The 72,089-nt window shown below is 35.0% G+C and overlaps 3 protein-coding genes across 3 annotated transcripts; 1 reads left to right on the top strand and 2 right to left on the bottom strand.

The window, feature by feature from the left end:
• Positions 1 to 12,007: 12,007 nt before the first annotated feature.
• On the top strand, positions 12,008 to 32,202 carry LOC110803365 (structural maintenance of chromosomes protein 3). The gene is made up of 30 exons (XM_022008875.2): positions 12,008 to 12,184; positions 12,397 to 12,441; positions 12,612 to 12,687; positions 14,466 to 14,504; positions 14,593 to 14,660; positions 16,310 to 16,381; positions 16,637 to 16,716; positions 16,829 to 16,907; positions 17,025 to 17,142; positions 17,250 to 17,425; positions 17,783 to 18,028; positions 18,133 to 18,254; positions 18,436 to 18,580; positions 21,753 to 21,925; positions 22,035 to 22,134; positions 23,578 to 23,714; positions 23,838 to 24,039; positions 24,959 to 25,046; positions 25,130 to 25,279; positions 27,169 to 27,320; positions 27,402 to 27,593; positions 27,688 to 27,871; positions 27,954 to 28,024; positions 28,107 to 28,258; positions 29,639 to 29,807; positions 29,953 to 30,099; positions 30,517 to 30,612; positions 31,290 to 31,464; positions 31,601 to 31,798; positions 31,901 to 32,202. Exons 2-29 carry the CDS (start codon positions 12,427 to 12,429, stop codon positions 31,792 to 31,794), a joined length of 3,618 nt encoding a protein of 1,205 aa, XP_021864567.1. The 5' UTR covers positions 12,008 to 12,184; positions 12,397 to 12,426; the 3' UTR covers positions 31,795 to 31,798; positions 31,901 to 32,202.
• A 786-nt stretch (positions 32,203 to 32,988) lies between these two features.
• On the bottom strand, positions 32,989 to 37,186 carry LOC110803366 (uncharacterized). The gene is made up of 7 exons (XM_022008877.2): positions 37,030 to 37,186; positions 36,613 to 36,854; positions 35,957 to 36,161; positions 35,278 to 35,517; positions 34,271 to 34,619; positions 33,801 to 34,188; positions 32,989 to 33,700 (listed from the first exon to the last, which is right to left on the bottom strand). The coding sequence occupies exons 2-7, from the start codon at positions 36,830 to 36,832 to the stop codon at positions 33,213 to 33,215; spliced, it is 1,890 nt and encodes a 629-aa protein (XP_021864569.2). The 5' UTR covers positions 36,833 to 36,854; positions 37,030 to 37,186; the 3' UTR covers positions 32,989 to 33,212.
• A 24,662-nt stretch (positions 37,187 to 61,848) lies between these two features.
• LOC110803363 (abscisic-aldehyde oxidase) lies at positions 61,849 to 69,516 on the bottom strand. Its single transcript, XM_022008872.2, has 10 exons — positions 69,121 to 69,516; positions 66,867 to 68,525; positions 66,029 to 66,288; positions 65,722 to 65,931; positions 65,366 to 65,584; positions 63,935 to 64,900; positions 63,430 to 63,525; positions 63,140 to 63,238; positions 62,736 to 62,925; positions 61,849 to 62,453 (listed from the first exon to the last, which is right to left on the bottom strand). The coding sequence occupies exons 1-10, from the start codon at positions 69,284 to 69,286 to the stop codon at positions 62,230 to 62,232; spliced, it is 4,089 nt and encodes a 1,362-aa protein (XP_021864564.1). The 5' UTR covers positions 69,287 to 69,516; the 3' UTR covers positions 61,849 to 62,229.
• Between the last annotated feature and the right edge of the window lie 2,573 nt (positions 69,517 to 72,089).

Here is a 72,089-nt window from a genome sequence, read left to right on the forward strand (position 1 = left end):
CGATCGGGGGGAAAATAGAAGAATTTTGTGGGTTCAAGTTTGACCTTCTTCTCCATCGGAAGGTGAGGTTCCCCCTGAGTCAGTGCGGCAACTTCCTTTTTCATGACCAGCTTCCTTTTGGTGGTGACCTTTGCGGTGGATTTCACAGCGGATGGTTTGGGAGTTGGTTGTTTGGGAGGCATTGTTTGAAGCGGTATGACGGTGATAATTGGTGTGGAAGGAGAAGAGGGATCGGTAGGGTTTTGGAATTGGAGTTTGAAGAGAGTCATGATTTTATAGGGGTGAGTGTTGCGATTTACTAGGAGAGTTAAGATGGGATTTCAAAATTTAAATTTTGGGGATTTGACGAGAAGTAAGGGATGTTCCGTGAGTTTTTATAGACGGAATGATTTGGAAGTTGAAGGGTTTTTATTGGGAATCAGAGTGTGGGAAGCGTGTTTGAGTGTAGAAAATGGAATAGTAATGCATGTACCGAGTTTTGTAAGATTCGATGAATCAAATTAAATGCTTTCCATTCATTTTTAGTATTCCCACTTAGACCTCGAATTGAATGCAAGTATTGGAAAAAAGTGCGATTACCTTAATAATGTGCAGACGTGGCTGTGGTAATGCACAGCTGGTTTTTGCAATCCGAACCTGGTTGTTAGTCCATTCAGAAAATATGGTGCATACGAAAAATAATAATTAAAAACATTATTTTTATTTTTATTTTATTTTTTTCAATATTTTCCAGTGAGGTTAGAAAATTGTTAAGGACAACAGGTATTATTGTATTCGTATCATACCAAGTTCTAACCTGAGCTTGTCGTGTCTGTCCCTGTTAAGTGGTTTGGTCAAGATGTCAGCTACTTGATCTTCTGTGGGACAGAATTCAAGTTTGACTAGTTCCTTTTCCACATAATCTTTTAAAAAGTGATGTCGAATGTGAATGTGTTTGACCCTTGAGTGGTGCACTGGGTCTTTTGATATGCAGATTGCACTTGTGTTGTCGCATAGGATAGGAACACACTTTAATTTCATACCAAAATCTCTAAGTTGTTGTTTGATCCATAGCATTTGGGAACAGCATGAAGAAGCAGCTACATATTCAGCTTCTGTTGTGGATAATGCCACTGTGTTTTGTTTCTTTGAAGCCCAGGAGACTGCACATGCTCCTAGGAATTGAACCATTCCTGATGTGCTCTTTCTGTTTACTAGGTCACCTGCATAGTCAGCATCTGTATATCCTTTGAGATCAAAGTGATCATAGTTAGGGTACCATAGGCACAAATCGTCTGTTCCTTTTAGATATCTTAGAATTCTTTTGACAGCTGTAAGGTGAGATTCTTTTGGATTTGATTGGAAGCGGGCACAGACACCTACACTGAATGCGATGTCTGGTCTGCTAGCTGTAAGATAAAGTAGGGAGCCTATCATACCTCTGTACCTTGTTTGGTCTACACTTTTACCTTCTTGATCCTCATCCAGTCTCGTGGTTGTTCCCATTGGAGTGTGGTTGCTCTTAGCAGACTCCATTCCATATTTCTTGATGAGGTCTTTTATGTATTTCTGTTGATGTATCATGATCCCTTGTTCCGTTTGCTTGATTTGGAGACCTAGGAAGAAGTTGAGTTCTCCCATCATGCTCATTTGAAATTCTTGCTGCATTAGGTCAGAGAATTCCTTGCAAAGATCTTCGTTAGTTGCTCCAAATATAATATCATCAACATAGATTTGAACAATTAATATGTCTGTATTTCTTGACTTAAGGAACAGAGTTCTATCAACCTTACCTCGATTGAACTTATTGTCTAGTAAAAAGTGTGAGAGACGTTCATACCAGGCTCTTGGTGCTTGTTTCAGTCCATACAGTGCCTTATCTAGTTTGTAGACATGTGCGGGATATTCTGGATCCTCAAAGCCTGGAGGTTGTTCCACATAGACTTCTTCCTTGAGAATGCCGTTTAGGAAGGCACATTTTACATCCATTTGATAGAGTTTGAATCCCATATATGATGCAAATGCTATTAGTATGCGTATTGCCTCCATTCTGGCAACTGGAGCAAATGTTTCTTCAAAGTCTATTCCTTCTTGTTGGCTGTATCCCTTGACAACTAGTTTGGCCTTGTTCCTGGTAATCGTAGCATGTTCATCTTGTTTATTTCGAAATACCCACTTGAGACCTATTACTCGATTGTTCAATGGTATAGGCTCAAGATGCCATACTTTATTTCTTTCGAATTCATTAAGCTCCTCCTGCATGGCAATGATCCAATCAGAATCAGTTAGTGCTTCTTTGTAATTTTTGGGTTCAATCATGGATAAATAAGCATAGAAAGCACAAAAGTTTTTGAGTTGGGATCTGGTCGTAGTTCCACGTCCAAGATCACTGATTATTTGGTCAAGGGGATGTGAGCTTTGATGTTTCCAAGGTCTGGGTTGGAAAGGTGTGGTTGTTTCCACAACAGACTGTTCAACTTGCTCATTTGTTTCTGCATGATCTTCGGCCTGTACTGGTTCCTCTTCAACTATGTTATTTTCAGATGTTTCTTCGACTTGAGTTCGTTCTTCTGATTGGGAACTTTTCCTTATCTCTTCGTCTTCTGTTTCTCTAGTGAGTCCTAGTTCGAAGTTTCCATCAGAAGTTGTACCTGCAACATAGTTTTGGGAGTCAGTTTCATCAAATATAATATGTATGCTTTCTTCCATGCACATGGTCCTTTTGTTGAATACTCTATAAGCTTTGCTGTTTGAGGCACATCCTAGGAATATTGCTTCATCACTTCGTGCATCAAATTTTCCCAGTTGATCCTTTCCATTGTTGTGAACGAAACACTTGCAACCAAAGATTCTAAGATGAGTTATAGAGGGTTTTCTTCCTTTATACAGTTCATATGGAGTTTTGTTTTTGATAGCTCTAATTAGCACTCGATTGAGCACATAGCATGCCGTATTTAGAGCTTCGGCCCAGAAACTTTTTGGAAGTCCACTAGCAATCAACATAGTCCTTGTCATGTCTTCAAGAGTTCGGTTCTTTCTTTCTACAACACCGTTTTGTTGAGGTGTTCTGGGAGCAGAGAAGTTGTGATCTATTCCCGAACCTTTACATAGATCATCAAATCTTTTATTTTGAAATTCTGTACCATGATCTGATCTGATGTGGACCAGCTTATGACTGCTTTGTCGTTGAACCTTTGTGGCGAAAGCCAGGAATTCTTCAAACGTCTCTTCCTTGTTGGATAGGAAGATCACCCATGTGTATCTTGAGAAATCGTCTACAATTACGAGTACGTACTTCTTTCCACTTCTGCTCTGTGTCCTCATTGGTCCACACAGATCCATGTGGATCAGCTCCAGTGGTCTTGTTGTACTGATTACCCCCTTTGATTTAAAGGACGTTCTTACTTGCTTTCCTTTGATACAGGCATCACAGACTGATTGTTTTGCAAACTTTGTATTTGGGAGACCTGTGACTAAATTTTTCAATTTTAATTTGTTCATTAGAGAAAAGCTAGCATGACCAAATCTTTTGTGCCATAACAAAGGATCATCTTCAATAACACTGAGACAGGTTAGATTGGAGTGAGGAACCGTGTTGAGGTTAACCACATATGTGTTCCCTTTCCTCTGTCCCTCTAAGATCACTGTCTCTGTGTTACTATTGATGATTAGACATTTATTTGAGAAGAATTTTGCATAATTACCTTTGTCACAGAATTGAGAAATGCTTAATAAACTATGACCTAGTCCCTCAACTAAAAACACATTATCGATGGAGTGAGACTTTGACTTACCGACCTTACCAATGCCAATGATGTTACCTTTCTTATTATCGCCAAAAGTCACAGTTCCACCTTCGTAGGTCGTGAGTGAGAGAAATCTATTTCTGTCTCCCGTCATGTGCTTGGAACAACCACTGTCTAGGTACCATGTGTTGTTCCCCCTCACTTCGACCTGCATGAAGTTTTTTAGTTAGAGTTTTTAGGAACCCAGCATAGCTTGGGTTCCTTACTTGGAATCAAATCACTTTTCTTTACCCATCTAGTTTTGGTGAATTCGATGTTCTTTTCCAAGTACCTTTGGTTTTTAGGGCAAGATACTCTATAGTGACCGATTTGACCACAGAAGGTGCATACTATGTCACTGTATAAATCTACTCTGGTTTTTCTAGGATGATGCTTTTTGTGGTTAAAACCTAAACCTTCTGTGCGTTTGGTTCTAGCTTCTTCTATCCATTTTGGTGTTACCTCTATTTTGTGTCTGGTCCTTTTAGCCAATTCACTTTCTAGATGGGTTTTTTCTTGGTGAATTTTTACTAATTCTAACTGAGCTTTTTCTAGTTCTGCTTTATAGAGGTTCTTGGTTTTGGCTATTTCTAGGTCAATCAGATCTTGTTTTAGCCAGGAGTTTTCATTGCGTAAGGCTTCACACATTTCTTTTGTATGAAGGTTCTGATCGAAGAGTTTAAAGAAACGATTGTCAATATCTAAGTTTGAGTTTCTGGTCCATTCTAACTCCTCTGTGAGTTTATTGACAATGTCTTGGTGTTTTCTGTCTGAGTCTAGTTTTTCTTTTAGGAGATCCTCATAATCACTAGTGAGACAAGAAAGTAAGTCAAACAATTCTACTTTAGACATGGATTCAAGCCTACTTTTAATATGAACAAGACTTGCCTGGAATTTATCAGATTCTGAGTCTGATTCGTCTTCTTCATGTTCAGCTACAAGACACAGGTGAGCAATTTCTTCGTTGGGTTGTTCCTGTTCCTCATCAGAAGAAGTATCTCCCCATGCAGCAATCATGGCTTTTCTTACCTCAGTTTTGGAAAAGGAGTTTCTGTTGTCTTTGAATCTATCTTTTGTTGTTTCCTTTCCTTTTCCTCGTTCTTGATCCCATAGAGGACATTCCCTAATGCGATGTTCCAAGTTTCCACACTTATGGCATCCAGTGTCAGTTTTAGGGAACTTTCGATTTGCTTTGCTTCTGTGTTCCACATCTTTGTAGTTCCTAAACATTCTTCTGAACCTCTTAGCAAACAGAGCTGTCTCTTCATCTTCTTCAGAGTTTTCATCATTTTCGGTTTTTAGAGCAAGAGCTCTATTTTTGGTATTCTCTGAAGGTCGTGCGTTCAATTGCAGTTCATGAGTTAGGAGAGATCCAGCCAGTTGTTCCAGGTTAAATTTGGTGAAGTCTTTAGTTTCCTGGAGGGTTGTGACTTTAGCCATCCAGGGATCTTGTGGTAGACTTCTTAGGACCTTCCTGACTTGTTCCTCAGGAGTTATGATTTTGCCAAGAGAATTTAGTTCATTGATAATGTTTGTGAAACGAGTGATCATGTCTTGAATCGTTTCAGATGTCTTCATGGTGAACAGCTCGTATTGGTGCATTAAGAGATCAATCTTCGATCTCTTAACTTCGTTTGTTCCTTCATGAGTAACCAGGAGCAGATCCCAAATCTGCTTCGCGTTCTTGCAGCCCATTACTCTGTTGTGTTCATTTGGACCTAGTCCACAATGAAGGATTTTGACAGCCATGGCATTGAGTTCAAGCTTTTCATAGTCGGCTTTGTCAAATTCATCAACAGGTTTGGGAATAGTTTCTCCAGAGGTATTCAGCTTAGTGACTTGGAAGTCTCCAACTTCAATCACTCTCCATACTTGATAGTTTTCAGCCTTAATGAAAATCTCCATCCTGTTTCTCCAGTAGGAATAGTATTTGCCACTAAACATTGGAGGTCGTTGTGTTGAGTATCCCTCTTCTAGTTTCTCCGTAGTGTTCATAGCTTCAGAATCGTTTTTCCCGTCAGCGTTACCTGCAGTTTAAAGGGTTCTGGCTCTGATACCAATTGTTAATTTTACAGAGTTCCTCAAGAGGGGGGGTGAATTGATATTTTACGTATTTATAAAATTAAACTACTAGAAACTGAAATAGTAAAATATGCAAGCAAGATTTAGCGTGGAAAACTCTCTAGGCCCAATAGAGAGGAAAAAACCACGGCCCATTTGGGGACTTAAACACTTTTACTAATTAGGCAAAACAACTCAGTTTCTTTACAAACCTAATCTACTCGGGCCACAATCTGCCAATCGCCTCTGATTGCAGGTGACTAGGAACAACCCTCTTTGTTCCTTCCCTTATGGAAACAGTCCCTCAACTGTTCCTACTCACTGATCTCTCGTGAGATCTTCTCTCTTGCTCAAGTAAGCCTGACTCAGGCTTATCATACAATAACTCAACACTTTAATCAAACGTATAAGAATTAATTAACTACTAACAGACGATATAAGACCAAGTAACAAATACTGCTCTATATGGGAACAGGAACAGACTTCTTTAAAGATTAAGACTTTAAGGGTGATACCTGGAAGCTTCCGGTTGATGTAAATAAGTCTGATAAAAAGTTTCGCAAAGAACATAGGTTGTATTTATAAGAATCTAAGTGTTTACCCTAGATTCAAATCCAACACAGTTTAGGACTCTTTTTAATAGATAGATTTTCGCAAATCCTACTTCAAACGCGTTTAGGTAAAATCAATCTTTTCGTATTTTGAGAGTTATATGTTAACTCAAATTCAAGAGTATAACTTCAAAAAGTTTTGTAAAATCAGTTTAAAAACTTTGACGTTTATCTTTTTTGTAAAAATAAAAACTGATTTATTTCGTTTCACGATATAACTAGGACTCTTCAAAATACTCTGTTCCCATACTAAGCTTGTACTAAATTACGCTGGTCTTATACCTTTCGACACTTATAGAATTTGCTTGACTTGATCCTTGATTTAATCTTGCCACGTACTTTGAACTTGATTACTTCATAGCTCCCTAGCTTGCTTCGGTTTTGCATTTGTTCTTCTTAGATATTAACCTGTTCCGGACATTCTCCAAAACGAACTATTAGTAGAAGGTAAGCTTGTCATCATCAAAACCAGGAATCAACAGAATGGTATTTATAGGTGTAGGAGTTGTGTTAGGGTTAATTTTGAAGATAGAGTCAAAATTAGTGTTTAAGTTAGTATAGCTTTCTGAACACAGTCATGATTTGTGAATTTCGATTTGGAGTATTTTTTTTAACGGGAATAAAAACTTAATTTAGATAGAAATGTATGTGATAAAGTTACGGTATTTTGTATGGAGACTGAGATAATAATTATGATTTATCCTCAAAAATTCAGATTTTATCTTGCATTATTGAGATTTATATGGAATTTTGAATCGCTGAAACTCTTAAAATCAAAATTTGCGTGGAATTACTTAACTTTTCAAAATAAATCTGAAATATAGTTTTAAAAAGTATCTTAATTATAATATGAAAATGGTTTTATAAAATATCAAACATGATTTTCGGATTTAAATAATTTTAAGTTGATTAAAGTTCTTTTTCTTCAAAATCTATTCTTGGTAGAATTAAGAATTATTTCCACTTTAAACTATTAAATAAAGTGATAAATATAATTTTGAAAATAATATTACCTCCAAAAATATATATTTAAATATTTTTCCTCCAAAATATATTTAAATATCAAATATATATTAAAAAAAATGTATAAAATACTTAATAAAATGCCTAAAAAATAGAGTGTTACATACCTTTTTTTAGTCACTTAAATTTGTTTTGTATTTATGGTCCTCTTAAAAAGGAATCACCACAATTATATGACACCAATCCTAAATTTGGACATCAAAATAATTAAATGGTGATATTATTTATCTCAAACAAATTCATGATATGATCAATAAATCATGAGTAATTTTGTAAGGCCACTTAAAATCTAGCATCCATTTTAGCCTTTCCTTTAAACGATCTACACTTGTAATATCTTCATCAAAGGTATTTAGTTAGAAACGACTGTAACACCCTAATAATTTCGTGCTTTAATAAAATCATTTTCTTACTTAAATAAAAGAATTACTAAAATGTTGCCGCCACCGTGATAACGGTTAAGGGTAGTACCAGAATTACGCTGCGGAAATAACTAACTTTAAAACATACTAAATATAGTTAATAGCCTTTAATACAACTTGGAACCATAAAGGCCCAAACCAAATCCAACTTAAATAAAACAATACATTAACTAAATTTTGTCTAGACATTATTAAAAATAGAGTTTAACAATAATTGCAAGTATAAAATCTCTTTCAACATCCGCATCCCGAATGTTGGACTTTACTTGCAAGTCATCTCTAAGAATCCTGCTTAGAAAATTTAATCTCCAGCAACGCAATTGCAATTAATGAATCATCATAGGGTTATTAGAGCAAAGGCCATGACCAAAAGATATGAAAGCACGTAATCAACAAAAGTTGAGTACTACAAGCTAAAACAATGCCTAAAACTAATCATGCTTCACTCTCAAAGTAAATAACTGAAACCACATGCAAAAGTCTTATCCACAAACATTCAAACATAAAGATAAGACTCAACACTTGACTTTACAGTTTAATTAAGACTAGAATACGCATCAAACGAGTTTCTTTCCTCCTTGTGTTCCAAAATGGACTAGTGTTGGGAGCTACCGAACAATAAATAAAATAATAACATGTGACACCCTAATGTGGCGGAATTCCTTGTGTGTGGAATAGTAGTACAACGTTTTGTGTCACCATTAGAAGTCACGGTCTACTACCGTAGACTCCCCCCATATGTTCATACTCAAAGTGCATACGTTCTAAGAGTTTTGAAGCTTATTCTTTTTCACTTTACGTTATTAATATTTTATTCAAAGGTCAACTCAACACATAATTAAACAAAACAATCATCAATCAAACAAACATTACTAATTTTAGAATCCTTTAAGACTTGTGATAAAAGAATACTTGACTTCCAATTAATAACTGACTTGTTCCTTCTCAACATGACCAAGTTAACATGTGAGTCCAATCGTGACCAAGTTAACATGAAGGTGGTGTAAAGACACTAATAGCTCCTAATCATTTCCTTCCTTCTCAACACGACCAAGTTAACATGTGAGTCTCATCATAACCAAGTTAACATGAGGGTTATGCATCAAGGCAAGAATAAACTTGGGTTCTCCTTGAATGTTAGACCTTACATATATAGCATAAATAAAATTCCTTAACATGATTGACCTTACGTACAAAGCATAAATAAAATTCCTTGCATGCATATAAATAATACATACATAAACCATACTTGGATAACATGCTTGCTCAACCAATCCAACAAACATAATTTAACCCATACTTAAACGTGTTTGCTATACAATCAAACATGAACCAAATCCAAGTAACATGAATCACAATCAATCATATACTTAATATGTACACGCATAAATAATCGTGTTGCCCTAGACTTGTACGTACCTTGTGTACTTAATTAATGGAGTCACCCTGTGATTCAATTCAATCCAACTAAAATGCTCCTCCTATAATAAAGTAATAACCCTTAATTAATCACCATGTTCATTAAATTTTCAGAAACATATTTTAACTTTAAATCACTTTAATTAATTAGAAATTAATATTTTTTAACTTAATTAATAGTCTCAATTAATTCCTTGAAACCCTAGCATGAAAACTAATTAATTTCATGCATAAAACCTTTAAAAATAAACACTTTATTGGTCATAAACGAATCTAGAAATTCTAATTGATTATCATAATTAAAATCATCATCTAATTATGCTAATCAATCAACCATATAGTTTTAGTTAAAACCCTAACCATAAAATATAATTAAAACCATTAAAGCTCATAAAAATCTATGCTTTATTATTCAAAACCAATATGAAAATTCAATCTCCAATCCATACCTTGAATTATCCAACAATCATCCATAAAATTAATAACTTTAATCATTAACCATATATAATCCCAAAACAATTAATTAAAACATTGATAATCTAAAATAGAGGAAAGATTAGGAGGAACGAAAATACACCGACTGACCAACAATAAAGGGGCACAGAAAGGCGGGAGGTGGTGGTGCATGAGCAGCGAGGCGGTCGCACGAGGAGGAGAAGCAACGCACGCGGCTGCGTTACTGTTGTTCTTGCGTCTGTGCGGGGCGACAAGCGTTGGGAGACGAGAACGATTGGGCGCACGCACGGAAGGAAAGGAGTGGGGCGCTGGGGCGGGCTGGCGTGGAGCCTGCTGCCTTGTGTGCACATCGAGCTGAGTGGACGAGAGAGCCGAGCGCAAGAGAGGAAAAGAGAGGGGAGATAATTTGAGGTTAGGGTTTAGTGAAAAGTTTGTGGGGGGTTTTGTGATGTAAGGGTGTCTATTTATAAGTTTTGGGATCCTTGTTAGGTTAGGTTTTAAGATTCCCTAGAGCTTCATTAAAATACTAAATAGGCTTGATTTAATTCGTTTTGACTTGAAATTGAAATTGGACCCGGCTAGCTTTAATTAAAAATCATTTTACTTCTTAAAACTCAATTTAAATTCCCCAACTTGAAATAAAATTGTTTTCTCTCCAATTAAATATAATTAATATTTTTAATTAATAAAATACATTTAAATAAATATTTAAATACAAATATAATTTATAAAATCTATAAAAATTCTAAATAGAATTTTCAGATTACTTTTTATAATAATAAAATAGATTAAAAAAGTAAATAAAAATTTCAAGATTACTTTTTATAATAATAAAATATATCAAAAAATAAATATTACAGACTAATTTTTAAACTTATAATTATCTTTTAAAATTTATATGTATTTATAATTAATTAAATTAGAAGATTGATTGGATTCATTTATCCAATTGATAAGGTTGTATTGTACTGTATCAAATAACAAGCAACAATTAATAAATAATAAAATATAGATGAATTTTTTTTGGGATAAGATAAATATAGATATAATATGCTTTAATCATTAGGCCAAGACCTCATTGGTGGTTAAGATAAATGTTTAATGAGCTAGATAAAGTTTGTTTTAAAGAATAGATAAAGTTTTGATTCAATAAAATACAATAGTTTTAATATAACTAAAACTTTTAGTAACTAAAACATTAAAAATAGGCATGGTTTTCTTAGGATTTATCGTAAATTTGTAACTCCTCTCTTCATATCAACTTTCTTTACGACAGTCAATATACTTTCAATATTTAACTTAATTTATATTCTGAATTTTGTTTACGATTTTTTGTTGATGGATTGTACGACTACTATGATGATTGTGTTTTGTTTATTTATCTAAAATATAAAATATTTTGGGTAACCACTACCAATTTCTTTTGACATAATCTACATGATTCCATAATATTTGAACAAATGAATTATAAAACTTTGTGCAAAAAACCCGTGCGTCGCACAGGCTTCAAATCTAATATATTTTTAATTTAATAAAAATACGGGGTATTACAACGACAAACTACTTAGAAAACTACTACAACTTATGCTTTCTTATTGAAGGGTGCTACAACTTATATGATGGCACCATTGACAGTCTATAACACGACACGATAACATGATCGAAACCGATATGATATAATATCATGATAGAAATCGACACGACACAAGCACACACGTATTGAAGTCGATAATTTGTCAATCTTAAAACACCCCGGTTTGGACAATTTGTCATATTATTCAATTATATTTTACGGAGTACATGGTTTTGATGTGACACTAAAGATGAAAACAACACAACAATACAACACCACACATATGCCAACTCTAATTTAAGAGCTTTTCTTTTTTGGAAGATTTATGATTCATTGACTATGATTAATTCAAGTATCCCAAAGTTAATTAACTACTCCTGCACTAATAAGAAAAACAAATTAAATTAAGAGTCTATTATGTTCTATTTTTGTTTTTGAGGGGAGTCTATCATGTTCTACTTATTCCAACTTATTTAAGATAAAATAAATTCAAATAAAATAAGATAAGTTCTGATAAAATAAGTTCAAAAAATAAGTTTTTTACAATAATTTTCAGACATAAATTATTTTATTTTAGACAAAATAAGTTTATGTAGATAAAATGTGTCGTATATGGAAAAAAAAATTAAAAAATAGCCTGTACGTGGGAGTCGGGAATAAAAAGGGGGGCGAAATTTTTAGCCAACGTCAGTTGCCCGGGAATTCAGAGATGTGCATAATTTTGGCGACCCAAAACATTCCTGAAAACTTTAATCGCACAACTCATTTCCACACAATTTCTCTCTCCTACTCTCCCGCCTTCGCTACTCGCTACTCCATAGCGAATCAACAGTTCAACACTAACTGCTGCAACTGGTAAGAATACTCAAAACCCTAGTACTCAATTTCATTTTTCTACTATTCAATTTTGTCGAATTTCTCTTCCATTTAAGTGTTAATTCCTGCTTACTGATCTCCTAATTCTTCCATTTGTTACTGTCGGTTCTCATTTTTGAGTTATGCTGGTTAAATTTCGGTTTCAGAAATTGTTGTTCATGATTTTGATTTAATGTTGATTTCATTTCCAGAGGTTGCGGTATAGTGTTGTTGCTGAAATCATGCATATATTGCAGGTTATTCCTCATTTTCGATATTTTTCTAATCAGTTTAATCCCGAATTGAAGAAATCTGGTTTTGAATGTTGGATGATTGAGTGTGTTGGGTGATGATTTATTATTTAACGCTAATTTTTAGTAATTTTCGGTTTGCGATCTAGCATTGACTAGCCTGGGTTTATGTACAGGTTATTATTGCGGGTTTTAAGAGTTATAAAGAACAAGTTGCCACTGAAGAGTTCAGTTCAAAGGTCAATTGTGTGGGTATGATTTTTTTTTTTCTCTCTCTTAATCATCATTTTCTGTTGTTTGTTCTCTGGCGATTCTCCTGCAGGCTGCAGCAATGTTACTTATACTGTACTGTTCCTGACATCCTCCACCCCAAATAAAGACCATAAAAGAAAAATGAAATCGTCTATTTAAACCAGTCGACAACTCAAAATCTGGGAACATTGTTAATGAAATGACTTGATATAGATGGCAGAGGATTGACGACCCTCCAAGTCTCCAACATAATGGGAATTGATCACGGGATGGTAAAATGGTGATTTTGGGTCTGGGGACATTGATTAGGAATCTTTTTGAAATATAAATTTATATAAAAGAGATGGGTTATCTAGTGATCTGTTTGGTAACGACTAACTCGGTTTACACGGTCATTGTTAACCTTGAGCGAAATTTGTGTTATATGGAGTATATGGTAAGAACGTACGACTTAAAATATCAAGATAACGTGCGCTTTTGTATAATTTTTTTTTTGTTTTCCACAATTTGCGTTATTAAGAAAATATCTTAGTTTGCTGATTTTTTCCCCTTCTCCAAAGCCATTAAATTTAAAGTAATAAGGAAATTCATTTTTTCTTTGTTTTAATTGGGATATAGTGGAGTTTACAAGAAGCATTTATTCTCGATAAATATAATCTTACTCATTTACTAACATCCTGATTAGTTTTTGAGATCACTAGTAGTCTACTACTGAATTTGCTCGTTTACTTCTTTCTTTCTTTCTTTCTGCATTTTATCTTTCCTTTTAGGATACTTTTGCAAGAACAATTTCAGCTCAAGGCTCAGAGAAAGTAGCCATTTATATACCTATGTTTGTTCAGCCATCAAACTAATAACCAAAGCTGGAAATGTTAACTTTGCTGTGAATTTTAGAATTCTAAGGTTATAATATCATTTTCCAGAATACAATCATTTGAGTGGAGTAAAATTTGAAGGCGTCGCGGGTTTTATGAATTAATGTTTCTAGTCTTTTCTAGAGAAAAATGAAATCATTGGATGTTTGCTGGCCTATCCCTATCTTTCGCCTTAGTCCTCTGCGAGTAAAGCGAAGAGGTTCTTTAGTGCAGGCTAGTCAATTTACTTCAGTTCAAATCCTCAGTATTTGATAAAGCAAAATTCGAGGCCGTCCTGCCGCTAGTGGAAGCTAAGTGCTTTGGAAGAGCGCGCTAAAAAGGAAAGACTCACGGAAAGCAAGACATCCAAGACTGGTTTGAATCAATCAATTAAGAACGCGCTCCTATTGAACACCTATTTTAAATGCAAATAAAAATTAAAATTGCCTATCTATTTGACTGGGCGGATCAGCTCTAATAGCGGTATTGATGTTTTTAGGGGTTGTCATAGGGTGGTATTCCTGTGACAAACCGCAAGTCCTTCATATAGGAATATTCAATAGCAGATTTTCGCGGTCGGGATGTGGTACCAGTAGGTCCCTTTTCCTTCTATAGATCACTCTCCCCTTCTCCAGCCATCATTCCTGAAGGTTGTACATTCAAGAGGCTTGCATAACCATAACACCACTCTGCTTATCTTGACCAGTCTCCTTAGGGATGACTGATTTGACTACTGGTTGAGGTTGCTCGTCAGTGTGTTGTGTTCATGTATTAAGTGTTTTCTGACTGTTAAAGAATGACATCATCTTTTTTTGGGTGTTTTTGTTACGTACATGCTTGCTTGTAAATACTGATATATGTATCTGCTGTGTGTGGGTGTTTATTTCTTGTCTCTAAATTTGGAGTAATTGTTGCTGCATGCAGTTGGTGCTAATGGTTCTGGCAAGTCAAACTTTTTTCATGGTAAGTTGCTTGCATAATTTTGTTTAGTCCATAATATTTTTGTAATCAAAGCATTAGCTTCTCCATTTAACAAATTTCTTTTATGTAGCAATCCGTTTCGTCCTCAGCGATCTTTTCCAAAATCTTCGCAGCGAGGATAGGCATGCATTACTCCATGTATGTTCTTCTATCATTAATTTTGTGTTGCCAAATTATTTCAACTTGTCAACCTGGGTATAGTGTATTTCCCCAAAAGCGCTCTCAATTTTGATTTTTTTTTTATGTTTGATGTATTCTCAATTTTGGTGTTCTTGCAACATCTCTGTAGTCTGTAGTCTGTACCGCTAGCAGTGGCCGAATCAGACCCCAACTCCACGTGTTCAGATTAATATAACAACTAGCACGGGTTTTTATTAAAAAAATCCGAATGACTAAATGATATCTCCGGATTTTTATCAAACAAAGTATTATCTATATTCATCCGAAGTATAATAAATTGGATGATACTAAATTTTTGACGCCAAAAGATAAATAATAAAATTAACCAAACCTAGAAAATTGTTGTACATAATCATGAGTAACATTTAATAATTTTATAGGATTCCATTAAAAAAAAAAAAGAATATTTTTGTTGAGTTGAGTTCTTAAGGTTGAAACCCGTAAAATTAAAAAGACTACTCATATAAATTAAGCCTTGATGTTAATCAACACTAAAATGTGTTTAATAATTGAAAGATTTACACATACTAAATACTACGGAGTACTACGTCTTATATGGAGAACTATCATGTACATAATTAATTAATAAGGAATGGACAAAATACTTAGTAGTTAGTACTAAAATTTGATACTTGTTAAGAAAGAAAGCGTAGTTAATTGGTTGCAGCAGGCTACACATTCTTCTAGATGCTCAGCAAATATCACATCCTGTTTTGAGTTCTAACCACGACGCCCAATCAACAAACGCAATATCCTACACAATGAACAATAATCATTAACTATGGAGAAATAAACGTAATATTAACTCAACTTACTTTGAACAAAACAATTTCATTCAACAAAACCTGAAATATTAAAAAAAAAAAAGTTAAAAAGAAAAACAATAATATAGAAGGACAAACCAACAAAACCAAAATAAACGTATAGTTGTGGGAGGTATGATTAACCTGTGACAATTAATGATTACTCTTCATTGGTTTATATATAGAACATCAACCAAACTACCGTATAAGTTTAATTATCTTTTGTTTATTTGCAAATTTTATCTTTTTGTTTATTTTACAAAATTTATCTTTTTGTTTATTTTACAATATTTTATCTTTTTGTTTAAACGGATTATTTTACTATCTCAAAGTTATTTTTCATTTTTTTTATCTACTATTTATTTAAATTACACTTAATGACATGGCCATCCTATGTGGCACTCCGAAATCTCTCCAAAAAACTCCCCTCTATATATATATATATTAGATTAAACACCCTTCTAGAAACAATTTTTTTCCTTAGCATAACCAAATACCATGGCTGTAATGCTCTCTCTCAAATATTATTGTAGACCTCCAAAGTCCAAACCTTATTTTTTGGGTATAATTGAATCTTATGGATGTTGGTCCATTGGTTAATTTTATATAAAGGTATGTGAACCTTTTCTTTTTTGGTACTGCCCTAGTGCTGCTGGTGGCATGTAGGGCACCTTTAAAGAAGCGCCAAATTGAGTGTATTTGTATGGATATATTCTTAACCTTTTTGGATTATAGTAAGTTCCCCAAAGTGTTCATAAAAGCTTGACTAATGTTGTTTCTCTCACCTTTGTATAACTTTAATAGGAAGGAGCAGGGAATCAAGTTTTGTCTGCATTTGTGGAGATCGTGTTTGATAATTCAGACAATCGAATCCCGGTAATAATGATCCTTTGAATGGTTTCTGTTCTCTTTTGGATTTTTTTTTGTCCTGTGCTCCAGCTCTCATTTTAATGGTCACTGATCTCTGCCATCAAATTTCTACATTCAAGTGATATGCATCTCTCAGTTATCCCTCTCTTGGCTCATGCATCTTCTTTGGCCAGGGGTGTGTGCGTTGGAACCCAACATCCACAAACACACTTGTTAAGACATAACATTATGCTTGAGCTCATTGTTGGGTCCCTTCTCCAGGTTGATAAAGCAAAAGTTCACTTGCGACGCATAATTGGGCTAAAAAAGGATGAATATAATTTGGATGGGAAGCATATCACGTGAGAACATATCCTATTTTTATTATTACTTCCTTTTTTCCATATATTTTAATTGTCCTTGCATTGATTTAGTTAGTCCTTGTTGAGTTATAAGTTGTACTTCTTTGTGCAGGAAAACCGAGGTCATGAACCTTCTTGAAAGTGCTGGATTTTCTCGCTCAAATCCTTACTATGTGGTACAGCAAGGAAAGGTGATTGTCGACTTGCTTCTGTCATGTTCTAATGTGTTTATACTATGGTTTGAACATGCTAGAAATTTTATTTCTTACAGTGGCTTAATATTTCTTTCTGCAACGGATGTTCTGTAGATTGCATCATTGACACTTATGAAGGATGCAGAACGACTAGATCTGCTCAAAGAAATTGGAGGTACGCGTGTTTATGAGGAGAGGCGGCGTGAAAGTTTGAAAATCATGCATGAAACTGGTACGTCACAACTAATTAAATCGCAATTAGCATTCTGTCTTCATTTCCTCTTAGAACTTTGTTTTGTCCATTTTGTTAACCCTTTGAGGTTTTTCCTCTGATTACAGGCAATAAACGAAAACAGATAATCGAAGTAGTTAAATACTTGGATGAGCGGTTGAAGGAGCTGGATGAGGAGAAGGAGGATTTGAGAAAATATCAGCAGCTTGACAGGCAGAGAAAATCCCTGGAGTACACCATCTATGATAAGGAACTTCAGGATGCTCGACAGAAGTTAGCTAAGGTCAGCGTTTTCCCATGAGTAGTTACATGATGAGATGTATGCATAGTAGTTATTTGATCAATATCTCAAGACATGTATTGGATGAATTCAGAATTTGAGATTTTTTTTGTCGATGTGATGGTTTAGATAATTTATAATCCTGCTAAGACTGTTGCAATAATTCACTACAGTTTAGCTATTTGATGGTGTACTGGTGTATGATGAATTATTGTCGTCAAGTTGTTTAGCAGTTTAGCCAGTTTTTATTGGAGATTTGAAGCTATCATGTAAAAGACTTTTACTCTGCTTATTCTTCCATTAACATTTGCTTTCTCATTTCAAATTTTGTGGCTGATGGGTGTCTGTGCTCTTTTTCAGGTCGAAGAAGAGCGGGACAAGGTTTCCGAGAAGTCGACTACAATGTACAACGCTATTCTGGAGTCTGAAGAGCGATGCAAGGACTTGGACAAGGATTCCAAAAGGCTTTCCAAAGAACTTCAAGTGCTGACCAAAGAGAAAGTGGCAGTTGAGAATCGTCGTACAGAAGCGATAAAGAGGAAGACACAGCTTGAGCTTGATTGCAGAGATTTGAAAGAGAGAATTTCCAGAAGTTCACGTGCCAAGGTTGTATACGGTTGACAAATCATTGTTGAAATTCTAAGTTTTTTCTATGATGCAGCTATTTATCTTTTCTTTGTTTCTTTCTTTTTGTAAATGGTGTATTGTAGAATGGTGCTGCCAAACAGCTTGAGGTTGTGAAGCGGGAAATCTTGGAGTCAACGAATGAGATTGAAGTGATTAAGCCTTCGTTTAATGCTTTAAAGATGCAGGAGAATGAGATGACAATAGGGTACGATTGACAAAAGCCTTGGATTCATAGATCTCTAGCATATGCCTGCAAACATTGGATGCTTTTTCTGCCTTTTTCTCATGTATAGAGATGGGCTTTTTGGTGCTGATGCTGGGGAAGCGGTATAAAGATACTGAAACACAACAGACTTGATTTATTTCCTCTCTTTTTCAACATGCAGAATAATGGAGCGTGAAAAGAAGTTGAGTATTCTTTATCAGAAGCAAGGTCGCGCCATTCAGTTCCGTGATAAAACTGATCGTGATAAATGGCTTCAAAAGGAAATTGATGAACTTCAGCTGGTTCTTACTTCAAACCTGTCGCAGGTAAAGTTTAAAACGAGAAATTTAAAAATAAATACAATAAGTACATCAAAATAGCATATAAAAGTGAGCCTTGAAAAAAAAAAAAACGTCCACAAAAGGTTTGCAAAACGCAAAAAGTAAACTAGAGAGTGAAAATGGAAGATGAATAAGTCAAATAACGTCATCAACGTATATTCTCTCCCTCCACTCTATCCTATCCAACGTCATATTTTCCTCAGTCCCAAATAGGCTCATATCGTGCTCAATCACCTTATTCCAAGTTTTCTTAGTCTTTCCCTACCCCGTAATCCTATCACTTTGCCACCCTTCTAGCCTCCTAACCGGGGCATCACTTGATCTTTTTCTTACATGTCCAAACCATCTTAAACGATTTCTATCATCTTAAACTCAATCGGTGCAACCCCTACTCTCTTCCTAATAATCTCATTCCTCAACCGATCCTTTCTTGTATGGCCACAAATCTAACGTAACATGCGCATCTCTGCCATATTCATCTTATACACGTGACAATGTTTCACTTCCCAACATTTTGTGCCGTATAACAACGGCGGTTGAATTGCCGTGCGGTAGAATTTTCCCTTCAATCTTTGGGGCATGCCTGAATCACACATAGGAACCCTGTGACACTTTTCCACTTCAACCAACCTGCTTTGATTCCATGAACCACATCCCCATTCAATTTCCATCCTTTTGGATAATAGATCCTAAGTAGCGGAACATCTCAAAACCTTGGACGATTATCCCATCTAAGGTAATCGCACATGTCTCCCCTGTCTCTCTGTTTTGGACTCTATTAAACTTATACTCCATATATTCCGTCTTGTTTCTACTCAGCCTAAAACCACGAGACTCCAAAGTTTGTCTCCATAACTCCAACTTAGTTTCCACTCCTTTGGTTTCATCAATCAACACAATATAGGTATACCATCTTGAATTGACCTCGTCAATTCATCCACGACTATAGCAAAAAGGTACGAGCTAAGTACGGAACCTTGATGTACTCCAATCGTAATGGGGAATTCTTCGGTCTTACCAACACTAATTCGCACACTCGTGCTAACTCCCTCATACATGTCCTTGATGATATCGATATACTTCCTCGAAATTCGTTTCCTACTTAAACCCCACCAAAGATTTTCCCTCGGTACCTTGTCATACGCCTTCTCCAAATCAATGAAAACCATATGTAAATCCTTCTTCTTGTCTCGATAATTCTCCATTAGTTGTCTTATAAGATGAATGGCCTCCATAGTCGATCTCCCTGGCATAAATCCAAACTGGTTCTCCGAGATCTTCACACTTCTCCTTAACCTTTGCTCAATAATTCTCTCCCATAGTTTCATAGTATGACTCATTAGTTTGATTCTTCGATAGTTGGCACAATCTTGGACGTCACCCTTGTTCTTGTACAAGGGGATGATAGTACTTTTCCGCCACTCCAACGACATCCTATTACTTCCCCACATCTTCTTGTAAGCAGTTATTAACCATACAACCCCTCTCTCTCCAAAGCATCTCCATACTTCGATAGGTATGCCATCGAGCCCATTGCCCTCTTGCGTCCCATCTTCTTCAGTGCCACTTCGACTACTCTCTTTTGAATTCTTCGCATAAATATCTCGTCCTTGATCCCCGTTGAACAAGTTATCAAAGTAGAACCTCCATCTATCCTTTATTTCCTTATCTCCCACCAAAACTTTTTGATCAACATCTTTCACACATTAATCCTCCTAATGTCTCGCGTCTTTGTATCTCTCATTCTAGCAAGTCTATAGATGTCATTTTCCCCTATTTTTGTATCCAATCTTGCGTAAAGATCATGATTCACCTTTGCTCTAGCCTCCGTAACGACCTTCTTTGCTTCCCTTTTAGCCTCCTTGTACTTCTCGTAGTTATCATCACCTCTACATTTTCCCAACTCCTTATAGCATTCTCGTTTGCTATTTATAGCTTGTTGCACATCTTTGTTCCACCAAGATGTGTCCTTACTTGGTGGCATGCATCGTTTGGATTGTCCTAGGACCTCTTTCACCACGTCCTTTATGGTATGCTCTATTCTTGTCCATAATGAGTCTATATCCAAATCCATATCACCGTCCCAAACCCCTTCACTCGCCAACTTCTCTACGAATTTTAGTTGTTGCTCCCCTTGAATTTTTCACCACTTGATCCTAGGCTCCACTATTATGGTAACTGGCTATATAAAGAAAACTAATTGCAATCCATAGTAATCTCAGCCACCCAATATTTTGATTCACTACTCAGATCTTATGTAAGAGATGTAATTTTGTGAAATTCTATATGAGTGCAAATATTTTATCAATTCTAGGGATCTAATATATATTGAAAGAGAAAAAAAGGAACATACGATAATTGGCACCCCTAATGATTTCATCTGAAGATAGACGGTATCAAAACATCAGAAGACCACTAGATCGAGTGATTTACTTCACTGTCAAAGGTGGAAATTGATGCTGGCAATACCAGCTTTGGCCCTTTCCTTATTTTTACTCAAATACTGTATGTCTGAACTAAATGCCAAATCTCCATCCATAAGACACAGGAAAAAAGTTGTTTCCGATGGCTACCAGTCAGAAAATCTGGTGTGGTGGAAGTCACTGGAGCTAGGATCGTCCAAGGACCAGGGAAGGACGAAATATTGAAATGGGAAGGATCTTAGATGGGGACATGCTGTTTTGTGGAGGAGAAGGGATCACTGTTTTGACTGGAGATAGACCTGGATGTATGGGCATAAAGGGTGTCTTTTGTTGAACCGCCAGTGACCTTTTTGTATTATAAAAAAGACAAATCTGTGACTTTTAATTGTCTGCTTCAAAAAAAATAAAAAAAAATAAAATTGTCTGCTTCACTGCGATGTTTAGGCTTATTTCTTTGTAAAATTTATACTTCGTAGGTGTTTTGGTTCCGTAAAAATCTGGCATCTTTTGTGGCAATTATGGAAAAAGATTTTCATTCATAACAAGCATTATATTGCTCGAACATACTTCTTTGTCTTGATTAGCCTGGAGATTTGCCGGATGTTTAATCGTTTCATTTCATTTTGACTTGTATCACTTGATATGTGGTAAACTCTGTTTTGCTTGATCTCCCATAGGCTTCTTTTGACTTTAGAGTTTATTCTTTCGGCTGTTTTTGGTTTGTGTATCTACAGAAAATGAAGCTCCAGGGTGAATTCGATAACCTTAATGCTCAGCTCAGGGATATCGATGATTTTATTAAATCCCGAAAAGCTAATTTGGCAGCACTTGAAAACAACATCAACCAGTCTAACGATGGGTTTATCACTTCCAAGGGACAAAGAGACCGACTTCAAGATGAACGGAAGTGAGTTCTGTTCCTTAGTGCCAAAGTCTTCTGGCTTGATCTGTTCCCACCTTTTTTCGTCAATCTCAATTTTTGCATCGTTATCTAATGTGAATATTTTGCATGCCAGGTTGTTATGGGAAAGAGAAAATGAGCTGTCGTCTGAAGTTGAAAAATTAACGTCAGAAGTGGTAAAAGCAGAAAAGAACCTTGACCATGCCACTCCTGGTGTGAGTACTTCTACCTTGGTTACAACTTTTTCCTTGGTAAAAAATGTTGTATAATGTGCGGTGTAGGGTGGGTCTGAGGAATTGTGTTGAATTATCTATCAGATTCTTGGTTTGCCTTTCTGGTATGTGTAAATACTTGCATGACAACTCTTATATGTTCCATGCAATCTGACGTGTGAGTGCTAGGTGTTTTCCTTTTTGATGAATTGTTGAGGGAAATTTATCCTTTTGAATGAATGAGCGTGCAACTTGCCTGTGTTTGTGCTGATAAGACATTAGACCGAAACGGAAGAGGGCATTCAAAGAGAGGAGTTGATTTTTTGCTTGTAGTTAAGGTGGTTTTGGGTTTCAGCTTATTGCTCGATCAGCTAGTTCTACAATGTATTTGAGTAATGGGAAATTGTCTGTTATCACCCTTTGCTGTTACAGACCAATCATGGCTTGAAATTGTGGCACGGAAGTTTTATATCCCTTGCCATTGACAGATTCTGGATCGAAGTTTCTTGTACCCTACATGTCCAGATTCATCATCACACGTAAAAATATTTGAAGAGACAATATGTGCAACTGTGCATAGATCTGAAAACTTAGGTTACACATGGAAGAGGTTTGATCTTGGGAGAAAGTTAACCCAAATCACTGTAGTTTTCATCTGACATCCAGGATTGAAGTAGAATTTAAGTTTTCTGCGGAAAACAGCATCTCAGAGAAGTTCCGGTAGATTTGGAATTTCAATCCATTAGCCACATACTTCTTTTGCAACAATTTGCAAGGGGGTTCATATGATGGAAATCTTCTTTGCAGATATGAACTGATTACGATATCCTGGCGGTCGAGGTCATTTTACCTTTCTAAAACTGATTTACACATTGTTTTGAACAAATGAAGCATCAATCTATTTTTGGGATTATGAGATCCATGAAACACAGCTTCATAATCGTAATTCTTCCTGGTCATTAAAGGCTAACTTCTATTGCATGATATATGAGTTTCTTGTGCTGTTTGGGGAAGATGTGTCAATTGATTAATCGTGGAGCATAAGTACATCTTTGGCTAGCTGATACATCTCCTTTCAGGACCTGTTCTCTTCAACATAAGAGAACAATGTCCCAGTAAAAATCAGTAACTTATAGCCAAAGATACTAGTCAATCAGTAAAAAATCAGTTGCAATCTGTAAAGATCAATTTAACTAGTAATAATATTTTCAACTCAGTAGAAATCAAGTGAAGAGAACAAGGCCTTAGTCCGTTAAGCCGTACATAGATGATCAACTTGTCTCATCCTACCTTCATTGCATGTCAATGTAATTTATTAGAGGGGGGATAATGTTTATTTATTTTCTTTCGTCTCTGTTACCACATAGCAGCAATACGGTTTTATGCACTATTGTGGTATTAGCTTATCTTTCTTTTCCTAAAATTTCCTCCTCTCCAAATTTGCAGGATATTAGGAGAGGACTAACTTCTGTTAGGAGAATATGTGACCAATACAAGATTGAGGGTGTATTTGGATCACTTATTGAGTTATTGGAATGTGATGACAGGTTTTTTACTGCAGTTGAAGTTACTGCTGGAAACAGGTATATGTTGTACTTGTCATAGAACTCAGTCTGGAAAGCTTTGTTCATTTTGCTTGAAGGCTAAACTTTTCATGTGTTATATTTGTTGTTGTTACGATTGAGATTCTGCTTTTTTTTGCGCAGCTTATTCCATGTGGTGGTTGATTCAGATGAAACCGCTACTAAGATTATCAGGCATCTAAATGCATCCAAGGGTGGACGAGTGACATTTATACCTTTGAACAAGGTCAGGCCTCCACATGTCACCTGTCCTCAAAATGATGATGTAGTGCCTTTGGTCAAGAAACTTAAATTTCAAGAAAGCTTTTCTAAAGCCTTTTCACAGGTGAGCATCCCTTTTCTTTTCTTTATATGGTGAGTTATTTTTCGAAAATTATTACATTTGTGCAACGTCCATACCTTAACCATTGACCATCTTGTAACCCAATGCCTCTAAAGTCTAATAAGGCTACTACCTTAGAGAGGTGTAAGATGTCTGCTGTCTTATCTGCTTAACTGTGCAAAGTCTCTTTAGTTTTTAGCTTTAGCCCTAAAATTGCTAGGCGCCGCCCTTTTAGTACAAATCAATAACATGTTACAGATCTTACTGAAATATTTGATTTAGTCCATTGTAATCTGAACTTGAAAATTTGCTCATTAAAGACTCTTTGTTGTAAATAGAGGGTGGAAAGTTGTTTTTATTTCTGCAATTATCTTTCTGCTGCCTTGTGATCTTGGACTTTTTTTAGGATTAATTGGCGTCCTTTCGTTCTCTCATTTTAGCTACATTTTTCAAAGTGCAGCATAAGAGCTTTGGAACTTGGATATGTAATACTAACTCTGTTTATTTGTATATACATCACTTTGACTTTCTACATTATTTATATACTAACTTTGGCCGTCTATGTGTTTAATTATTATAATAATAAAAATTATTAAAAAGTGATTTATTTAAAATATATATTGAGATTAACCTAACAAGAATAAAAAAATTGACTTTTGTCTTTATGTATTAGTAAATTAATGTGGTCAAAGTTAATATTTGAATATTTTAAGAAGTCAAAGCGATGCATCTATTGAGAAATATAGGAAGTATGTATTCACCATTTTCTGTGCTGTAACTGAACTATTGATAATCTCGATGAGATGATTTTAGCCATTCACCGAGTTGCAATTGCTTAATATTGATGTTCAGATTTGTTCCCCCCCCACCCCCAACCCCCCAACATGGTTAAGCTTATGACATTGTCATTAACTTGTCCAAGGTCTTTGGAAGAACCGTGGTCTGTCGAAATCTGGATGTAGCTTCAAGAGTTGCTCGTAATGATGGCTTTGATTGCATTACTCTGGAAGGTGACCTGAGTTATTTCTATTCTCTTGCTAATTGATATTTCTGTTCATGATTTCCTTCTGATTTCATTTTTATACTGGAGCAGGTGACCAAGTAAGCAAGAAAGGTGGGATGACTGGAGGATTTTATGATTATAGGCGTTCGAAATTGAAGTTTATGAATATAATTAAGCAGAATACGAGGGTTATTAATATGAAGAAGAAAGAACTGGAAGAAGTTAAGCTCCAACTTCAAGATATCCTTCTCTTTAAGGCTTTACAATCACAGTTGAAGTGCTCACCCTTTTCTGCAAACTATTTCTCTCATTTGTAATTTTGGGAGTGTGCATGGGTAAAATAACCCCCAAGAGCTCATGTTCATAGAAGCTTTTCTGTCAATTAATTATACGGGTAGGATTTTTGGTCTAGAAAATTAGACAACTACTATGTTTTTGTTCCTCCTGGTTCAAAATTTAGTGCCACTACCACCAGTCCACCTAACACTTGAAAGATTTCTGATTTGTATGTAAATGTTGTGCTGGTACCATTAAAAAATTCCGAATTTTAAAATCCTTGTCTCTTGGAAGTGTCACCACTCACCACTCACCAGTAATCAGTTAATCTTTGTGATTAATTTCAGATGTTTAAAAATCAACCAATTCCGTATTATTGCATTTGATATGGATTTAAATCAATGGAAAATCCTTCTATTCTCTTTGTGGCCTATTTCTCCTTTGTTCTAATTTGAAGCTTGTAGAACTGCATCTTTGTACACACAGATTTTAATTGTAGATGATAGCTAGGTGTGTAACTCTGTTTTTCCCCCCCCAAGAGGAAACAAGGCTGTTTTGTATACGATGGTGTATGTTGTTTGTTGATGATATTGTATTGGTCGACGAAGAAAGAAGGTGTGGAAGTAAGTTGGAATTAAGGAGACATACTTTAGAATCTCGTGGCTTAATGTTGAGCAGAAGTAAGATAGAATATTTGGAGTGTGTGTTTAGCAGTAATAGAAGCAGGGAGGTAGGGACGATCGCCTTGGATGTGAGGATTGTCGAAGGTTCAGATTTTTCTCGCTACCTAGGATCTATTATCTAAAAGGATGGGGAGTTATATGGAGATGTTGCATAGAATTAAATCAGGTTGATTGAAATGGAAATGTGATCCTGGCATATCCCATAGATTAAAGGGAAAATTCTACCGGTACGTCAATTATTATAGACAAAATGTTGGGCGTTGAAACAATGGCACATTCATAAGATGAATGTGGCTGAGATGTATATGTTGCGTTGGATGTGTAGTCATACAACATAGAATCGGTTGAGGTGATTAGGAAGAAATTAGGGGGTTACACCGATTGAGAACAATATGAGGGAGAATCGACTAAGGTGGCTTGACCATGTAAGACGGAGGCCAAATGATGCGCCGGGGGGCTTGAAGAGTGGACAACTGGTTGAATTGTGAGGGGTAGGGGAAGACCAAAGAAAACATGGAAGAGGGTGATTGAGAGTGATATGAGTTTCTTGGGGACTGAGGAAAATATGGCGTTAGATATGGCGGAGCGGAGGGAGATAATATATGTCGACGACTCAACATGACTTTTTTTTCTCTTTCTATTTTCCTTTGCAAACTTCTCTCATTTTCTAATTTTATTTTTATTATTTTTCAAAACATATCTGCGCCTCTTCTTTAAACTGACATGTCTTGTTTTCTTGTTCCCTATTTTTCTTGCCTCGTTACCCTCACCTTCACTTTCTCATTTTTGCGTGTTTACTTTCTTTAACATAACCTTTTACTTTTCTTACTTCACGTTTCCTAGACGGTTCGTTATGCCAGTTCATGTTAGCGACCCCAGATGATTTGGGACTTAGGCTTGGTTGTTGTTTTTGTTGTTAGGAATTTGAATGGCCTTTTGTGATATTTTGCTCTGCCACTAGCTTTGGTACTCTATTGTCCTACTTGGTTGCTATTTTGCAAATTGTAAAGTCATTGATGTGTTCATTTTTTTTAAGTGGGTGAAGACTATCCAAAAGTTCAATTCCCTATTGGGTTTGGAGCTTGGGTTTTGTACTAAGGCAGAGGGACACTTTAGTACTAAGAACCTTTACAATTTACTCACTATCTGTTCTCTCTTAACAATCCTCACATATTGACCAGAAAATTACTGAGAAAATTACAGACCAGCAAAAACTAGATGCTGACCGTGCTCATCATAGATCAGAAGTGGAGCAGCTTCGTCAGGATATTGCAGATGCTACCAGACAAAAGAGATCTACATCCGCCGCTCTGGAAAAAAAGGTATGCGCCAAATGGAGTTCATACATCAAATTGTAATTATTTGTTTCTTATTTTTACATCTAGCTTGTTGCTTTTTTGTAGGAAAAATTGCTTTCGAATGTAGGCACGCAGATTGAGCAACTTAATGCCAATATAGCCTTGAAACGGGCAGAGATGGGTACAGACCTTGTTGATCAATTGAGTCCAGAGGAGAAAGACCTTCTGTCTCGATTGAACCCTGAGATCAAGGATATGAAGGATAAGCTCATAGAATGCAGGGCAAAGCTTGAAGAGGTTGGGGTGAACCTTAGTTGAAGTTTTGAACTATCTATATGACAAGAATGTGTTAATTCTTTTTTCTCACTGTCTCGTGTTTTCCCATTTACAGATTGAAGCAAAAAAATTGGAGCTTGAAACCAATCTCTCCACAAATCTGTTGCGCCGCCAACAGGAGTTGGTGGATGTTATATCATCTGCGGAGAATGAAATGTCATCTGCTGAGACTGAGTCAATTCAGAGGGAAATGGACGAGGCTAAATCTTTAGTGGATGAGGCAATAGGGGAGCTCAGAAGTGAGTTTTGCGTCAGATCTTTTTATTTTCCTACCTAACTAGTTTGAATGTTAATTCTATTTCTCTAAACTCTGTCCTGCAGGAGTATCTGTGTCAATGGACAGTTTAACGAAGAAACTCAAGGAAATTAAAATTGAAGATGATAAGTTGCAGGTGATGATAAGCTCACACATATTAAATTGATGCTGTTGCTTTTTATTTTATTTATTGTTGATCTAATAAATTGTCAATGCAGAAATTACGTGTAGACTATGAGAAACAGCTTCAGAAGGAAGCAGAAGAGCTGGAGCAGTTAATAAGTAACAAGAATATGCTCCTTGCTAGGCAGGAGGAATACTCGAAGAAAATCAGAGACTTGGGTCCATTATCATCCGATGCTTTTGACACGTAATTTGATGTCTTTGCTCATCGATTATTCTTATGTTATGGAAAATAATGCACGTGTTTGCTTAGTTAATAGCTTCGTATAATGTTTGCTGATAAATTCAGATAGCTCCTTTTTCAATTATCATCAATGAAACCCCCCCTACACAAATGAATGTCTTACATGTTACACCACTATCTAAGGGCTAGCTAAAATTACCACGAGAAAGCTATGTGCTAGTTGTTGCTTTTGAAAATGGTGAATTTGCAACAAGCTGACATGGTGTAATGAAATGGAAATGTCCAAAGTGCAACTATGAAGAAGGAACGTGTCATTTTCCAGGGTCCTTTTATCCAGGGAAGAAGATGAATGGGCTAGGAACCAAGCAGTTACATAATTTTGAATGGTTATTTCTTTGGAGTCAAATGCTGTGATGTGAGCTACTGGTTCTGTTTTCGAGAGGAATGTGTGATGTATTACTTTATTCCAGCATTTTTTGAGCGGGTTGGAAGAAGTGTTTCTGCATGGTGCTGTGTATGAGTAGGAGTGATGTTTGGGAATAGCTTTTTAGAAAATACGATCTGGTGCTGTATTTACCATTTCCTTTATTAACCTTCTTTCTAATAGACTTGTGAGGCTGTTTTGAGCAACATACCAGAATTCTACTCGTAATATTTGCTTCTGTTAATGGTTTTTTTTGAGAATATAGACTAAATCAAAATGGCTCTTAAAACCTCTTCGCTTCCTTTCCATGAAGTAGAAGATGGTTGTTCGGTTGTCGTCCCGTTATCGTTTTTGGGTCAATTGGAAACAACCTCTAAGGTTGCGTACGTCCGACCCCACCTTACCCCGCTTCTTGCGGAGCCTCTTTGAGGCAATAGGGTAATGATAATGATGATAGAAGAAGTGTAAGATTGAAGAGACATTGCAGATTCTTTCTGTCAAATTGTCCTCTTGCTCTCTGAGCATATTCCTCTTCATGGTCACTTTGGCAGCATTTTCTGTCGTTGCTTTTCTAGAGCTTTTTGCATTAAGGAGGTAACAAGTGCTTAAGAGATTGATAGATTGCAAGGACATATTGGATTTAAATAGCATGGAAGGCATTGAAAAGATAGGACATGAGCAACAAATTCAGATTCTCAATTGTAGGAATCTACAGAAATTCTACATGTTATCTGTCTTGTGATAACTATTTGGCAGACTCTCTTTTTGGAAAATACTGAGAAATGCGTTAAAGTTGTGCCAATAAATGACTGTTTCTTTATCTAAATATTTAAACGGGTATTACTGGTTTCTGTAAAAGGACATGGGAAATTTTCAGTTTATTTTTTCGGATCTTACTCTTATCACACTCGTCTTTAATTGTTCTTTTTAGTAACTAGTTTGGGTTTTAATTTAAACAGGTACAGAAGGAAAGGTACAAAAGAATTGCATAAGATGCTTCACAAGTGTAATGAACAACTCCAACAGTTTAGCCATGTGAACAAAAAAGCTTTAGATCAATACGTAAATTTTACGGAGCAACGAGAAGAGCTCCAGAAAAGGCAAGCTGAACTGGATGCTGGTGATGAGGTATTGGATTCTTGATCTTGCTATCTGTCGGCCTTTCAGCTTGTTGACTAGTCAAACATGATCAAGTGAATTAATTATTTCTGATTTTATTGCATTCTTTTGTCCCTCTTCTTTACTTGTTGTGGAAAAACTCCACTTGTTGCAGAAAATTAAGGAACTAATAGAAGTTCTGGATCAACGAAAAGATGAGTCAATAGAGCGTACTTTCAAGGGTGTTGCCAGGAATTTCCGAGAGGTATTCTCTGAACTTGTGCAAGGAGGTCACGGATTCTTGGTTATGATGAAAAAAAAGGTCAGTGATTTTTCCCAGCATCTTGTAGTTCAAGCCATTCAATGATCTTATTATAGGATGAATGTTAGTCACTAACTCACTACTAATATAGTTGATACTTGACCATCCAATAAATATATTTTTTGTGTGATCATGCTAATATCAACAAACCTTGTTATTCTGGTCTTCCTTTTTCCATGAAATATGAGAAATGGTCTTCTTGAGGTGCTTTCTGTATCTTCTATGGCTTGTTAAATCCCCTGTCAGAATCACATTTACAGATACCTGTCTGAATAACCTAGCCAGGAAGGAAGAGGGTTCTTGCTTGTTTGTGATCTTTCCTTTGTTCTGCTTCTTGCTCAGTTGCTTGAATTCTTGACCTTATATATTGCATATAGGTTAACCTGGTTTGGGATGTCTTATGTGATGATCCAACAGGATGGAGACAATGGCGATGATGATCTGGATGACGACGTGCCTCGTACAGCAGATACTGAGGGAAGGGTTGAGAAGTATATTGGAGTGAAAGTCAAGGCAAGTATACTATAGTGGGGCTGTTTTGCAGGAGTTACATTCTGTCTATGTGGATTTTTTTTTTGTCAACTACACTATCTAGATATCTATCTTGTTAACAATTCAATAAAAAAAGCAAATTGAATTCGACTATCAGGTTAGCTTTTGTTCTATCCTGCTGATAACTGATAGTTCTAAATAACTGAGTTTAAAGGGGAATTTTGATAGTCCCACCAAAAATTATACATGGATTTGCAAATATTTTAAAAGAAAACCTTAGGAAGAGGACATTATGAGAAAATCAAGAAAATGAAAGATTTTCTTACAGGTGATGGGTTATTTTAAGGGTACCTGAAGTAGAATAACTGGCTTGGTATTGGTTAGAGGGAATTAAGTGTGAAGTGGTGACATAGTTGGACGGAAGAGTTTGAGGTTATGATAAAATATGGACAACATTCATCCAGTTCCGTGTTTTAATGAAAGGGAGTAATCTGAAGTTGCTGAAGTTGGTAGTATATTTGTTCTATGTCAAATCTTTAATTTTCTGATTGATCAAGACATTTAGAGTTGTATGTTTTTATAATATTATTTGCTTATAATAAATTTTTTTTATAATATTATTTGCTTATAATAAAAAAACCTTCTCGGGCCAACCATTTATTATTTGAATATGTTCTTCTTGGTGATTTTCATAACAGGTATCATTTACTGGGCAAGGGGAGACACAGTCTATGAAGCAATTATCTGGGGGTCAGAAAACTGTTGTAGCACTGGCATTGATCTTTGCCATACAGCGATGTGATCCAGCTCCATTTTATCTCTTTGATGAAATAGATGCAGCACTAGATCCTCAGTACAGAACAGCTGTTGGAAGTATGCTCAAGTTCTCTGTAGTCTTGTTTTATGCCAAAAACTGATTATTTTCGTTATATCAGCGATAATTTGTGCGTGAAATTGGTGGTTCAGGGATTATTTTTGATCTGATGACATCCTTACTTTTTCTTTTTAGATATGATCCGTAGGTTGGCCGACCAAGCAAATACGCAATTCATAACCACAACATTTCGACCAGAGCTTGTGAAAGTTGCTGACAAGATTTATGGAGTGACACACCATAAACGTGTGAGTCGGGTCAATGTTATCTCTAAAGATGATGCTTTACAGTTCATTGAGCGAGACCAGACTCACAATGCTGATCATTGAGGAGGTAAGCTATACTTTCTGGATGGTCCCTCTGTTAGATTTGGTGACTTCTTAAGCTTTTGCTCTGAAATGGTTGGCTAAACCAAACCTACTTTGCTTTGTCTAGGGATCAATCATGCTGAATTCTCCTGTTTTGGGATGCTCTATGCTGGGAACCGTGAACTGAAACACCTTGAACTGAATATGTACATTGGTGGATAGTGTTTAGATCAGTAGTCTTTGTTGTACATAGATGGTAGTAGGATAGATAATTTAACGTTCCGACTCCTGTTTAAGTATTGATTATGATATATAATGGTGCACAAATTCCATCAGTCTTTCTTGTCATTGGATCTTTTACTAAGTGATCTGATCTCGTTGATCAACTGTCATTGTTGAACCAAATCTAAATTTAAAAAGTACTTTCCATTTTTTTGTTTTTGTTGTAAATTTTCAAAATCAACATATGAAGTAATTATTATAGGTATGAGTAGTTTGAAGTTCTACTATATAACCCAAAGGAATTTTTCATATTTACCACCTTTTAAGTTTCGTGTTTTTGTATTTACCACCTTATAAAATGTTATTTCATATTTACCACCTTAATTTTATGAAAAGTTTCGTATTCACCACCTTTTAACGAATTTCATCAGATTTTTCATCCATGTGAACTCCACTTAACCAACTTCTTTAACTTTCCTCATCTTTTAGTAGGTTTTCAATTGAAGAAGTTAGTTAAATAAGGTTCACATGGGCCAAAAATTTGATGAAAACCGCTTAAGAGGTGGTGAATTAAAAATATTTCATAAGATTAAGATGATAAATATGAAATAACATTTTATAAGGTGGTAAATACAAAAACATGAACCTTAAAAGGTGGTAAATATCAAAATATCCTAACCCAAAACTAAGAAGAGACACCGAGCGTGCCTGCAATAGAGGAACAAATAGCCGGGTGATGAGGACTTGACTAACAATATTCATGTATGGTCCAAAATGTTGAAAATCTTACACTCTTGGTGTTAATAATGATATCTAATCGAAGGAGCAAGCATTCTTAATTTTCAATGCTGATGAACAACATCCGATTTAAAGGGCATTTTCCAAGGACATCGGTTGCTAATCTTTGAGATTCCTATTTTTATTTGCCAATTCAATTCTGCTGAATTATGTACTGTTTAATCTAATCCAGGCAATTGAAAAAAGAGACTGATGTGAACCAGGCAACAATTTGAGTAAATAACAATTCAGTAAAATCATGAATACAAGAATTCAGATCCAACTTGTATGGAAAAACAGAATGCTCTTAGCTTTCACTTTGACCCAACCATGGAATTAGGGGAGGGTATGAAATATTTGAACCGTACTAATGAATTTTAGTATGGTTTGGTAACAAGACAAGATAAGACTACAACTACTAGTTACATGATATTTGAATATTAGTATGGTTTGTTAGGTTTTGTAGCAAGGCCGAAACCAAATGGAAAGAGGGGGTCGTAATGATGGTCACCCACATTCATGGGTAACTGATTAACCGACTTGAACCATGTTCGCGCAAGCTTGCCAGTAAATCCATAGTCACCAAAAAGCACATCAGTAACACCCTGTCCTTCAGTTCCCGGTAGCCAGGCAGCAACGAGTGCATCAATGGTTGGCAGGTAAGGTTGCATAACAACAGGCCTACCAGAGACGACTACCACCACACATTTCACACCTCCACATACATTCTTGATCGTGCTTGGCCCTGGCTCTGGAATTGTCAAGTTCAAGCTATCACCATTTGTCTCTGCGTAGGGTGGCTCTCCTACAACTACAATCGCATAGGAGAATCCACCCGACTTTACAAAGTTTGAGTCTGGGTTTTCGTTGAACACTACTTGGGTCTTTGGATCAACTGCACTCTTCACTGCATTCAATATCGTTGTACCTAATAACAACAACAATATACATACATGCATATTATTAGAATTAATTTATCATCATCATCTTTCTTTTTTGGCAAATCCTCAATAACAAGTCACACTAACCTCTGGTAAGGTCGTTGCCAGTAGCGCCTTGCCACTCAATGGTCCATCCACCACATTGGTAACCCAAGTTATCAGCATGAGATCCTGCTACAAGAATCTTGGGTGCTTTCTTGGCAAGTGGAAGCAATGGCTTGTTAGCTGATTTACCATTCTTCAAAAGAACAAGGGATTTCCTCACTGCTTCTCGTGCAATATCCCTGTGCTTCTGGCTCCCAACTTCATTGACAAGACTGAGGTCAGCAATCGGGTTTTCAAACAAGCCCATGATAAATTTCACCCTTAGGATCCTCCTCACAGCGTCATCTATCCTTTTCATGGGAATGATGTTGTTCTTCACCAGTAGCTTAAGATCGTCAATAAATTCAGTGTAGTTGTTTGGAACCATCACCTGCATAAGCATTACAGTCAAAATTAGTACACAAGTCACTAGTAAAACCTTTTAAATTAAAATAACTTATACTGATACTGACCATGTCAATCCCGGCTAGAACTCCAGCTTGTACGGAGTAAGTATAGTTAGCATGAGGAGGAGTGGTGATCCTGTCTATTCCTTCCCAATCTGATATCACAAATCCCCGGAACTTAAGTTTGTTTTTGAGGTAACCGGTAACAAGTTGTCGATTAGCATGCATCTTAATTCCATTCCAGCTAGAGTAGGACACCATAACTGTTGCAACACCTTTGCTAATGGAGTCAGGGTATGCTGGCATGTGGATGTCAATAAGCTCCTTAAAGGGGATCACTGTGTTGTTTTCATTGATTCCCTTTTGTGTTCCACCGTCACCCACAAAATGCTTCGCACAACCCGCCACACTTGTCCTGTTCAACAAAATTAACCCATCCATTAATGCCTATACAATTATACCCTTTCACTTCAATGTCATTTACAACAATAAAATCCACTTATAATACTGAACTTGGGTCGAGAGGAACCGGCTTTTTAATTCTCTATATACTGCATAAGATCAGACCAGTGATTCACTACTAAGAAGTACGAAGACCAAGTACTACAATACAACGTGCCTCAAACTACTAAAGGTTGTTATCACATTCCCTGTAACCAAAAATGTCCACCAGTATACCAGACACAGACTTTTTAATTCATTACCTAATCACATGTTAATTATATTATAGTCCTTGTCAAATGAAAGATTATTTTGATGTCAAGTTCCATTATCTCCTCAAAATATACACATTACAGATTACGACTTTGTTCTCAATTCTTGTTACAATGATGATGAACCCACTTATCCGTACTTAATTTTTGTTTGTTTAAGGTGAATTAAGAAATTAAGCCTAAATGTTTTTCAGACCTTTGAATCACATAATCATGTAAACAATGAACTCTTTTGAAGAAAGGCACTGTCAAATGTCAAGTATAATTATAAATTTATAACTAAGGATTATGATGTTAATCATGCTTAACAGTAAGATTATCTTTGAAGGAAAGATAGTATGACTTGTAAAGAATACTCACTTTCCACTATTAACGTAAGGAAACCCCTTAGGATATTTAGCAGGGATATCTCCTTGTAAGCCTGGAATGATTTCAGTCATCATTTGGACGATCCTGTGGTCTTCGCTGTAGCTCTCGTAGCACCGTCCCCATCTCGGGTCTCTACAGACAGCGATACATGGGGCGAAAGCGTAAGGAATCCCGGTTGCTCTAACTTCAAGTGCAGTAGCAGCTCCAATCTTCTTAATAAGTGCAGGATCCCTAACAACAATTTTAGCAAAAAATTAATCACTTTGAACAACAAATATCTGATCAACCTACACTCTTTTTACATCATACTCCTCCTAATACGTCACATTCACTTTTGCCTAAGTTGATTTTAATGTAATTAACTCATCCTAAACCACATTTTTATATACTAATCTTATCAATGAACAACATTTAGAAGTACAAAACCAACGTTTTCTCACCAAAATTCAAAAAAACAACATTTAGAAGTGATAGCAAATTGAATCCCAAGATAAGGCCTTATTTGTATTGATTATTACTAATCAAAATGGTTATTCGAAGATAGAAACCGATTCACTAATTATGTTATAAATTTAATTAGCCTATTGCTAGGTAATTATAATGTTGTGCCAAATATAAATATATAAAAAACAATAAATAGGATATCTAGAGAGCAAGATGTAGTGCTTGCCTTGTGACACCAAGCCCCACATTGTGTGGGAAAATGGTGGCATTGTAGACATTGTTGTGTCCATGAACAGCATCAATACCATAAATCATCGGTATGCCGAGGCGGGTTGACATGGCACCCTTCTGGAGTTCATTCACCATATTCACCCATGCTTCAGCAGATGCCTTAGGTGCTGGCACACTTCCTCCACCACTCAACACACTCCCTATTCACAAAACCATCCAACAAATTTAACAACCCATAACCCATTGCTACCAAATTAATCCCTTCTTTAACACCAATCCTAAATCAACTATAATCACCCAAATTTAAGGCATTAATACTAGTACATTATTTAGGTTTTATTTTTAAAAAAAATCTAGACTTTCTAATCAAATTCTATATCACAATGGACAACAATGTAACCAACTAAACTAAACTAAACTAGCTAGCATCCACCATTGACACACAAAAAAAAAAAAAAAAAAAAAAAAATCCAAACTTTCTATCAAATCCTATATCACAAAGGACAACGATGTAGAGGGGACTCATTGTGGATGCCACCCGATAAGACTTTAACCAACTAAACTAGCTATTAGAATTGGACCCACTGACAAAAACATTGCAACTAATACAAATGTCAAAATAGAATCGGGTAAAGATTAAAGATTTTATACCAATGAAGTAGTTTTTCATAACATCAGATGTAGCAACTTTGCGTTCAATTTGAACCATTTGCCCAATCTTTTCATCCAAAGTCATCCGAGATAAAAGGTCTCTGACCCGTTTATTAACTCCCACTTTCGGGTCTTTGTATCTCATGTTTTCTGCTTCTGTTAAGCTTGCGATTATTAGTAACACCACCAATCCCACCTGGGATGCCAGCATTTTCCCCATTTTCTCTCTCCTCTAAAAAAATCTGAAAAAACAACAACAAAGAAATTAGTAATGAAAATGAAGAACAAATAAATCAATAACCTTGAATACATTAAAAAAAACACAATGGGTGATTCATTATAATGAGAAAAGATTTGAGCTTTACAGAAAGAAAAAAGAAATGATAAAAAACAGAGGAAATTTGAGGAAGAACTTACATTTTGATTTATTTTTATTTTTGTTGAAATGTTAATAATGAGAACAAATATTGGAAATAATAATAATTAGATGATGAATTAGGAGAGAGAAAGAGAGAGGGGGGTGATGGAGTGGTGGAAGAAAAAAACAGGGGAGTGGTGGCAAAATATGTCTGACTATCTGCTGCTTTTATAGGGAATAAACCGCCTTCATTTTTGTCTAAAATTGGATCATTTATTTTTATTTTTATTTTTATTTTATATTTTTACTATTTTTTTTGAAAGGTGATTTGTTTGAAAGGTCTTATTATTACTTTTTTTTAATTTTATTTGACTATTTTTTAATTTGTTAGTTGTAAATTTGTATTTTACTAATTTCAATTTTTTTTATTTTTACTCAGCTTCTGGAGATTCCCGTAAAAGATGGCGGGCACTTATTTAGCTGTCAGATCACGTTTACTCATTTCGTACGCACATTGTCATCTTGCATACTAAAAGTCTATTTGTTTCTACTAATTTTGACTTATTTCAAAAATAAAATAAAAAATATTGCTCTGTTGTATTTGACTTATTTTGTATAAAATTATGTTATCTAAATCTTATCTTGATTTGTATCAACTTTTCTGAATGTATGCTATTTGGAAAGATAATTATTTTCTCTGAAATAAGCTATTTCTGCGTGAAAATATTTTTACTTATCTGAATTTATCCTATGATAACATACCCCAAATTTTAAAAATTTAGTAAAAATAATTTTTATTCACACTATTTAACATAAAAAGTTATTTTGAAAATAAATTTAGAAGTACAGAGTATTGACACGATCTATTACATTATGCTACGTCCTCTATTCTTTTTTATTAAATAACACAATTATTTAGGCACGTTTACCAATGCACGATTTCAAACATTAATATCTTCAATTATGAATAAAAAATTTATAAAAAGTTGATATTTAGAAAATATTTATTGAGATGAATCTAATAAGACCCTACGTGACTATGTTTTTTCTTAAGTATAAATCACAAAAGGGAGTCAAAGAAGCTTGTATGAATAGTGTACAAAACACAATTGTGTCATGTAAGTAAGAACGGAGGAAGTATACCAGACACCAAAAATTCTTTCCTAAAAAACACATCTACGTTATTTATTATTTTATTTTCTCTCCTTTGTATAAACTGCTATGTATGACATTTTTTTTTAAGATTATAGAATATTACATTATTAGACAATTTTGGTTATATTTTAGTCTAATCGACATATCAAATATAGAAAGTATAATTACTCAATATTTAGGTCAAATTAACATATTAAGCATATCAAATATTTTGGTCAAACTATCATATTCAACATCTAAAATATATAATACTCCCTCCGTCCTAAAATGTTCTTTACTCGTTAAACCGCGTGTAAAATTCCAAGCATAAAAAATATTTTGGGACGGAGGGAGTACGTATTAGGGAGAATTTTTCATATTAGATGATTAAATGTGGACATTCAAGATTTATTAATTACGCATTAACTTTAAAGAAAAAAAATCAATTAAATATTTTATAAAAAAGATGGTCAAATAATAATTTTTGATTATTCGTACGTGCACAAGACCTAATCTTGTAGAGCTAAATATAAGATGGGTTGATAGTAGAGCTGTCAAAAACTGACACGACCCGAAATCCCGACCTGAACCGACCGAACCCGTAAGCGACCATGACCCGAAATTTTTGTAAAACAGGTAACCCGAAACCCGACCTGTACCCGACCCGAAAAAATCGATAACCGATTTGAACCCGACGTTGTATGACCCGAACCCGAACCCGAACCCGACACCCGACGAAAGAAAACCGATAACCGAACTAACCCGACTGAATAATGATCCAAACCCGATTCGATACCCGACAATGACCTTAACCCGAATTTTACCACATAGCATGTTATGACTTGACCTGTGGAGTAAATATTTTACGCTCGAATATTTTTAAGATGACTAAATCAGATATTGACTCGATCTTAACTCGTGTCCGAGAGTGAATTCGGCTTGAATTTTAACCGATCCAAAAAATATCTGATTCGAACTTGACCACAAACCCGAGATTAACCGATTCAAACCCGACTATATAAGACCCAAACCCGAAATTGAACCCGACCCGAACATGACTCGACCCGAACCCAACTTGTACCCAAAATGGGAAAATACCCCGACATGATCCGACCTGCACCCGAGTGATAAAGTGATCCGACACAACCCGACTTGATTATGACTCGTGGCCCGATATGACCCGACTCGAAACCGACCCAATGACCTGTTTTCACAGCTCTAGTTTTTTTTTTTATTTATCTTTTTATTCCAATGAGCCACACAAAAGGGCAATATAAATTACAAATGGGACGATTCGAACCTAAAACCTATTGTACACATGCCCTCAGTCTTAACCACTATGCCAAGACATCATTATTAGTAGTTTTAACAGCTCTAGTTGATAGGAACTAAGTGGCTTTTGTTATGTTGCCGAATTGCTAAAATACAATCGGATAATGTTTCTTTTTGAACCTAAGATTTAAATCGGTGAATATGTTACCGTTTGAGTATGAACGGTCGCATTCCAAAGCTTTGTGCTTTTTCTATGCATCGAGGAAAAGAAGGAAAATGAGAACCTTCCTTCCCCACAACACACGTTGTTGACACATATAACGAGGATTCATTAGTAGATTAGCCAATGTGGTGTTAGGTTAGAAAAAAAATATACTACTAATGAATGTAGTACATTTCTGTACGTTAACATGTTACTGATAGGTTTGAAAATAAGGAAAAGGCTAAGGATACACATGGTGTACAAAAGCATCTTATACACCACCACTTATATCTAGACACCTCATATATTCCATTGAAAAAAGGGGGGAAAACAAAAACAAAAACAGAGATTTTAGGCGGTATTGTTTTTCACTATTTTGCGCCATAACACCCTTATTCAGCGGGAAATTTTGGTTGAGCGCCAACATCACCTTCAAGGCTTTCATCTTCTACATATTATTTTCTGCCATTAATAACCAGAAAACCTTCAATTTCTGACATTAAAGGTTATGTTTTTTTTTACAAATTTTTTATTCCATCCTCCATTTACACAAATAATTCGTGGGATGATTTTCGAATTGAATGAGTTCGTGTGTTTAAACAACGGTTCTCCTTTACTCTGCCCCTCTCACCTCTTCTTCAAAACTCCGTTCCTAGCTAAGGATTAATCGTTGGCTCCCCTCTCCCAATCTCAACTTCTCAATTTTCCAAGTTTCCCCAAATGTTCTGCTTCAATTTTTTCTCAAATTGGACTCGAATTTGATTAATTAGGGATTCATTTTTTCCAATTATCTTCTAATTTTACTCACAAATCTTCTTTCAAACCTTGAATCAAATAATTTTTTATTTTTGAGTTTTCCCCCAAATTCTAGGGTTCTTCGTTCTTCGGCGTTTTGATCGAAAGATTGACCGGATTTTAATCGGGGGTTGGTCGGTGGTTTGGTTGCGATTCTTGGGTTTGTTGTTTGGAGCAAGGAATACTCATTCCACAATCGGCAATTCACCTTTTCCCCTCCGAAGTTCATTGTCGTCCGAGCGATGGCGGACCACAGAGGCGGCATTCTGGAACCTCAAATTGATAGATTCGGTTTGATTTCTTGATCTTCTTGATTAATTCATTTGTTTACAATTTGCTACTTGATGATTGTTGGAGAATTTTTGGGCGATTTTATTACAATTTTCTGTTTGATGACTGTTGAAAATCGGCCGAAAAATAGTTTTTTGAAGTAGTTGATGTTATTAAGACTAGTCACTGGAAGAATGCGTTGCCACAAATTCATAGGGGACAAGGTGATCTTGAAGGAAATAATGCCCTTGGTCCAAGTATGCATTCTATGTTAAGTCTAATAAATGCGGTTCAGTATTAATTAACAAGTTAATAATTCAGTGAGATCAAGTGAGCTGAATGCCTAGCTAGAGGCCGCTTCAGTTCAAGTGGAATTAATGATATTAATCCACAGCTTACTCTTGACTGAACCCGTAGGGTCACACAAATAGTACGTAAACGGATCAAGTATTTAATGGCATTAAATACTCCATCTATGGATATTCGGAATCGACGGATCTTGGTTTCAGTGGGAGCTGAGATCGTCACAGGCAAGAAATGAATACTCCGGAAACGATGATATTGCCGGAAACGGAAATATAAATATTATCCAAGTCGTAGATGTTGCCGGAAACGGAAACATGGTACGTATCGGAAAATATTATCGGAAATGGAAATATTGCCGGAATCGGAAATATTGCCGGAAACGGAAATATTGTCAGAATCGGAAATATTATCGGAATCGGAAAATAATTCCGGAAACGGAAATATTAAATATTTGTTCGAAACGGAAATTGATTCCGGAATCGGAAATGTTAAATATTGTTCGTATCGGAAATGAATTCCGGAACCGGGAATTTAATCGGAAGCGTATCGTACGAATAAGCATCGGACGAGGCCTGCCGGACGAGGGCCCAGCACGAAGGCAGGCCATCGCCCAGCAAGCCACACGCATCCAACAACACGCCAATGCCTCGACCAGGCCCAGCGCAAAGCCAGTCCCAGCCAAGGCTGGCGCGCGCGCACAAATGGGCTGCGGGCAGTGGGCCTGTGCGCCGTGCGCACAGCGTGGGCCGCAAGGCTTGCGCATGGGCGTGCGATGCTCGTGCGGTGCGTGTGTACGTGCTATACGAATCCTAAAGCTATCGGAATTCGTGCATAGATTAAATCCTAATCCTAAAAGATTAAATTAATTATTTAGAGTTCTAATAGGATTCTAATTAATAAATTAGTATTCTAACAGGATTCGAAATCCTTTCCAAGGTTCAATAAATATATGCCTAGGGTCATAAATTTATACATAAGTTTTCAAGTATTCAAAGCTAGGATTTTTAAGCACAAAAATCAGCCATAACTCTTGCCCATTTAGCCGAAAATAAGTAGCACCTTAAGGGCGATTCTAGTTGGTCAATCTTAAGGCGGATCCGGACGTGCTGTGGACTATCTACGGAGGGACGACACTTGGAGTCCTAAAGACTTGTTCTTGTTCGGTTCGGGCGCAGCTAGGGAGGGCACGCAACAAAGTGTATGCATCTAAACTATGCTAAATGATTATGTGTAAATAATATGTTTTCCTGGCTTTATGGTTTTTTCCGCATGATTTATGAATTGTCATATGTATCATAACCTAACAGTGGTATCACGAGCCTCTTATTATTTTCATAATCTAAATTGCATGAACATGGTTAAATATTACAAATTTGCAAGAATTAAAAGGGGTGATTAATTTTCGTAATTGTTAATTAATTGCAAATTGCGTTTATTTAATTATACGTACGCAGTTTTTCGGCAGTTTCTTCGTTAATCATCCAAATCGAGTGATTTTTGTGTCAATTCCGCATGTAAAAGGCATTCTAAAATTTTGACAAAAATAATTTTTTTCGGCCGAACCCAGAATTCTCAAATTCGAAGCCTAACTATGACTTTTCGAAGGTTTTAGTTTTTCGAATGCAAAATTTCGTAAATTTAAGATGTTAAATTAAATATTTGCGATTCTTGTTGATAAATCTTGAATTTTTGATTGACCTACTATATATGTTTAACACGTTTGAATGCCTAGCCTTGTTAATTATGCAATCTAATTTGTAATTATGATTAATTTGTTGAAAATTGGAATAATTTAGAATTAATTTGATTTTCATAATTAGTTATAATTTAATTAGATACCTATGATTAAAAACCACCATAAAAATTGTAAATTTATGTTAAATTTTAAAATTTTATGACCAAGACTTGAATCCATGTTAATCGGAAATCAATTGAATAATAAATTTTCGATTTTTCGCCCTAAAATTATGAAATTAATATTATTTATTAATTTGTCATTAATTTTGAATATAAATTTTAAAATTTTATGCGATTCGCTCATATAACTTGCACGCACAAAGCAATGGACGCTACGTGTTACCCTTAAGGGGTGTTGTATAGTGCGGGCATGTGACGACGAGCAAGGGAGCTCGTCGCCCATGCGGTACGAATGCAATGAGCAAGGCCATGGTGCACGAGCACAAGGCAGCAGCCCTGCCTTGTGTCGTGGGCTGTGTGCAATGGGCGAATGGGCGAGGGCGAGGGCAAGGCACGAGCAGTCGCGTGTGGGCAGCAAGCGAGCTGCGCCACAGCGCGCACTGCTTCGCGCAAGCGTGCGGAGCCTCGCGCGCAGCGAGCGCAAGCTCGCGTGCCACGAGTGCTGCGCCAAGCATCGATCGCTCGCGCGCAGCGAGCGCTATTGTACGTGCGACGAGCGCTGCGCCCAGCGATGGCGTGCGAGTGCTTGTTGCGACGTGCGACGAGCGCTGCGCCCAGCGATGGCGTGCGAGTGCTTGTTGCGACGTGCGACGAGCGCTGCGCCCAGCGATGGCGTGCGAGTGCTTGTTGCGACGTGCGACGAGCGCTGCGCCCAGCGATGGGCTGCGGTAGCATGCTCGTGCGTCAAGCGCTGGCGCGCGCAGCGAGCACCAGCTCGCGTGATGCCTTGCGATGGCAAGCAGCAGCAATGCGACGCAGCGCATGGGCTGCGCGCACATGGCCAGCGATGGCTGTGTGCGTGTGGCCCATGGGCGTGCGATGCGTGGGATTTTTGCGTTGCGATTAGATCGTTTTGAAATTTTAATTTGAAAATTTCAGTTTACGTAATTTTAATTAATTTTAAAATTAATAATTTAAATTATTTTCTTGGATTTTAATTTTGAATATTGTAATTATAATAAATTTTATTTATTCTAATTATTTTACTAAAATTAAAATCATGAATTAATTTAAATACGACTGAAATTAAATTAAACTTTTTGGATTCAATTATAAATTTATATGAGCTTTAAATTTTAATTAAATTTGTATGTTTCCGGTTAGACTAGAAATACATTTTTATGTTTAAAATTAGTAAAGCATATGAATTTATTGGTTTAAGTGGGAGCCCTTTTAGTCATAAACTCTTGATTAGGTCTACAAATCCTTAAGGTTAAAACAACTTGATTAGAATTAATAAGGACTGAATAATTTGTAGATTATTGGTGCCCTTGATTAATTGCTGCAAATGTTTACGTGATGCATAATGTGTTTTACTAACCAGCTATGTGGGCCATTCATGTTAATGAATGGGTGAATGGTATATATTGTATATGTACTGTTTTGCAGGTTATGAAGTGACTAGTATGGCCCAAATAGGATAGAAAATATGGTCTGCGTACCATTAATTTGAATGTAATTGGTCTAAAATACCAAGTTGTTTTTCAATTCAAAAATGGTCTGCATACCATCAAATAGTTGTAATTAGTTTTAATTATAGCTTATTCTATTTGAAGAAAATGGTGCCTCCCACGGAGATTTTCAAGACGGACTTTGAAGTTAAATCTTCAAGATGAAGTCGGGCCATACTAGATCACATTTATCTTATGCATGTTTTAAGTTATTTATTGCTTTTAAATATGTCTTAAAATGCATGAGATCAAAAGCTTGATTATGTTGCATGATTAAGGATTTTAGTTCACTTAAAATCTAACCAACATAGTAAGAGCCTTAAGTTCCAAACTTAAAAATTGAGTTAAAAGGTGCCATGCCAAAATATACACTTGCTTGGATATCCTTTACATCAATCTAGTAATAGTTTTCGCTCAGCGAGGTGTTACTTATTGGTCCTAAAGGGGCAAGGTACACAAATAATTGTGAGTACATGTTAGTTTTGGTGAAACTCAACGATATAAGTAAGGAGTCCTTTTATGTCGTGGCAAAATCGATAGGTTTACCTAATAATTTCTTAGACGTGCCTATCAACCAAGAATAGTTTCTAGACTATTAGCAAAAGGTTTTTGCTTACCTAAGATGTTTTAGAATTAAGTCGACAAACTGTGCTTAATTCTTCAATGGTTTTAGGGTCTTGGAAACATTTTATTCACACCTGCCGGAACACATAATTCGAATAAAATGCTAATGACTTGTTTAAATTGCATGATTGCTTTAATTTTCAAGTTATTACTCATGATACATGTTCAGACTTTGCATGCTTCAATATATGTTTTAATTATTGTTTATAATTGAATATCTTGCACTGCAATAAATCCTTTTAGAAAGGTAACAGTAAATTTCCTCGATTGGTAGTGAATCCAAGAACGATTCACGGAAATGAGAGAAAATGAGCAATTTAAATGTACGTTTCTTTTAGCGACTTTTATGGTTGTTTTCGAATATCAAAATCGAATGGCAAACCAATTGGTGCTTGTGAATTCAAAATACAATGTAGTTTTGAGATCATAAAGCATTGAGTTTAAACGCTCAGCTTTACCAATGGTTAACAACCTAAAATCTTTTTTCCATTTAATTCTCGAATGAGTCTAGTCCCTAGACATTCAAATAGATCGATGCTTAGAGAACTTTAGAAGCTTCTGGTAAGATCATCTAGTTGAAACAAAATATTCAACATAAATTAAAATGGTAAAGAACCTTGTTGGTGACATTGGACATGTCTAACAAAGTATAAAAGTCAACACTAAAGAATTCAATTCTTAAGACTATAAGAAAGGGTACAAGAAATAGGAAAACAAGGAACAAATGAAAGGAGTTTACGATTCCGTTTCTACCTATAAGTTTATGTTTAAAGAAAAGTGACCTAGCAATCAAACTTCCTTGGTATCATATACCGCTTGAGGTTCTTACTTCGGTAATAACTCAAACAATGGAAGCTAGGCTACACTAATGACCTACAAGTGGGAAATGAAGCATGGCAATGCTACATTAGTAGTAGGGTCATCTAGTTTGTTTTAAGTCCTTTCAAGGCTGGAACTAAATGACTATTTTGTTCCATAATCAGCATACCTAAAATTCTGCTTCAAACACAGAAAGACTCACATTCAGAAGAACAAAAACAATGTTTGTTTGTTTGTTTATTTGAATGAAATGGTCATTTACGGGATGAGTCAATATGCTTGATTAAAACAAACAACTCTTTAACAATAAAAACTTTACTAGGTTCAAATCAACCCCTTGATTTGAGTTCCACTAATCTTTGGCACTGTTGCTTAGACCATATCAACAAGTTAACATTCAAAAGCTCTATTTTGATAGACTTTTGAAATTTCATTGATTTCTAGATCAATTTAAGACGACTAGTTTTACTTGTTGAAAGTAACAAAAGATATGAACTATTATTAGAACGCCTAGACAATAGAGTTCAAAGCTAAAGAAAGATTTTATGACTTTATTATTTCACATGGATTTGAGTGAATATAGGTTTATTTACTCAAAGTGATATAAGTTTGAATCTGTTTGACTAGTTCAAAGATTCAGAAGTATAAAATCCACTTGACAAGAAATCATAAAGATCTAGGTTAGATCATGTTGATGATTACTTGAGACCAAATATGATCATCAATGATTGTGTGTTGTAATTTCACAATCTAGGTCCATAAGATATGGCATATCTTAGTTGGAATAATCGAAGTCAATTAGTACTTGATTCGATTAATGATGAATCATAAAGACTTTTCCTATAATTTCTAAAACAAAATGCTCAACTACCACCAAACTAAACCAAATTCGTCAAAGCTATTGAAAAGTAATTTCAGAATATCTTTTCATAATATATCTAAAGAGTTCCTAAACTCAGTGGGAGCTTAGTGTTTGTTATTCAACAAACTTAGGCCCAAGTATAGATATATGTTTCATTGTGATTTATTCAAATGAGACACAAGGGTATTGTTTCTACCACGAATTTTTGAGAACATAATGTTTGTTTGCTTGAAATAATGTCCTTTTGGAGAATCGTTTCCAAAATGACAAGTGGGAGAAAATAGACCTCGAAAGTCTTCGAGGCGAACAACAAACATAAACGGACATTCCGGAGGCTTTTCGAAGTGCTTCAGAAAATCCGAACTTATTCTATAAGGACTTTACAAGTGGCTTTAAAGAATAGACATCTCTTAGAAGACTTTACAAGTGCTTCAAGGAGAACAGAATATTCAAAGGACTTTCAAGTGGCTATTGATATTCTATTGTTTGATGTTCTATACCCAAGTAGGCATAGAGTTCAAGTCACTGAAACTATGAGATTCTTCTATTAGATAGTGAAGAAACATGGAGTTCAGGTCACTGAAACTATTCAATTCTTCTATTAGATAGTGAAGAAACCTACAACTTGCAGTCAAACTATTATCATGTAGATTAATGAGTTTGTGACTTGTAAGAAAGCTATGACGAAACCCAGATTCCCTAAAATGGTTAGAGGCCATATATAGACTCAAATGTTTTAAATGGTTAGAGGCCATAAAACATACTCAATGTTTTGATGACAAAATTGAAATTTTGTTGATTTGCAAGAATAGTTTCACACCTATTGGTTGCAAAGTTTGTTTTAAGGATAAAAACCATCAAACATGAAATTGTGTTCACACACAAAGCTAGATTAGTTGCTAAAGGTTACAAGCAAATTCACGATGTGGATTGTATTGAAACCTCATGCAAAATCGTAATGCTTAAGTCTATAATTCAAGCAATGATTGCATATTGGTACATATGGCAATTGGATGACAAAACATCTTCCTCAGTCAAATGTTGGAAGAAACTATGTACATGGTATGTCATAGGATTTGTGGATCCAAATAAATGCTTGAAAAGAAAAGCTAGTTTATAAAATCTAAGTACAGATTTAAGCAAGCAATTGGGAATTAGAGATGTATTTTAGTGAAGCTAATAAGTATTTTAGTTTCATGAAATGTACATGATTCTTATAGATATATAAGAAGTTTAGTGGGAGTACATAAAACTTAATTGGTCCTATGTGTATCACACACATATCTCTCTATTGTGAAATAACATTCAAATGCTAATGACTTAGATTTGAAATTATTCATCAATGATGGACCATGGCGAAACTTAGTACATATTGGGTTTTAAGATCTACTTACAAAGATCTTATAATATTGTTTTGGATTAAGTAATGGCATTTACTAAATCAAACACGAAATGCTCCATTGGAGATATTCGACCCATATGAATAAATCTAAGTAAAGAATGTTTGAACTATGTATAAGCATTTACTAAGTTAAACATCAAAGGATCTAAGTGAGATTCTTAACCTATATTATATGTCAAAGAATTTAGCTGGATTCAGTATCTACTGAAATTGAATGAGCTAAAGTTACATGAATAGAATTCAATTGGGAATTATTCTGCAAAAGAATTTATCATGTATAATATAATATGAGGATCGCCAAAAAAAAACGTATCGTATGACTTTAGGCATGACGAACATATACCAATCTCTATTGATCTAAGTGAAGATCAATTAGATTGAGATCAAGAACACTTATGGTACTTGAAAAGGTACATAGGAATAGTTCTTGATTCAAGGAAATAAAGATATGCTAAATATTGATGCTACACGCATAAACACTGGCAAAGGATCAAGCAAGACCCTTTGGAGTTAACCATTGACAAGGACGAGCTAAAGAGCATCGTGTTTTGAAATGGCAACATGGATTGAAGACCATGAGTTGTTGCGTGGGAAATTAAAATAATAATTTCTATGTTCTAAGATATAGTTGGAGAGTCTTCCACATATCTGTGAACTGCTTGGATAAGTAGATCCAAACAAAGCATCACTAGCAACCTATACAGTTGAAGTAAAAGTAATTATTGCCTAAGAAGCAATAAAATAGAGTTGTTTATATGATTTCTTCATTGAACTTGGGAAGATCACATGTCTGTTGACTTAATGGTTCTTCATTGCAAAATGCGTAGAACCACTAATGTAGCAAGAAAGACTAGATCACAAAATAAACATACTCAAAAGTTCTTATCATCATATCTCGAAGAACATTCGATGAAAAGGATGTTAAGATTGGCAAAGCGTGATAACTAAACCTATGCAACAAGTGAGAAGCAACACTCACGTTGTAGCACTGGAAATCAAGCATAGCTTTGAATTCCATGAACTGTTTTAAAGATGGGTTTGAGGCCCATGGTTGTAAAACATTGGGGTTGAACATTTATCATATATGAAATGTATTTTCATATTCCATTTAATCTTGGTTTAGTATTAAATGATGAGTCCCTTCAATTTGACGATATATTCAAGATAGAATGTCAGGACCAGTCCTGTGACTAAGAAATGTCTATCAAGTGAACTTGAATGTCAAAGGTTGAAAATGGTCCCTAGTCGGAGTTTTCTATAAAATTGGACGCATAGAAAACGTTAGACGATCAGAATGCAAGATGACTAGTAGTTCTGTTTCTTGAACTATGTGGACATGGCAATGTCATAATCATTTGCATAGATACTTACTTTGGGAAGACTAGTATCGGACAAGACCTATGAAACTTTACTGTAAGAAATGAAAATCTGTCATAAGTAAATTTCATTAAAATTATTAGACACTAAATCCTCAATACCTGAGTGATTTGAGATTACTTGTTTGAGAACTGGTTGCTTTGACGTTGACCAACCGTCGCACCGTAAAAGGAGGCTATAAAGGCAACGCTCAGGTAATCACCTATCAAACGAAGTCTAATCTCAAGATCGCAAGATTGGGATTGTCCTCCCAAAAATCGGGATGAGATGCTTAAAAGTTGTACAAGGCCACTCGGAGAGCTAGAAACTGTGAAATGCATGGCCGTGCTCGGATGAATCATAGGCTATGATTATCTGTTTATTTGATCAGTTGAACTCTGAAACCGAGGAACACCTCTGGACATAATAAGGATGACAACTCTTACCTTATGTTCAAGAGCAAGCATCGAGCGACAAAGGAATTAGGAAATGCACACTTGTCCCTAAGGACAAGTGGGAGACTGAAGGAAATAATGCCCTTGGTCCAAGTATGCATTCTATGTTAAGTCTAATAAATGCGGTTCAGTATTACTTAACAAGTTGATAATTCAGTGAGATCAAGTGAGCTGAATGCCTAGCTAGAGGCCGCTTCAGTTCAAGTGGAATTAGTGATATTAATCCACAGCTTACTCTTGACTGAACCCGTAGGGTCACACAAATAGTACGTAAATGGATAAAGTATTTAATGGCATTAAATACTCCATCTATGGATATTCGGAATCGACGGATCTTGGTTTCAGTGGGAGCTGAGATCGTCACAGGCAAGAAATGAATACTCCGGAAACGATGATATTGCCGGAAACGGAAATATGGATCGTATCGGAAATATAAATATTATCCAAGTCGTAGATGTTGCCGGAAACGGAAACATGGTACGTATCGGAAAATATTATCGGAAATGGAAATATTGCCGGAATCGGAAATATTGCCGGAAACGGAAATATTGTCAGAATCGGAAATATTATCGGAATCGGAAAATAATTCCGGAAACGGAAATATTAAATATTTGTTCGAAACGGAAATTGATTCCGGAATCGGAAATGTTAAATATTGTTCGTATCGGAAATGAATTCCGGAACCGGGAATTTAATCGGAAGCGTATCGTACGAATAAGCATCGGACGAGGCCTGCCGGACGAGGGCCCAGCACGAAGGCAGGCCATCGCCCAGCAAGCCACACGCATCCAACAACACGCCAATGCCTCGACCAGGCCCAGCGCAAGGCCAGTCCCAACCAAGGCTGGCGCGCGCGCACAAATGGGCTGCGGGCAGTGGGCCTGTGCGCCGTGCGCACAGCGTGGGCCGCAAGGCTTGCGCATGGGCGTGCGATGCTCGTGCGGTGCGTGTGTACGTGCTATACGAATCCTAAAGCTATCGGAATTCGTGCATAGATTAAATCCTAATCCTAAAAGATTAAATTAATTATTTAGAGTTCTAATAGGATTCTAATTAATTAATTAGTATTCTAACAGGATTCGAAATCCTTTCCAAGGTTCTATAAATATATGCCTAGGGTCATAAATTTATACATAAGTTTTCAAGTATTCAAAACTAGGATTTTTAAGCACAAAAATCAGCCATAACTCTTGCCCATTTAGCCGAAAATAAGTAGCACCTTAAGGGCGATTCTAGTTGGTCAATCTTAAGGCGGATCCGGACGTGATGTGGACTATCTACGGAGGGACGACACTTGGAGTCCTAAAGACTTGTTCTTGTTCGGTTCGGGCGCAGCTAGGGAGGGCACGCAACAAAGTGTATGCATCTAAACTATGCTAAATGATTATGTGTAAATAATATGCTTTCCTGGCTTTATGGTTTTTTCCGCATGATTTATGAATTGTCATATGTATCATAACCTAACAGATCTTGAGGTTAAGGTTACCCCAAATGAGATTTTCGATGGAACTGGTAAAATAGGAGTTCAGTTATCTCCTAATGTTAGTACTAGAGAAGGTTCGGATGTCAGCTAGAAGCTCTGGTTCCTTACTCAATAATGGCCATTATCCAATTACTGGGCAAGGTTTTTTTCCTGTAATTTATGTTTCACTTGAGATTTACATTTTTGTTCTGTGTGTTTTGTATGTTTTTGGGTGTCAATTATTTATTTATGGAGTACTGCAATTGTTTGGGTCCGTTTTAGATTCCAGCGCAATTTGCAGATTCATGCATTAGACAGCAACAGAAACTATTCAAGTGCCAACATATAAAAACATCATGAGGCATCTGTCAGAGGGACAATAAGATCTTCCAAACAAATATCATACGGAAAGAGCATGCATTCAAGAAATAGATGAAGATAGCATATAAGTGTGCACTGAAAATATGTAAACGTGGTAAATTGTTGTCAACAAGTCCTTCGTAGACTTAGCTTCAAACACTATACTATGCTTCTGTGTTTCTGCAGGTTGTGCTGCAGATGATTCTGATGTGTTAACAACAATCAGATTGGTTGTAGGTATTGGTTAGGTTATTGTTGGTTCTGGGGCCTGTGATATTTTGTTTGATACGGAGTATTTATACACCGCCTGGAGGTTCAATCAGTAGAGCCTAGGCAATGTCAGGGGTCTGCTCAGGTTGACTTTTGTTGAAACGTTGCCTGGTCATGTCTGTTCCGATTTGTGTTACTGCTATGGTGTTGGTCCAGTCTGGAAGGGTTGATTCTTTCAGCTACTGATGCTTCACGATCGTACTTTCAAATGGAGTGTTTTTTTGTCATTCAGGTCAACTTTTGACTAGAGTTGACTTCTTTTTTAGTTTGCGTTTTTTGGTTTTGTTGAGCTTTCTTTTGTGCTCGATTGTAGGCTTTACTTTTGGGTCTTGTGTACAAGTGAACTTTGAAATGATATTTTTTTTTTTTAGTCTCATATGTATTATAAACATACTTTTAATAAGAAATGAAACTTTTATCTATGCGTAATTGTTTATATATATATATATATATATATATATATATATATATATATATATATATATATATATATATATATATATATATATATTAAATAGCGATTAAATTAATCTCGATTATTGTTGTTGTTGGGGCGACGATTAAAGACTTATTAAGCATAGTAATTTCCGACGACTAAGGTGATTGAACGACAAAGCATTGAATATCGGAGCTTTGGTCAGGTTGCAATTGAGAAATCCGAAATTCGGAATTATAAACTAAAAATGTAATCCCAATTGAAATCAGATTTAATAAATTAACATTCAACCATTTTATGGGATCATATTTTAGTCATAAAAATATCAAAATATTGGATGTACATTTTTTCAACCTTAACATGGATTTTTGGCAACTCTTTGCTCTTATGGAGTTATGGGGACTATCGGAAATTTTTTTCCTCAAATGATCCCATAAAAAGATGTAATACATAAAGAAAGGAAGTATGATTCTGCATTTCTATCTCCAAGCTCAACTTTTCGGCAAGATTTTTTTCTTACCGTAGATTTAATACATAAACAAAACAAAAAATCAACTTTTCGATATGCCAAGCTTACATAAACAAAATGTTTATTGATCTCCAAATAATTTTTTTATTACCATATGTCTAAACATGTTCAATAGTAACGATATCCAAAATCAATAACTTTTTACGTTGTAAATTAATTATTTAGATCACAACTTTGAAAAGATAGATTCAATTACTAATTAAGCTTGGTTACGTTTACACGAAATCGTTTAACTTTTGTACAAATTCAGTTATATTTGTTTCTGAAAAGCTAATCCTCCTCTTTTCAGCTAAGAGTTGAGGATATTTCACTCTGAGGAGTAAAATAGAGTAAGTTGCTTGATCCCAAAAGAAAGGCCAATAGTGGTTTTATAGGGCCTTAGCGATGTCGCTTTTAAGATGGACAAAGGAAATAATGAGACTCAAAATATGTTATAGCTTGCTGTCAAAGAAATAATGAATACAACCAGGAGGACAATTTTTTGTATTGGCTGGAGAAAGATTATATCAATCCATTTGAGCAAAAATGGTGCTTAGATATAGAGTAGTCTTCACTTTTAAAGATTATATCAAGCCACCACCAAATTGAAAAAATTAGTTGCAACAAAACTGTATTTAATTTCACTACGATTATAGAGGATGATTTCACTTTTAAAGAAATCATAACATAAAAATCTCAAACTCAACTGAAGTAGATTAAAACAAATTTATTTCCAAGGAGTAATGTGTTGATACCCCGTTGTCACAATAATCACTGCTACACTGCTTTAATATCTACTCTAACTACGCTCACCCGTGTTCGATTCCTAACAAGAGGCCGAAAATAAAAATTTAAAAGTGTAAATAAACATTTTATGGGATCATATTTTAGTCATAAAAATATCAAAATATTGGATGTACATTTTTTCAACCTTAACATGGATTTTTTGGCAACTCTTTGCTCTTATGGAGTTTTGGGGACTATCGGATTTTTTTCCCTCAATATAAAAAAGGGGTTTATTGGTGATATAAGATTGGTTTTTTCTTATAATAAATATTACATATTTTTATGGTTACACAAGCGATTATAATAAAACATAACGTTACCAGAAAACAACTAACAACCTCCAAAGAAGATTTTTTTCTTACCGTATGTTTGGACCTGTATAATATTTACGATCTCCAAAAATAATGACCTCGTATGTTGTAGATAAATGGTTTAGGTTGTAACTTTGAAAAGTAAGGTTACATGTTGATTGTTTTTTGTTAACCTTGATTATGATTATTCGGGATCATTTTACATTTAATGAAATAAAATCAAACTCGACTAAAATAGATGTGTAACTCCTAACATTTTTAAAATAACCTAAATTGTTCATATCCTTTATAATACAAAATAGTTTTGCTACCACCAAGATTGAAAAAGTTAGCTGCAAAACATTGTGTTAACTTTGACTACCATTATATGAGATTATTTTACCTTTAAAGGAATCATAATTAGAAAATATCTCAAACTCAACAAAATTAGATTAAAACAATTTCATTTCCAAAGATTAACGTGCTGATATCCCTTATCACAATGGTCATTGTTACGCTGCTTTAACTTCTGCTTTAATTTTGCACCTGTGTTCGATTCCTAACAAGAGCCCACAAATTTTTTTATTTAAGTATTAACAACCGTTTTATGGGATCATTTTAATCATGAAAAGATCAAAATTTGGATGTTTTTTTCACCTTTAACTATGATTTTTTGGCTACTCGTTGCCTTTATGGGGACTATCAGATAATTATTTGTCCTCATTATAAAAAAGATGTTGGTTGTTGGAAATATAAAACTGGATTTATCATTTAATTATGTGTTACATATTTTTATGATTAAACAAGGGGTTACAATAAGTTTAATGATACCAGAAAATGTTTACCGATCTCCAAATTAATTTTTTTATTACTGTATGTCTAAACATGTAAAATAGTAACGATATCCAAAAAAATCAACTTCGTACATTGTAAATAAATTCTTTTGATCATAACTTCGAAGAGTTAGTTTTTAATTACTAAGTTTAGCTACGATTACACATGATCATATGTTTTTTGTCATCCTGGTCAACTTTTGACTAGAGTTGACTTATTTTTTAGTTTGCGTTTTTTTTTTGTTATGTTGATCTTTATTTTGTGTTGGATTGTAGGTTTTACTTTTGGGTCTTGTATACAAGTGAATTTTGAATTGAGAAATATAACTTTTTTAGTCTCATACGAAGTATGTATTATAAGCATACTTTTATATATGTGTAATTGTTTATGTATCAATATATAAGAGCGATTAAATTAATCTCGTTTGTTATTGTTGTTGGGGCGGCGACTAAAGCATAGTAATTTCCGACGACTAAGGTGATTGAACGATAAAGCATTGAACAACGGAGCTTTGGTCGGGTTGCAGTTGAGAATTCCGAATTAAATTCGAAATTGTAAACTAGAAATGTAATCCCATGTGAAATCAAATTTAATAAGTTAACAATCTTTAGTCTCAATTGAAATTCAGTACATCATAAAAAAATATTAAATGCCAAAAAAAATAAAAAAAATATGATAACAATTTCTTTTTAAATTACACTTTTGGAGGATCGAACAATAACCTTAGTGGTAGGATGATCAAGTAACTAGTTTAGCGGGGGTGTCATTTTACCTTTAAATAAAATCAAACTCAACTGAAATAGATGTATTACTCCTAACATTTTTATAATAACCTAAATCGTTCACATCGTTTATAATACAAATAAATTTGCCACCACCAAATTGAAAAATTTAGCTGCAACAAAACTTTATTTAATTTCCCTGCTACTATAGAAGATCATTTCACTTTTAAAAAAATCATGACATAAAAATCTCAAACTCGACTAAAGTAGAATAAAAGAATTTTCTTTCTAAGGATTGATGTGATGATACCCCCTTGTGGCAATGTCACTGCTACACTGCTTTAACATGTGTTCGATTCCTATCAAGAGCCCAAAAATAATTTGTTTAAAGTGTAAAAAAAACATTTTATGGGATCATATTTTAGTCATACAAAAATCAAAATATTGGATATACATTTTTTTCAACCTGAACATGGATATTTTGGCAACTCGATGCTCTTATGGGGACTATCAGATAATTTATCGTCCTCAATATAAAAAAGGGTTTATTGGTGATATAAGATTGGTTTTTCCTTATATTAAATATTACATATTTAATTTTATGGTCACACAAGAGCTTATAATAAAACATAACGATACCAGAAAATAGCTAACGATCTCCAAAAAAGATTTGTTCTTACCGTATGTTTGGACTTGTATAATATTTTGAAAAATGACTTTGTATGTTGTAGATAGATTGTTTAGGTGTAACTTTGAAAAGTTAGGTTACATGTTGATTTTTTTATTAACCTTGATTACCATTATTCGAGATCATTTTATATTTAAAGAAATTAAATTTTAAATAAAATCAAACTCAACTAAAATAGATATGTAACTCCTAACATTTTTATAATAACCTAAATTGTTCATATCTTTGATAATACAAAATAGTTTTGCCACCACCAAGATTGGAAAAGTACGCTAACGCAACACATTGTATTAACTTTGACTACCCTTATACAAGATTATTTCACCTTTAAAAGAATCATAATTAAAAAAAATCCCAAACTCAACAAAATTAGATTAAAACAATTTAATTTCCAAAGATTGATCTGCTGATACCCCTTATCACAATGGTCACTGCTACGTTGTTTTAACATATACTTTAATTGTGCACCCGTGTTCATTTCCTAACAAGAGCCCACAAATAATTTTATTTAAGTATTAACAACTCTTTTATATGATCATTTTAATCATGAAAATATCAAATTTTGATTTTTTTTTCCCCACCTTTTAACTATGATTTTGTGGCTACTCGTTGTCTTTATGGGGACTATTAGATAATTATTTATCCTCATTATCAAAAAAATGTTGGTTGTTGAAAATATAAATTTGGTTTTATTGTTTAATTATGTATTATATATTTTTATGATTACACATGATCATTTAAATTTTGAAGAAATTAAATTTAACCAAACTCAAGTAAAATAGATCTTTAATTTCTAACATTTTCATAAATATCTACGTAGTTTGCTTCTTGTTATAATAAAAAGCTACGACCACCACCAAGATTTTGACATACCATTTAAAAATTTGACATACCATTTTATGAGATAATTTAAGTCATGAAAAGTTCAAATATTGGATGTTTTCACATTATTTATGATTTTTTGGCTACTCGTTGCCTTTATCGAAACTATCAGATAATTAATTGTCCTCATTATAAAAAAAAAAGAGTTGGTTGTTGGAAATATAATTCTTTATTTTGTATTATGTACTATATATTTTATGATTACACAAGGACACACAATAAGCTTAACGATACTAGAAAATATTTACCGATCTCCAAATGAATTTCTTTATTACCGTATGTCTAAACCTGTTAAATAGTAATGATATCCAAAAATAGTACTCCCTCTGTCCCTTAATACCCGACTTGTTTTGACCGGACACGCTTGCCGATGCACAACTTTGACCACCAATTTCTTTAACTATATATTATAAAACTTATAAAAATATTAATATTTTGAAAATATACATTTAGATGAAGCCAACAATATATTATATACTAACATTTATTTTCATATACTGAAAATAAAATAGGGTCAAAGCGAATTATGTGAATAGTGCAAAAGTCAAAACATGTCAAGTATTAAGGGACGGAGGGAGTAACTCTTACGTTGTAATAAATTGTTTAGATTTCAATAACTTCAAAGAGCTAGATTTAAATAACTAACTAAGTTTGACTACGTTTACACGAGATCATTTAACTTTGGAAGAAATTAAATTTAAATAAAATCAAACTCAAGTAAAACAGATACGTAATTTCTAACATTTTCATAAACGTCTAAGTTGTTTGTTTCTTGTTATAACGCAAAATGACGACCCACCACCAAAATTGGAAAACACAATGTATTATAACTTTATCTATGATTAAAAGGATCATTCGACCTTTTAAAAAAATCACATTCAGAATTCTCAACCTCGGTAAAATTAGACAAAAATAATTTTGTTTGCAATGACTTACGTGCTGATACCCCTTACTACAATGGTCACTACTCTACTGATATAACATATACTCTAAGTGTGTGTGCCAGTGTTCGATTCTTGTCAAGAGCAAATAAAACAAATTTTTAATTGTGACAAACCATTTTTATGGGATCATTTTGGTCATGAAAAGATCAAATTGTTGATGTTTTTCTTCACTTTTAACTATGCTTTTTTAAGTTTAAAGATATGAGTATCAGTACATGCTTTTTCTTTCATTATCCATCGACGAATCATATGAGTACATGCATTTTTTTTTCAAGACATAACAAAAAGTTTTCTGATGAAGCTACACATGATAATTAAACTCAAAGTCTAAACTTCATTGTTTACAACAAATATATTTTTTGAAAAATCATTATATTATTCATAATATCTGAAACTTAAACTACATCTAAGAGTTTATGATATGCAAAAGATTGGTCGTTTCACACATCTGTCATTACAGTCCACATCATATATTGTCGAAATAGCATATCGTTACTCCCTAATAACTGGAATGATTCCGTAAATACTAAAAAGAAATCATAAAAACAATAATAATATAAAACAACAATTGCCCAAAGGAAAAAAAAAGATGCACATATAAAGGATCGAACGCAGGTCTAGGGGCAATGTAAAGATGATCATATAAACTTCGGTGTAACCAGTTTGGCAAGGGGTATCAGCACATCCATTTGTGCTAGAAAATATATAATATATTTGAGATTTTGAGAATATAGATAAGGTTTTATAAGCAGCGAATGTTTAGATTTCATAATACATAAAATGATCCCATGTATTAAAATACATACTTATAAAATTTAATTTTCATTGAAAAAACATACGGAGTACTTCCTAGTAAAAATATAATAAAAAAACTTTTTTGCCAATAACCCCTTATTGAATTAGGACCGAATATTGTATTATTATCTACGATTAAAAAGGATGATTTCACCTTTAAAGAAATCTTATTCGGAATTCTCAAACTCCGTAAAATTATATTAAAAAGTTTCGTTTGAAATGACATATGTGCTGATCCCTCTTGCTAAGGGGGTCACTACTACATTGCTATAACATCTACTCGATCTAACTGCGAGAACTCGTGCTTGATTCTTGACTAGAGAAAAAATAACCAAATTTTTAAATGTGACAAACTAAATTATGGGATTATTTTAGTAAATAAAACATCAAACTTAATATTGAATATTTTTTTCAACTTTAACTATGATTTTTTGGTAAATCGTTATCTTTATGGGGACTATCTGATAATTAGTTTACCTCATTATCAAAAAAGAGTTGGTTGTTAAAAATATAATTTATTTTTTAAAAATTATATACTACATATTTTTCTGATTACACAAAGGCTTACCATAAAACTTAAAGATACCAGAAAATGTTTACCAATCTCCAAATGAAATTTTTATTACGTATGTCTAAACCTGTAAAATAGTAACGTTATCATAAAATATAACTCCGTACGTTGTAAATGAATTGTTTAGATCAAACTTCGAAGAGTTAGCCTTTAATTACTAAGTTTGGCTAAGATTACACAAGATTATATAACTTTTGAAGAAATTAAATTTTAAATAAAAATAAACTCAAGTAAAATATATAGATGTGTAACTCTTAACATTTTCATAAACATCTACTGAGTAAGTTGTTTACTTCTTGTTATAATACAAAATTATGACCCACCACCAAGATTAGAAAAAATAGCTAGAACACATGAATGTGTTATAATATTATCTACGATTATAAAGGATCATTTCACCTTTACATAAATCATATTTAGAATCCTCGAACTCGGTAAAATGATCAAAAGATTTATGTTTGCAATGACTTACGTGCTGATACCCCTTGCTACAATGGTCACTACTAAGCTGTTACAACATCTACTCTAACTGCGCAAACCTGGGTTCGATTCTTCTCAGGAGGATAAGTAACCAAATTTTTAATTGCGGATCAAAACCATTTTACGGGATCATTTTAGTCATGAAAAGATCAAAATATTAGATAATTTTTTGGTTACTCGTTTCCTTTATGGAGAATGCACTTATTGCTTTTATGGGGAATTAAAGATAATTAATTGCTGATTGTGTTGGGAACTTAAAACAAATTTGAAATTCAAAATTAAAATTTCAAAACACATTTCAAATTTCAGTTTGAAATTTTCAAAAGAGATAGAATCTTCTAAAATTGAGGTGGCATATTATAAGTGGTGGTGTGCAAGATGCTCTTGCACACCTTGTGTACCTCTATCATCATCCTGAAAATAATACCCATTTCTCTAATTAACATACATCCCTTCTATAAGAGATACAATTATGACTATTTAGTCAATGTCTTGACCTAATTGTTAAAATTAAGAGATTGTGTATAATAATATCTGGTTAAAATTAAGAGATTTGTAATTTATATTGTGCTTGTGACTCATTTGCACAAAAAGATCAAAATCAAAATAATGCATTGTAAAATGGAAATAGTATGTGAGGTGGCAGTAAGTGAAAATTCTCATTGTCAATTACATATTTCATTTTTCTTTATAAAGTAAAAGATGTCTAGCAAATGTGTCACATTACACATAAACAAATGATGTTCGATAATGTATGAAAAACATTTAACACAAATTCATGGAAGGTTGAATTTAGATGTACAATCTAAATAATATATTGAGTTATTAGTACGTGCGTAGACTCTCTAATTTCCAATTTATAATTATCTATACTAATATATAAAAAGGCGTTTGTAAGAAAGTCTACCATGTCGTGTGGTGGTCTCCTCATTCGATTCGACGCATGTCATTTTATGTCATTCACATATATTTCTAAATCCCAAAATTAGAAACACATGTATAGTTTATATAATATTCGAAGCCATGACCACTTGATTAAAATGCTAATGACACCACTTGGTTATGTCATGCTACATGTTATTTCTTTGCAAATGAAATGTAATAAGTGATGATAAAATCTATAACTTAATAAGAATAGGAGTTAATTATGATTGTTTTTTGCAAAAAGGCGCAATTAAAGTTATCCAAGTAATGACTCGAGACATCGCCCGAGCACAAAATCTAGTTATAGATTAAATAAAAACCGTTGATATGTCATTTTTTATTGGACCCCCCACCCAAACTGCTTATGACATCATCTTTTTCTATATTTTAATTGTGTTTTTGGTCTTTGTGTCCTTCCAAAATTCTTAGATTAGTAAAAGAAAATTTTAAAATGAAATTATGACTATTCGTTCCCAAAATGGAGTTGTGACCATCCCGCTTCCCAAAAACCTCCTTTTATGTGAGTTGTGTAGTTTGTTATAAAATCAATTAGTTCATGATATTTTATGAGTAATAAAGAAGAAATTTTTGATTTCTTACAATCATGCATTGAACGAGTACTAACATAGAGTTCTATCGTAAATTAGTTAGTCCAGGATGGAAAAAAAAAGTTATTTAAAAATTTTAAACGTCGTCTTGAACTCTAATTAGGTTGCGTTCTAATCACCACTTATTTTTCCTGAACTTATCTTATCTGAACTTATCTGAACTTAACTGAACTTATCTGAACTTATTAGAACTTATTAGAACTTATCAAAACTTATTTTAGTTATAAATTGTACTTGGCCAACCCTTATTTTTCCTGAACTTATCTTATCTGAACTTATCTGGACTTATTTTTCCTGAAATAAGTGGAAATAAGGTGAACAGAACAAGGCCTTAGTGGGAGTAGGGTCTTCACCTGATTTGATTTTAGAACCTTAGCAAATGATCATCACCGGATACTCTGCAGCTCTGCTAGTCCTATTCAAGAAAGAGGAAAAGAAGGCAAAGAAACAGTCTATGACCAAATGCTTAATGTATTGACAAGAAAATTCTGTTGTATTTGTCTTCCTGTATACAAGTATGAAACTCAGAAATTTACAATATGCTGAGTACCTTTTACAACATAAGAGGTACATAAGTAACCTCAAACTACACATTATTTGTAGAATACTATTGCAACCTTTATTAGTGACGCCGATCGCTCTTCAATATTGAACCTTGTTGATGGATTCAACCCCTTTATCTGCATCTCAACTTATTATTACATTGATAGTGTACCTTTTCATTTCACAGTAGACTTATTTTGTAACATCATCATAATTTATACACAAGTTTATCTTAAAAGATGTTTCATAACCGTAAGGGTTTGGGATGCAAACCAGCACAAAGGCTATTGCTTATGAGTGACTTTGTTGGGCAAGTGAACTACTCAAGTATCTCTCAACAATGTCAAGGCCACAGAGCTCCTTGACCACAGGCATAGTGGCAGGAACACTTAACTGGAACATGGAAACGTTAACATGGCCGCCCCAAGAAGCAAGCTGCCTCCTTGCTTCTTTGATGGCTGCTCTTGCTGCACAATGAACTGACGTTGCCAGCAGCAAAGGTGGCTCTCCAGATGCTGCATACCAAACAGAATAACAATGAAGATTTCTCTTATTATTAAAACCTATATATGTGACCAAAGACTGCAGATTACACCTTTGTTTATATATGTTCTAGTCTTCTAGAGAAGTTATAATTCTTTGACCTGTTATTTTCAACTTTTCAATACACATATACGGCCATATCTCTTATCCATCAGTACCAGAATTTATGTTATTACAATAACATATGTATTGTGCAAAGTGGCAAAAGACAGACATGGTTTAAACAAATCTCTGGGGGCCACAAACTCACAAACCTTTAGATGATAGAACGCGATTCTTATGATGACCGCTGTTCATTATTTCGACATTCAGTTGTCTTGGCACAGTATCAATAGTTGGGATCTTATAAGTCCATGTGCTATCATTAACCACCAAACCATCAGGATCAGTTAGGTACTCTTCCAACATGAAAAAACCAATACCTTGAACAAAAGCACCTTCTATCTGTAACAAATGTCACACAAATTTTATGCGTTAACTATCAATTGGACAAGGGGCCAATCCTAAATATTAAAGAAGAAAAAAACGTGTATGTGCAGAATGTCTTGATTGAATTCTTTTCACCTTCAGAAATAAGTTTTGGAAAAAAAATATATGGAGCAGTTAATAAGCACTATCTTGAAGTAATACTGCATGTAAGGATGCTACTAAAATCAACCTGTCCCAAATCAACAGCAGGATTTAGACTCTGTCCACAGTCATAAATGATGTCTGACCGCAAAATAGTAGTTCCTCCCGTGAGGAGATTCACTTCTACCTGTACAAGGAAAGTAGTATTATAAGAAATAGACCTCAGAAATGGATCTTGACTAAATTTCTTTTTGTTTCTTTCCAGCCAGGATGATTTTGCTTGAGAAGGGCACTTGTTATAACAAATACTCAAACCAATACAAAAAGTCCTTTCAATAAATGGAAGACTTAAACAAGGCTGTTTCTATCAAACTTTACCTCACTAACAGCAGCTCCATAGTTTAGATATTGCATGGCAGTGAAGTCGGGTTTGTAATAAGTGCTAGCCGACAAATTCACTGCTTGTAAGCCTGCCTGCAATTAGAAAATGTGAGGTTTGTATTCAACATTTTCTACATGAGATCTAAGATTTTCTGACATTTGTGCATGTTGCTCAATATCTGTTTAGTGTAAAAACGTTATACAGTAGTATCTAAGTAGTATTTCAGTATTTGGTTGCAGTTCATCAAAGAAACTTCATTTTATTTTGAGCTAACAGTATACAGAAAAGAAACAAGCAGAAAGACTAACATGCTTCCGATGGAAAAAGGGGATAACAATACAAATATTCTCAGTGTTTTATTTATTTATTTATTTTTGAGGCGTCGCAATGGTTAATCAATAATATGAACCTAAAAGCAATGAAAATCCCTACTCATAGTCAACCGGGAAAAAAAAATTGTCTCTCTGATGATATCACTGGGGGACTTGAACAACTAGTTACCTGAAAAATAAGCGTCTCCCAGTTAACAGATCCCGTTTTCTCTTGTAGACTCTCCTTCAGAGGGGTTAATCTTTCAACTAATGTATTGCAGCAAATCCTAACAGCTTCACAGCTTGACTCAGAAGTAGTGCTACCAGCAGTAAACCCGCCCTGTACCATGCTTAATGTATCTGCTTGTATTACTCTTACCTTATCCAATAGATCATCACTTCCAGCACACTTTATTAAACTCAGAGCAAATGCCGCCATCTGTTTTACTTTGGTCCATAGACCCTGACCAAGCTCAATCCCTCCTACTTCCACAGCAATTGACCCATCCCGAAGTATGCTGACTTTACCAGGGGTTGGTCTTACTGAAACACCATGCACTATTGGTAACCGTGAAATTCCCTTTTTACGCCATATGTTAGTGTTGTTAAACTGTTCTACCATCTTTTTTCTCTGGTCAAAGCTTGAAGATGAAGCTAGTTTTTCCCAAATTGAGGGTAAAGTATATTCATCCGGCTCTCCAGCAGCATTCTGACAGAACAAAGTTAAGCTGTCGAATGTGTGGAAGTTTTTGTCTCTAACAGTATCAACATCTATCGAAAGGGTAGAAGCTACATGTTCAATCACAGCTTCAGCAATAAATGATCCTTGTATCTCACCAGGAGCTCGCATTGCGGATTTACTTGTATGATTTGTCTTGCATACTTTAATATCGAGTGACATAGCACCCCAATCATACTTCTTAAGTGCATTCACTATGTTTGATGGCATTATTGGGCTAATATCTTCTGATATACCAGCATTAATCAAAATCTCAAGATGCAAAGCTGTGATCTTCCCGTTTAATTTGAATCCCACACTATAACTGATTTTCATTGGATGTCTTCCTCCAGTCGTTACCATATCAGTCTTGCGATTGAGATACATCCTCACAGGACGACGAAGCTTGTGTGCTGCTAGTGCACAAGCTGATGCAATCTATAAGATGTTAAATATTGTGTTATAACTTATAAATGAAGGAAGGTAGAAATGGAAGACTGGAAGTAATACACGGATTTTTCTTGAGTAAGTGAAATGCCAGACTTTCTACTTTTCAGAATTGGATTAACAAATCCGAGCCTTTCAAGTGATTTTCAGCATTCATTATCTTTCTAGCTATTGAAACTCCAAGACAACATATTCGCGTAGCATATGCAACTTCCTATGGATCATTCTGCACTCTGCAGTATTCTATATACATGAACTGAGAAAAGAACAGCTTACTATTTTCTGATCATCTATTTAAATCTGTATCAAAGTACTTCTAGACTAAAATAACCCTCTATATCCAGGTTAGTAAAAGAAGCAAGATACTACTAAAAGAAAGTATTTAGAACACAAATGCTCTAATGAAATGTAGGGGAACTTTGATATAATCACAAAATTTAGAGACAGAATACTCACAGGCATAGCTCTTATTGCCTTTCCGCCAAAACCGCCTCCAACCCGTCTTGTGATGACACGGATGTTGTTTTCAGGAACTCCAAGACAACTAGCAACCACTGAGTGTGTAAATTCAGGAACTTGAACAGAACTATAAACCACCATGCAGTTATCTTCATCTGGAATAGCTAAGGCAGTTTGAGTCTCCATATAAAAATAGTACTGTGATGGGAGTCTAATCTACAGATATCACCAAAGCGAAGTCATTAGAATTTGATTTGTTCAAGTCAAAATACCACTGTTCTCAACTTCTCATTCAAACAACATATTCACTTCCAAACACAAATTAGAATATACATCAAATGCATGAGGGGTACCTCAGCTGAAAGAATTTTCTGATCAGCTTCAGCCATTCCCTTGTCAAAGTCACCGACTGGTTTAGGGCATAGAAAAGGTGGGATGTCGAAAAAGCTACACTTGTCAACTGCATCTTCAACTGTCAAAATTGGTGGCTCTAAATTTTCCATGTCATAGTCAATGACTACTTTATTAGCTGCAATGTCTGCATGCCTCTGCGAATCTGCAACCTATAATGCTCTTTAAACTCAGTATACCTCGAAATTTCAAATTAAAGGTAAAGTAAGACCATGAGAAAAAGAAACCTAAACAAGATGCTTGACTTACAACTAGTGCAATACGTTCACCAGCACACCTTGTGAGTTCATCAGCAAATAATGAATCTATCCCAAATATAGTTTGGGCTCCTATGTTCTTCCCCCCGTGTGGGATATCTTTATAGGAAACAATGGCAACAACTCCATCTGGAAATGATCCAGACTCGTATCTAACACAATTGACTCTTGCCAATGGCTTTGTGCTATACACAAATGCTCCATAAAGACAGTCTTTCGGCGAAGGAATATCATCAACGTATGTGGTCTCACCTGTAAAACGTAACTCAAAACATTAAAGAAGATACCACGATTCTGCTGGGTTAAGAAACAAGGGAAACACTTGCTGGTATTAGTAACATGGAATTGTGATTATCATTGAAGAGTGGGAGAGAGAACACAATTTATTGTGGCTGGGCACCATATGTAATTCAAGATTATTCATAGATTATTGTATGTCCTCATTAGACCTAACTCATAAATTCAAAGCAAGCAAACAATATATCCATAACTATATCTACTAATCCCACAAACTAGATAGAGATAAGAGTGTGTACGTTAAGACTCAACAACAAAATAACAGTGGTAGATTAAACTTTAAAGCTGTTAGTATACTAATGAAAACATACGCAGAGAAAAAGAAAAGACGAACATACAAAAGAAAGGTTCCACTATGCAAAAGAGATCCTAATTATAAAAATAAATAGACATGCAGACACGCGTTAACCTCCAATCTGGTTCAGTGATTTCTACATCAAACAAGAGATTAAACCAACCCGTTTTCCTTAAAGACTCACAAGGGCATCCAAAATTGGGTAAAGAAAGATTGAAACATTAAAGTTAAAACGAACCAGATGCCTGGAGAGCAGCTCCAATTTTGCTAATGGGCTTCCCAACGGGATGATACTCGGTGCTGGGTATAATTACCTGCTTTGCAGGAAATAACAGAGGTTGCCCACTGTTTTCTTTCACTGTTGCAGACTGAGAATCAATGTCTTGATCCAAACCTAAACTAGAAAATCCAAAATTAGATTTAACCAAAGGGTGCAGAAACTCGAAAACAAATGCCTCAGCTAAACTTGTCCTGTAGGAAGGATGTGAAACACCATCTTCAGGCACCACAAAAGTCCTAACTAAATTCATTGTTTTGCGTAGAGCATCATAGTCAATAATTTTCCCAGCTAAAAACTCTTCAGCTTTTCTAGCCCGTACTGCATGCCTAGTTCCATAAGCGCCAAAAGCCAACTGAATCTTGTTTACCATGAAGCCATCAGCAGATTTTCTGGAAGAAACTTCAGCAAAGAAAGCAGCATTTAGATAAGATAATGCATTCCCTAGAGGACGAGGTGCTGCTCTATAGGTATCAAACATAAGTTTACAATTTGATCTTATAGAAGGTTCCAAAATTGGAATCTTGATACTCAATATTATACTTTTTGAATCTAGAGGAGGCCTTTCCAAGAATTCCTCCAGTTTTATGGTCTCTCTTTTTGAGCTTCTTATCATTTCTACACTAGAATCCACAGCCAGAAGAACAGTAGCAATGTCAGAAGGAAATCCACACCTTTGTGCCATAACTAAATTTCCACCTATACTTGCTGAATTTCTGATGGACCCAGAAGCAATTTTCTCAAAATGGGCAGCAATTTTCTTTAGGATTGTTATACTTCCCTCACTCACTCTATCTTCGCCGCCCTCTTCCAGTGCAACAATAACCTTAGCGATTGACACAGCTGCCCCTATTTGGATGCATTTAGAGTCTCTTTTAACCATTGAGAGTTCGGGAATGTACCTTAAATCTATGTATGTGTCATAACCTTCTAGTTCCTTATAATAACCTGTACCTGTATTACTAACAACCAACTTCACACGATTCACATTGTTGGATTCACTCCATTCCAACTTGTTGTGGAGTTCCTCAATGCTAAAAGGGGTATACCAAGAATATTTTCCCGAATCCAATAACATTTTAAACTTCATTTCATTCTTCAAAAAATCAGGAAATGTTGATATCTGACAACTGCTATCGTAAACAGGCAACTTACTCACCTTAAGTTCCTTGTTCTCCTCCTTTTGCCAAAAAGTGTTGAATCCTAGATCCTCAATATCCACATCTGCTGCAAAGCTTTTGCAAGCATCAACAATTGGTCGATAACCAGTACACCTACATAGGTTACCAGCCATGGCTTTATCTATTTGAGAAACTTTTAGCTTCGAAAATCCAGGAGAGGGTTCTGTTCCATCCTTCTTCTCAGCATTGACAAGAGCCGAGAAGAGAGAGACGCACATTCCAGGCGTACAATAGCCACACTGAGTGGCATGGAATCCAGCAAATCTTTGGTGTATTGAATGAAAACCTTCTTTTTGACTTCCAAGACCTTCACTTGTGGTAATGGAACAACCATGTATACTACAAACAAGTGTAAGGCATGAATTAACCGTATAATCCTCCACCTTATCGTGGACAGGATCATATTTTGATAGCAGCACAACACAAGCACCACAACCACCTGCAGTTCATGACATTGAACAATAGAGTCACAAACAAATTCTTACTCCAATTGAGCATCATACTTACTTCGAACGAATTATAACACAATTCTTCACAAAAACTCAAGAACTGGCTAAATTAGCACCACTGTTGTCCATGTATAATTTGATCCAAAATTCATTTGGCAGATAACAAATAAAACACCTAAAGAAGCCATCTATAACAGAAAATTATACAATTGTTATTTCTCAATTGTCCCAACTAGAATTCCTAGCCAGAATTAATTTCCAAACATGACAAAAAGTTCAAACATAAAATTCATTCTGCTAATACTATTATACAAAATCTTATTAATAATTTCATCTGTACTTTCAACATAAATGCTGAAAACAGCTAAAAGAACACCTGAAATTCAGAGAATAAAACAACCAAATATGAATTTCCTGCAGAACAACAATAAAGCTTCAAAACTTACATCTCTAAAAATCATACTAATATCTCATAGCATCATACAACTAAAAGTAACAGTAAACTAACATCCGATATTGATCAATCTCGGACACACGAACAATAAAAACGCTAATAAAGAGAATTGAGTAAAGCTAATTAATTACCTTCTCCACACCCAAGCTTGACACTTTTAAAACGAGTTTGAGTACGCAAAAACTCAATCAAAGTAGTAGATGGATCAATATTAGTGGGTATCTCAAGTCTCTCACCATTTACAGCAAACAACAAATTCCCACCTCCCATTTTCTTGCCTATCTCTATCTTCTCCATTCTTTGAGCAGCCAAGTAAGTTAAAATGTCACTCCCTTCATAATAAATGGATGAATAAATATCATTGACTGTGTAATATTAAAATACAGTGAACCCAGAAACATCATGATGTCACAATCATTGAAATTTTGGAAAATTAAAAGAGCATTATTAATTGGTGGCAAATCTGGGAATAGAGTGTTGAAATTTTCTGCAATGTGGGAATCTTTGAAAGAGACAACTGTATGCTTTTTTAAGGTTGGGGCTTTCTTATTACCTAAATCTTAATTTATGTCAGTAGTTACATGATGATCATGCAACTGTTAATTTGACTATTAAAAACTACTCGGTACTTCGCAGACGTTGCTTAATACTTGCACCGATTTGATCGGTATGGAGTTTAAAACAATTGAATTAACTTATTAATTTAATAGGTGTTAGTTGCTATTGCGTTTTTTTATAATATAATTAGTGGAAAATGTGTAAGGAGTAGAGGTGTAGATGGGTTAGTAGGTAAGTGTGAGGGGTGTGAATTTTTAAATTACTTTTTGTAGGGAGTAGAGGGGTAGATGGGTTAGTAGGTAAGTGTGAGAAATAATATAATATTGGTAAAAGTTTCCATTTATAGAAGTGGTGCAAGTATTAAGGGAAGACCCGAAAAAGAAAGCGGTGTGAGTATTAAGGGGTGGAGGGAGTATTAGTTTTCACAAATTCTTATTTACAATGGGTGTACAATAAATATTGTACACTGGAGTAAAAGTTAACTTAAAATGCTTAAAAGTTAAGCATATATATGTAAAAGTTTATCTATTTTTCAATGATAAATTTTTTCATTTTAGTAAAACTTATTTCTTCAAAATCACTAATAATGTATAAAATTAATTATTTAACCCTTTAAAATATTTATCTATCAATTTTTTTTTACTAATATAAAAGTTAATCAAAACTAGGCTAAAGTTACAAAAGAAAGGGTTAAAGTTATCTTGGTGTACAATAAATTTATTATACACCTTGTGCGCACAAGATCTTTTGATTAGTTTTAGCTTTTCGACATATTCAATAACATTTTTTCTTTTTGTTTTAAACGTAGCTAATGCATTAATTAAGGGACAAAATGTCTAAGAGTATATAAGGAAAAAATTCGTAGGACAGTAATTGACTCATATTTGTGTTGGAAGTAAAGCTTGAAAAAGAAGTCCACCCGATGGTCATCGAGCGGATGGCTCAGAGACCAAAAGACGTACTTTTGTATGTTGGTCTTTCTCACTCGTGATTCCTTTTGTAACAACCCTCTTAATTGTGTTTTAAGAACTTTAATCTTTTTTATTATGATGAGTAATAGTGATTGATATTCCTCTTAGTATGGAGGTTACTAACTCTTTATTATCAAAGGTTAAGTATTGATGATTATTATCATGGGATTCCTTTGAGTCTCTTGACTTCTTTTGGTTTTTTAATTCCTCCACTAAATCCTACATATGTATTGCTTTTCTGATTTTGATGGGTGAATGGATGGTTATTATCCTTGGTTAAGGATATAACATAAACTCTTCATCTTTCATAAATTTATTCTCTTGATTAATTGGTCATTGATCTCTTTAGATCTTTGGACATCATTTGGTGTTTGGTTTTCCTAAAACCTTTATAGCTTCCTTCACTTCTTGATTGAAATATTATGTATATATTCTCTTTCACTTAGGAAAAATCAATATAAGAAACACACACACTTGTTATCTCTTTCTCTCCTCTTATTTTCTTCTTTTTGGGCATAAGTTTATGTGGCTCCATCTCATCACCCAAAAGTGCCTTTGTGTGATGAGAGTTGTATAAACCTTAGGGAACGAATTGGTGAATACCATTATGTACCCCGATTGGGTTGATAGGTGTTCTTATTCCAAACTTTCGAGATCTAACATGCCAAGAAAGCCAAGATTAATTGGTATGCGGTTCTGTCGCAATCATTCGTCACATTTAATACTCCAGGTCGTCCCAACAACTTAATAAGGAAGTAAATGCGGCCTAGCGTTCGGTTTCTGCCATACATCTTCATCACCGACACACTATTTGCACAAGTACTTCATAATCGTCCCCAGCGGAGTCTCCATTGTGAGGGTCGAAAAATAGGACGAGCGTACTCTTCCGAAGAAAATGGCTCGAACGAATTTCCCCTCTGGATGTGGCAATCATATTAAGTAAAATCAGAACTAACTGTGGGTATTAGCCTCTTTTTGTACTAGTCTTTAGTAGTCGTCATTCAGTTTCACAACTACAATGAAGAAAACTGACAAAACCCGGTTATCGTGATATGCCCGAAGGGAGAGCATATTTGATCACAACGGCCATAGGTTCCCTTGTGATCCCTGTTATGGAGATCGCTCAACGTACATCCAGCAGAGTAGTGATTGAGAGTTCAGGGGACGTTTACTAATACGGGTGACAGGCTAAAGTCGTATCGCCTAATCAAAGATAAACCTAAATCCACTAACAAAATAGTAAGGGAAGTAGGGATCGAATCCACAGGGAAACAAGCGTTCTTCCTATTACTAAATCTAAGGTCTAGACTGTTGTGGAACAGCAAAAAGGGTTGATTTTTATAATTAAAACTACGAAAATAACTAAACAAGGAATAGTTCAGATATTAAAAGGTTTAGGGCATAGGTTCACCAATGAACAACAATCCAGGATGATAAACGATCAACAATAATCAATAAAGCAGTTAATTAGACTAGCATGCTTTCTCGAATCGATACTAATCATAGACTTAGAATTAACGGGCTCTCGCTACGTATTAATCACAATTCTACCTATTGAAATAAGCCTAAAC

The sequence above is a fragment of the Spinacia oleracea genome, chromosome 5 (assembly GCF_020520425.1).
Source record: "Spinacia oleracea cultivar Varoflay chromosome 5, BTI_SOV_V1, whole genome shotgun sequence".
In the NCBI taxonomy this organism is placed as follows: domain Eukaryota; kingdom Viridiplantae; phylum Streptophyta; class Magnoliopsida; order Caryophyllales; family Amaranthaceae; genus Spinacia; species Spinacia oleracea.

Excerpts from the sequence above, each read along its gene's own strand:
- LOC110803363 (XM_022008872.2), bottom strand. The coding sequence starts at position 69,286 with ATGGAGAAGATAGAGATAGGCAAGAAAATGGGAGGTGGGAATTTGTTG. Across the intron at positions 68,526-69,120 it reads CAAGCTTGGGTGTGGAGAAG|GTGGTTGTGGTGCTTGTGTT; the intron begins GTAATTAATTAG and ends CATGAACTGCAG. Across the intron at positions 62,926-63,139 it reads CTGCTGTTGATTTGGGACAG|ATAGAAGGTGCTTTTGTTCA; the intron begins GTTGATTTTAGT and ends CATTTGTTACAG.
- LOC110803365 (XM_022008875.2), top strand. Across the intron at positions 17,426-17,782 it reads CTCGACAGAAGTTAGCTAAG|GTCGAAGAAGAGCGGGACAA; the intron begins GTCAGCGTTTTC and ends GCTCTTTTTCAG. Across the intron at positions 21,926-22,034 it reads CGACTTCAAGATGAACGGAA|GTTGTTATGGGAAAGAGAAA; the intron begins GTGAGTTCTGTT and ends TTTGCATGCCAG.
- LOC110803366 (XM_022008877.2), bottom strand. The coding sequence starts at position 36,832 with ATGGGGAAAATGCTGGCATCCCAGGTGGGATTGGTGGTGTTACTAATA. Across the intron at positions 34,189-34,270 it reads TTCTAGCCGGGATTGACATG|GTGATGGTTCCAAACAACTA; the intron begins GTCAGTATCAGT and ends ATGCTTATGCAG. Across the intron at positions 33,701-33,800 it reads TGGCAACGACCTTACCAGAG|GTACAACGATATTGAATGCA; the intron begins GTTAGTGTGACT and ends TGTTGTTATTAG.